At 38.9% G+C, this 72,089-nt stretch overlaps 3 protein-coding genes across 3 annotated transcripts; 2 read left to right on the plus strand and 1 right to left on the minus strand.

The window, feature by feature from the left end:
• Positions 1-16,405: 16,405 nt before the first annotated feature.
• On the plus strand, positions 16,406-18,487 carry LOC120291930 (TMV resistance protein N-like). The gene is made up of 3 exons (XM_039309741.1): positions 16,406-16,464; positions 16,646-17,161; positions 17,497-18,487. The coding sequence occupies exons 1-3, from the start codon at positions 16,406-16,408 to the stop codon at positions 18,485-18,487; spliced, it is 1,566 nt and encodes a 521-aa protein (XP_039165675.1).
• Positions 18,488-38,424: 19,937 nt separating this feature from the next.
• On the minus strand, positions 38,425-46,133 carry LOC120291931 (lysine-rich arabinogalactan protein 19-like). Its single transcript, XM_039309742.1, has 2 exons — positions 46,077-46,133; positions 38,425-38,946 (listed from the first exon to the last, which is right to left on the minus strand). The coding sequence occupies exons 1-2, from the start codon at positions 46,131-46,133 to the stop codon at positions 38,425-38,427; spliced, it is 579 nt and encodes a 192-aa protein (XP_039165676.1).
• Positions 46,134-50,602: 4,469 nt separating this feature from the next.
• LOC120291932 lies at positions 50,603-51,577 on the plus strand. Its single transcript, XM_039309743.1, has one exon. The coding sequence runs from the start codon at positions 50,603-50,605 to the stop codon at positions 51,575-51,577; it is 975 nt and encodes a 324-aa protein (XP_039165677.1).
• Positions 51,578-72,089: the final 20,512 nt, after the last annotated feature.

The raw sequence follows: 72,089 nt of genomic DNA on the forward strand, positions 1-72,089 counted from the left end.
TACCACCCTTCGAAATAAGATTTTCTTTCCAGCCTTCCAGTTTGTTATTCACCTTACCCAAAAGTTAGGCGAACGTGTCTCTTTTGGAACATCCCCAATTTGAAGGAATGCCTAGGTATTTACCCATTCTGTCAAGCACAGGGATTCTAATTTTCATAGCCAGGTTTTCTAGTAGACTACTAGGACAGTCCTTACTGAAGAAAATACCTGACTTATTCCGGTTAACAGCTTGTCCCGTAGCTAAGTAGTATAGGTTCAGTATGTTGGGCAGATTTTGACATTCTTTGATTGTGCCATCTAAGAAAAATATTGCATCATTGGCGAAAAAAAAAAATGAGCAAGATTAGGACAACACCTGTTTAGCTGGATACCCTTAAGATTCCCCATGTCAATGGCTTGATGGATGAGAGTTGATAAGATATTCGCCAATAGGATGAATAGATAAAGGAAAGAGGGTCTCCCTGTCGAAGGCCTCGCGTCGAGTGGAAATACTCCAATTGCTCTCGTTGAATTTTATGCTAATAGAGACTGTTGTAATACACTGCAACACCCACTGTACCCAAGTAGGATGGAAACCTAACTTGAGGAGATAATCCTTCAAGAAATCTCATTCCACTCTGTCATATGCCTTTTGCACGTCCACTTTTAAGACAACTAGAAAATAACATCTCCAGTTTCCTAATCTTTATCTAATGAAGCACCTCCTATACTATTAGGATGTTGTCTTGGATTTGCCGCCCACTCACAAAGGCAGTTTGTTCCTTAGAGATCAGGTCAGGTAGCAAGGGCTTTAGACGATTGGCGAGTACCTTGGAGATAATTTTGTAGGCGTAATTGCATAGACCAATGGGGCGGTATTGATCCAAACTTTCGAGATGAGGTATTTTCGGTATCAGGGAAATAATAGTCCTATTAAGAGCTATGGGCTTCACTCCTGTTTGAAAGAAATTCTATACCGAAAGGAAGATCTCATCCTGTAATATATCCCAGTGGGTTTGGTAAAAAAGACCATTCAAGCCATCTGGGCTCGGGGCTTTAGTCGTTCCCAGCTGGAATGTTGCTATGTGGACCTCCTCTCAAGTGATCATAACTGTTAAGATAGTATTCATTTATGTTGTAACAATACTCGGGCATTGAGCAAGAATGGGACCATAGTTGCAATGACCCACTGATCTATAAAGGTTCGAAAAGAAATCCAACGTCATCTCCTTTAAAGTTGTATCATCTCGCACCCATCTCTAGTTGTTATCCAGCAGCATTCTTATTTTATTCCTTTGTCTTCTCTGAATGGTAGTTGCATGGTAGAATTTGGTATTTTTATAGCCCCACCTCAGCCAGTTAATCCTAGATCACATTGCCCAATACTGTTCCTCTTGCTGCCAAAGTTTTTGGAGCTCTACCTTGAGTTTGGTTGTTGTCGTTTTATCATGGTGTCCATGGGTTTGATTGGTGATATGTTGTAGTTGTTGTTGCAAAGTTCAAATTTGATTTTTTACCTTGGAAAACTTTACACGACTCCAATGTGCAAGGGCTAAACTTACGATCTTCAATTTATATGGATGGTCATAAACAAAGATCATTGCTGAATTCCAGGCGTTAGCGATGACCTCCCTACATTCCGGATCTTGTAACCAAAACGCTTCGAACAAAAAGGGCCTATGTCTTCTACCGGGTTTTGCTTCAGTGTTTAATAGTAAAGGGCTATGATCAAAACCCACCGTAGGTAAAGCAAAAACCTCAGCATTTGGGAAGGTAAGTCACCAATCCAAATTACATAGCACCATATCCAACCTCTCTTTCACAATATCATCTCCCTCTCGGTTATTCATCTAGGTAAATGCACAGCCCTTGGAGAGGGCCGGATGTCGCGGCAAGACTGGCAAAACGCGGTGGCAAACGCAAGCAAAGCAACAAGGTGGCGAGTCGCGGAGGTGATTGGTGTCGAGGTGGCGCGATGGTGGTCGGCGTGGCTCAGGCTGGCACGGCCGAAGAGCCCTCATGAAGAAGATGATGATGCAGCCCTTTTCCTCACCTTTTCTTTTTTTTTTTTTTTTTCTCTTTTTTTCTGCTGACCGGTCACCTCTTTCACAGACCCCTTCCCTGCTCACACGTCCACTCTCTCTTTTTCCTTCACTTTTTGACTTTTGCTTCTTCTTTTTTCAAACGAAGAGAAGGCCCCCTTTTAAGAATTGTACCACCCCTTATATAGGCAAGTGACAGGATCGAGCAAACGAAATACTTCAATATTTTTTGTATATTATGTTCCTTAGATAAGATTATTCATATATTCATTCGACCCATATCCCTTATTCAACGAGTTGTCTTCATCTTGATATTCCACCCTAAATCTTTCGGTCTCGCGAAATATATCATATATATTGCATGAAGATATGAAAAATATGATCATTTTATGAAAATATCAAATCATGATTCCTTTTTAGCGAATTTTTAGTGATCAGAGAATACCAGGCTTGGGCCAGTTTCCTCTCGCCGCGAGCTTAGTAAACCCATTTGTCACTGGCCCAATGCAAATTAAAAGTAAATGCACCTAAAACTATATGCTATTCAATTAGCTATTTTTTCAGGGATAAAATTAACCCCTAATTTTTAATGCGATAAATGACTAAATGGATCACCAAAATTTAAGTGTCAACAGCTACCCCTCTTTGAAGGTGAGCTCATAGAGGTTGCCTTCAAAGATAAATTGAGACCTAAATTTTGATCATGCATATGTAGTAAATGATTTTTTTTTGTTGGAAAATGAATTCCATTTTGAATGCAATTTATATGATGCATGGAAATGCAAATGATAAATGAACCTACTTGGAATAACCTACCTTCAGAGAGGATAGAGTAATTCGAGATAGTTAGTGTTACATGTTCAGGACCCGTACCTTTCTACGATCGCCTTGACAAGGAAATTGATTTTCCAAGACCCATACCATTCTATAGTCGCATGAATGAGGAAATAGATATTGTCTAGGACCCGTACCATTCTACGGTTGCCTGAATAGGGAAATAAATGCTGTCTAGGACTTGTACCATTCTACGGTCACCTTGACAAAAAAAAGTGATTTTCCAGGACTCGTACCATTCTACAGTCGCCTTGACAAAAAAAGTGATTTTCTAAAACTCGTACCATTCTACGGTCGCCTGACTTTGGTCGCCCGGCGTTGCAACATAGATCATCTGACCAGGACCCAAACCTTTCTTCGGTCGCCTTAATCAGATTGAATTTGAAGAAAAATCTTTAGGGGAGAGGTCAATCAAGTGTTGGTATATTCAAAATGGAATACATGTGCAATAACAAGCATTTAAGGTATGGATAGAGATATACTTACCTAGTAACGTCTCTGTTCCTAGGGGATATGTCTCATGTAAAGCCAAATTAGTGAGGTAACTCTAGGCTACAGAAGCACACCATGTCGATGAAGAGGAACTCACGCCATATCGATGAAAAAGACTCTGGGCTACGAAAGCACGCCAAGTCAGGAACTCGGGCTATGGAAGTAGGCCGGGTCTATCAAAAGGGACTCTAGGCTACAAAAGCACGCCGGGTCAATATAAATGGACACCAGGCTACGAAAGCACGCTGGGTCAATATAAATGGTTTCGGGCTACAAAAGCACGCCAAATCGATGAAAATGACACCGGGTTACAAAAGCACGTCGGGTTAGTGAAAAGGGCTTTGGGAGCAACTTGAACGTCAAGTATTAATTGGTCTTCAAGGAAATATTACCTGTCAAACATTATTAGAGCAAGAACTAATATTGCATTCATTAAAGACATATAGAAAATTTGAGCTACTCTAGAATGCACATTTCAAAATTCATTGAGGTTTTCATCAATTCAATCAAGGTTTATGCATAATGACTTTACCATATTTGCATCACCAAAATTCCACAAGAGGGAATTGTCATTCAAGATAATGACATGGATTTCTTAAGAATGCTAAATGAGAGACTTTTAGTTAGAAATGACTTTCACTCACTCTCATTTAGAAGGGTTATTTTAGAATAATCACTCCATCTCACTATCATCATACCAATAAGGGTCTGAGTATTCTCACAAGTGGTACGATTTTACCAATCTGAGAGGTCTTTATTAGGGACTGTAATATGGGCTCGGTCAACGACTTAACAAATGGAACTCTTTGAGTCAAGTCTATTGGAAGAACAACTCCACAATTATATTCGAGTTTACAAGTCAAGAACCCTACAAAATGAGAAAGAAATAATATTGCTCACACTTCTTCGAGCGATGCTTAAGACATGTGAACCCCTACGTTAATTCAAGTGCCATAATCAGAAGAGACTTTGCAAGGGATGTAATATAAGCTAGGTTCAATGGATTGAGAAATGAAAGATTGTTAGGCTCAAAGATTTGTATAGGGTGAGAGTTGATGATCATCTTGCGATGCTTAAGACATGTGAACCCCTACGTTAATTCAAGTGCCATAATCAGAAGAGACTTTGCAAGGGATGTAATATAAGCTAGGTTCAATGGATTGAGAAATGAAAGATTGTTAGGCTCAAAGATTTGTATAGGGTGAGAGTTGATGATCATCTTGGCATTGCCACCAGTTTTCATCATTGAGGATTGTCTTCATAAGGCGCCCCATTGATTGTAAAAACTCACCATTTGAGTTCTTTAAGTATTATTCCATTGGAGATACAATCTTTTTGCAACCGATAGTCCTTATCTTGACTCTCTTTTTTTTTCATCTATGGCCATCAGCTTTGCTTTTACCAAGCACACTGCTTTTTCATACCACTAGTTCTCATTCACTTTTTCTTCACTTTATTTTTATGAGCATTGGCATTGCTTTTACCAGGTACACTGTTTTTTTTATACCCCTTAGTGCTATTTTAATTTTTATGCATGTGTCAAGCAATTACACTTTGAATGACACTCGAACTTTCAAGGGTTTTCATCTGCTTTTTGCCTTGCCCTAGTGTGAGAGATGATCACCAACTGGGTTTAAAGAAATGAAATTGCATGCTCAAGTGGATTATGCAAAGGATATAAGTGTATAGGATAGAGAAAGAAATGCTCTTCATCATCCTAAGGTACTTAAATTATCATAAGAAATCAATGTAATAGCACGACTTAAAGATTAATGCAAGTGAGAGTAAGAAAATTTCTTTTCATTTTTCTCATCTCATGATGCCATTTTACCTCCCATTTGCCCTAGTGTGGGGTGGTTCTTGACATGAGTAATTTGAAAAGAATCTCCATAAGTGTACAAGGCTCAAAGAAGTTAAGCAATGGATCACCTGTAGTGTTTGGGATAGAGAAATGAATTACCCCTCATCACTTTGTTTATTGTACCTTTCACGAGAGAACTTTTTATCTTGTAGATATGGAACTTTCTACACTCATCTCACAAATGTATAAGTAGGATAATAGTGCTAGTATGAACACCTATAGGGGTGAATAGGTGTGAAGAAAAGTTTTCACAAAAAAAAAGTAGAAATATTTTTCTTTTGAAGCGAGTCCCATTTGACGAACAACAGACTTTTGAAACTGTGTCTGAAAAATAACAGACTTTGAGCGAATCCAGACTTTAGCAGTTATGAACAAAATAAAGGAGCTTAGGGAAGAGAATAAGAACACATAATTTATAGTGATTCGGCTTAATCCAAGCCTACGTCCACTCTCCCACGCTAACAGCCTTCTAGCTGGATTCCACTATGTAATCAACAAGAGATTACAACTTTGAGTGCAAACACTTAATAGTAAATCACACCATCTCACTAAATCATTCTTTTGGTATTTCTCTCACGATCACAAACGTTTAAGCTCACAAGAGAGAAATGTATGATCGAAGGTCGCTCAGATTTTGGAATTATAAATTCTACGCCCCGTCTTTTACTTGTTCATCGGTCCTTCATCTCCTTAAATACTCCTCCACTTCCAAACTAGCCGCTGGACAATATCTTAGAGAATTGTCTTCCAATCTACCCGCTGGACAGATCTGTATCTAGAGGATTTGGTAGCTGTTGAATGACAAAAGTAGAATCCCAAATTGATTTTGATCGCCCATACAAACAGAATCTTGGTTTCCAAAAGTAAAGCTTCTTCGTATAGAAAGTTCTTATCTTCAAGATCCAATTGTCAATCAATTAAATTGAGTCAATCAAATCAATCTTGATGTAGAATCCAAACCAAATCACTAGTCGTTATATATTTTGGGCTTGTGTTACGTTCTGTCGAATTTGGATGTAAAGTCTGAGAGCAATAGACTTTACAATCTGAGTCTGAGTGCAATAGACTTTACAATCTGATTCTGAGCATATTTTGCTTCTGAACAGTTTTAACTTTAAGGTCTGAACACAGTCTGAACAAGTTCAGCTTCAACATAGACTCTGTCTTCTGGTTCTTCATTCACGTTTAGTCTGGAATTTGTCAAAGTTGGCAGACTTCTGATGTAGAACAGACTTTGACACCAAAGTCTGGCAATCTTCAAACTTTGACACAAAAGTCTGGAAATCTTCAGAATAAACTTTGGACATGTGTTACGTTCAGTCTTCTGGTTCTTCCAAGTATAGACTTTGACAATATCATTTTCATGTTCTATCATCTGCATAGTCTATTACTCAATCAATAAACACATTAGTAACCTTTGATTTATTTTGTCATCTTCAAAACATTATAAGGGATTTCCCTAACAATCTCTCCATTTTTTATGATGACAAAATAATATCTGAATATGCAGATTTGTAAACACGCTTTTAAAAATATTAATTTAAATCAAAGGATATCAAAAAATAGCAAATAGATTGAGCATGACATTATATAGAAAAATAATCGCAACTCAATATTATACAATAAATAATATCAACCAATCAACACATATGCATATTCATATCTTCTCCCCCTTTTTGTTAGAATCAAAAAGCGATAATGATATTACGTAGAAAATATAAAACGATAACAAATATTTTGCATGAAACACAATTTCTAAAAAATCAGCTTTTACAAAGTAAGTCGAATATTAAAGATATGCAATATAGCTCACTTCGATCATATATATCAGCAAATATTCAATAAAAAATCATGGATGCATTATAAAATTTACTTGACCCATTTTGTCATAATAAAATGATAATATCAATAAGAGATTTGATGATGACAAAAGGTAATAAAAAATGCACTTACCGGATTTTGTAGAACTTAAATTCTGACACATTTACCTTTTCCTTCATTCCATAACAAAATCACGATTAATCCAAAAAGATTTTTCCATAAATGATCAAAGCTCCCCCTCAATTTATTGCCTTTTTGAAATGATCACGATTCTTTCCTTTCTTTTGAATTCGCTTTCTCCTCCTTTCGTCATGACAATATTTGCGAATAGAAACAATTGTTGCCTGTGCACGTTGAACAATATTTTTCCATTATTCCCTTTGTAACAACAACATTGACAATGATCACTTGCATTTTGAAATTTGAGGCAAAAATTTATTTTCTTCAATCAAGCTCTTCTCGAATTCAACCTGCATAATCTTAACAAACTTTTTGCACAAATAATATCCACATAATATATAATGCCCTTTCTTCAAATAAATAATTTGAATAGCATATATAAAATTAAAATTCAAAACTGCTCAACCTTTTTGTACGACATATTAGGGATTTCCTTAACAATTTGCAAAAACTTTGCACAAGGAATAGAATTTTTTAGCCTCCAGAAAATAGTATAGAATCTCCATGATTTTCGAATCAAGCTTTCCAAAATCCATATGGAAGATTCTTTTTCAACCTGCAAATTCTTGTATAATAGATAACAATCATTGCAGAAAAATATCACGTAATATCTTCCTTTGATTTGCGGATCAAACTTGCTAGATATAAGACATCTTTTGAGAATATAGCAAGAATATCCATGAATATGCAATAATATATTTTGAGATCAAAGAGATTTCCTTAAGCATAAATCTCAAAACTATATTATTAATGCATTTCACAAAAAGAAAGTTGAGATTGCTATCACGTGCCAAAAAATGCAATGCCTTATATTTATGACAAAAAATATTTGTAATATAATAAACAATCATCCAAAATTATGATAAATGCACGTAGAAATTTGTAAGGCGAGATGATAAAAAATATTCTCTTACCCATGGTATATGTTTGAAATATACCATTAAAAATCATTACCAATCTTCGTAGGAGATATTTTTTTGACTGCACCAAAATTTGTGTAGATTCACAATCATTCTTGCCTTATTGAATTTCCTGCAATTAACTCATTTCCTTTTCGGTATCCATCAATTTGGATCCTTTCTTGACGTTAGAGTAGAATAGAAAATCTCCTTAAATAAACAAAAATTCTTTCTTAACTCATCATGACATATTATTTAAAGAAAGAACATTATGCACAATAAAATTAGAGAATATCAAATCCTTGAATATTTAAGAAAGAATATTTCGCATAATAAATTAATATCATGTAAAACAGATTTTCACTTTGCAAAATATGACAAAATATGATATTATCAATCCAAATAAGCTTAATTATCTCTAAGCAAGATATCAAAAATAATCACATGTATCAAATCAAATCTCGTATCACAAAAAAAAAAATCACGCGATTCTTTCTTTAATAAAACAAATCATTGAATACGGTCATAATAAAGTCTAAATCAATCAAGGCACAAAGAAAATATAAGTATAATGAGAATTTTTTAAATTATGTACTCAAACCAAAATATGATCATTATAAAATCTCAATCAACCAAGGATATATCGAATATCAATTATAATGAGAATTATTGCGCAAATCAAATTGAGAAAAAAAAAATGCATTCCTTACCAAATTCTCCTTCTTCTTCTCTTTTATTTCCTGCAAAAACAGCTCATCTTTTCTTTGGTACCTATATTTTCTTGGGTCCATGAGAGTTAGTAGAGTATGCTGTATTTATCCAATTTTTCTTAATAGGTCTCCAGACTTTAGGACATTCTTTTTCAAAGTGTTTCAAGTCTCCACAATTTGAACACTTGAGGGCATTTCGACCAACAGGTTTTACAAACACTTTTTGAAAATGATTTTTGTAAAATTCCTTTGGAGGTCTTTGTCTAAATCTCTCTTTGACTTTAGGAAAATCAATTAAAGACACTTTTCTTATTGAAGCCAAGTCCCGACTTATTATAGTAAGGAACTTGTATGGAAAGAATATACTCTAATGTTTTTGAACCATTTGAAAATCTTGTCGAAATATTTGAAAATTCTTTTTTTAAAGAATCATTTTCTTTGACAAGTAAATCTCGATCTTCTTTTGTTTGTAGAAAAAATTTTGCAAAATTTCAAGATTTTCTTTTTGAGAAAGATCCTGTTGCCTAAGCCAAGAATTCTTCTTTTAAGTTCGGAGATCCTTTTAAGAAAAGATTTGAGATTTAAGTAGAGCTCATTTATATACATTGAAACTTTGATAGGAATTTTGAATGACTTACCTCGATTTCCTCATCGGATTATGAGTCGTGTCTAAGTCAGACTCTAGTTCTCAGTCTATGTCTGAGTCAGACTTAGATTCTGAATGTGCCATCAAGCATAAATTTCCTTGCTCATCATCTTCTTTTATTTATCTTTTCTAGCCATTCTGCTTATATCGTCTTCTTCCACCGAATTTCCTTCTTTTTGTAATCAACTTTTTGAATTTCTTGATCATAAAAGCAAGTTCTTCGCCGTCCATGTCATTTTCTAAGTCTGTATCATCAAATCAGCATTAGCTTTTAAAGCAATGGACTTTTTACCTTTGGGATCTTCGTTGTTGATTTGTTCCACTTCGTAGGATTGAAGAGTGCCAATCAATTCATCAACGGAGAGTGGCATAATCCTCTGAGTCTCCTGGATTGAGGTCTTGATATGGTTCCAATCTGTTGAGAGACCTCGCAAGAGTTTGTTGACCTTCATTGGGGAACAAATTGGCTGACCTTGATATACTAAACCATTTACAATTTTTGTAAACAGCTAAACATATCTCCAATCGACTCTCCTTGCTTCATTTTAAAGGATTCATATTTGCCGAACAAGAAGTTTACTTTTGTCTCTTTTACACGATCAGTCCCTTCATATGTAACATGAAGTCTATTCCAAACTTCTTTTGCTATTTCACATGAAGAGATTCTGTTATATTCAGCAGGAGACAAAGCACAATATAAAGAATAAATTGATTTCGCATCAAGAGCTTCTCTTTTGGATATCTTCATCCGAGACGTAGGAGGAGGGGGTTTGGTTTCTTTGTCTTTGCCATTCTTATTTGATGTAGATGCAGCAGTGGGATTGATTCATTTTTCCACAACATCCCATTACAAGGGATCTCTGGATCTTAGGAATGCTTTCATTTTGTTCTTTCACACGTTGTATTCCTTTCCATCAAAATATGGTGGCCTGGTGTTGCTTTGCCCTTCCATAAGTCTTGGTGCCAAGATACTGGCCATAGAAGATCTTTAGCTCAAAAGTAAAAATACTTTTATAAATTGAGCACTTGGCTCTGATACCAATTAAGAGTGCTAGTATAAACACGTAGATGGGGGTGGATAGGTGTGAAGAAAATTTTTCGCAAAAAAATAGTAGAAATATTTTTCTTTTGAAATTAAGTCTGACGAACAACAGAGAAACTGTGTCAGGAGAATAACATACTTTGAGCAAATTCAAACTTTAGTAGTTACGAACAAAATAAAGGAGTTTAGGGAAGAGAATAAGAACACATAATTTATAGTGGTTCAGCTTAATCCAAGTATACGTCCACTCTCCCACGCTAACAGCCTTCTAACTGGATTCCACTATGCAATCAACAAGATATTACAACTTTGAGTGCAAACACTTAGTAGTAGATCACACTATCTCATTAAGTCACTCTTTTGGTATTTCTCTCACGATCACAAACGTTTAAGCTCACAAGAGACAAGTGTATGATCGAAGGTCGCTCAGACTTTAGAATTATAAATTCTACACTCCGTCTCTTACTTGCTCATCGGTCCTTCATCTCCTTAAATACTCCTCCGCTTCCAGACTAGCCGCTGGACAATATCTTAGAGAATCGTCTTCCAATCTACCCGTTAGACAGATCTGTATCTAGAAGATTTGGTAGCCATTGAGTGACAAAAGTAAAATCCCAAATTGATTCCGATCGCCCATATAAACAGAATCTTGGTTTCCATAAGTAAAGTTTCTTCGTATAGAAAGTTTTTGTCTTCAAGATCCAATTGTCAATCAATTAGATTAAATCAATCAAATCAATCTTGATGTAGCATCCAAACCAGATCACTAGCCGTTATATGTTTTGGGCTTGTGTTATGTTCTGTCGAATCTTGATGTAAAATTTGAGAGTAATAGATTTTACAATCTGAATCTGAGTGCAATAGACTTTACAATCTGAGTCTAAGCATATTCTGCTTCTAAACAATTTTAACTTTAAGGTCTGAACATAGTCTGAACAAGTTCAGCTTCAGCATAGACTTTGTCTTCTGGTTCTTCATTCACGTTCAGTCTAGAATTTGTCAGAGTTGGTAGACTTCGATGTAGAACAAACTTTGACACTAAAGTCTGGCAATCTTCAAACTTTGACACAAAAGTCTGGAAATTTTCAGAATAAACTTTGGACATGTGTTACGTTCAATCTTCTGGTACTTCTAAGTATAGACTTTGACAATATCATTTTCATGTTCTATCATCTGCATAGTCTATTATTCAATCAATAAACACATTAGTAGCCTTTGATTTATTTTGTCATCTTCAAAACATCATAAGAGATTTCGCTAACATAAGGGACTGTTTATAGGATAAGGTTTGCCTTTTATCATCCTGACACGTCTCATTCAACATGCTCAATCCATTGAATTGTCTATCTTGACAAATCTCCACATGAAATTGGTGAGTTAAATAGATAAAATCACTATGGAAATTCTCTTTTCAAAAGAGTCCAGCAATGAAAAGCTTTTGTGAAAATAGACAATTTACCACACTCAAAGCATAATTTTAAGCATTCACTCAGGGAATTGCCCCACAAAGGGATTGCCTCAGCAATAGATGTCCTTGGATTGTCCCTATCAATCAAGACTGAAAATCCGATTTTGCCCTTGCACAAGAGAAATGTGCATGAATAGAATACTATGCAACATCAAAGTAAATTCAAATTACACATCCATTTTGGCTCGGATCGAGATTTTGTATCAGTCATATCACTACTAGAATCTGTAGTGCCCCAATTCATCATTTGCAATGAAAAGAATAGAGTGTCAATTCCAAAATTAATTATATTCATGAACGCAATGTATCCATTTCATCCAAGACGGATGATGCTCTTTTGACTTGTTCCATCATTTTCTCATGGAAATGAGAAACTTCATTTGATTTTCAAGAATGACATCTCACACAAATTGTAATGAGATGTGCCACACATCACATTTTATAATCTAGATGATATTCTTTTGACTTGCCCTCGGTTTCTTATCTCTCGGGACAAGCAAGAGGATAAGTAGTGTTTAATGTCTTCTTCAATCTTGGAGATGTCATTAAGATCAGCTAGGAAATGATCCTTTGCCCCCACGTCTATTTTTCCTTCAGATGTATGTTCCCAAATCAATGGGCCCACTATCATTGGAAATTGACATGTTATTTTCAAACGCCTCTCTGTTAAATGAGTTAGAAAAACAAACAAGGGAAACCTAATGCATGCTTTTGGAAATGGCTTCAAAAATGATTTTTTTTTTTTTTTAAGGAATATTTTGGATGAGGAAGCATGAAGAAGCCGAGTCCTCAGAATTTCTCCATGGATGATATTTTCTTTTCATTGTTGGATATCATCACCGGACTGGTTTGGTATACCCCATCATGTCCTCAAAACAAAACTTGTAATTTTATTGATATTCATCAATCGAATTACATTTATTGGAATGTGATGTTCAACCACAGAAGAAATTGAAATCAATCCCTAAAAAGAGATAAAAATTCCCACGCAAGGGAAGGTGCATGCCCCTAATTAAATGAGGAAATCAAATTACTTAGGATCATGAATCATGTATACTTGAATTCTTCACCCTCCTTGATCTTGTGATACAAACTCTTCAAGTCAGATATTCTTCCCTCTAGATATGTCACTAGTCTCTTCATGGTGGCATCAAATTCGGCTACCTCAGGAAAATGAGACCGTTCAAAAAGTTTTCTTGGTTCTCTTCTTGGAGTCGCAATATCTCATTGAAGATAGAGCACTTATTTCATTGCAGCACTTTTGCTTGACGAGATAAGCTCTTTTTGATCCGTCATTTTAGCTCTTGATCGTGAACGAATGGGTGAGGGGATTGCTCCATAATCACCTAATTCAAATTAACGGAAAAATGTAAGCATGAGGTGTAAATCGAAAGTCAATCCATGACAATGATCTAATTGATTTTTCCGATTTTTTTTTCATTTATTCATGAAAAGTTCATACAAGAAGGGCATTTCCTAAAAATGGACTAGGAAAATAATGATAGACACCCTAGCAAGACCAAATTTCCTAGACATGAATTGAAAACCAATTCTCCAAAGTTTTTTTTTTTTTTAGCAAATGATTCATTGCATGGCAATTTCCTCATTTCATTTATAATTGACAAATGAATTAGATCAAATGACTAACATAGATTGTCATGGACGGACCAAAAGTATGACAAGGTAAATTACATAGTATAGGGGTAGAAGACTTACTTCACCAAGGAAAATCAATGATAATCACATAGACATGCGCATGGTAAATAACTCGATTTCTAATCTATAAGGCTTATCAAAGTGGAGCCACAATGATGATCGGATTAGCCACGGGCGTGTGGACTAAGTCGGGTCCTCATGACTCCGGCTTGGTCAAAGAGTCGACTTGGGTTGCGTGCATTCGAACCAAAGTGGGTACTCTTGACATTAAAAAAGAAACTTCGGGATTGAGATGGGCGACTCGTACCGCGGGAAGGCAGTCGGAGTGACATTCATTTCAATACCATCCTAGATGATCCTATGCGGCCTAGGTCCGACGGTAGGTTGTGTGTGCAAAAGTGTATTGTAAATGCAAAGCATGTACGACAGTTTATATCAAGTAACACTTCGTCTGTGAAAATAAACCATATATTCCTACACATCCTTACAAAACAAAGGTTAGCAAACACTTCCCCTCATACCTCCCATTCTACAAAAACATTTAACACCTTAAATGTTATGGACGTACCTAGAATCTTCGACTGCCAAACAAAAACTTTTTCAAAAGAAAAGAAAAATTGGCCTGAGTCCACTAAGAGTTTTAACTTAAGTCCCCAATGGAGTCGCCAAGCTGTCGCGACCAAATTTTTGGATGAAACCACCTAGGGTTTGGCTAATGGATTGCTAAGCCTAGACTTAGCTCGGGCTCTCCCAAGCCCATACCAATTCGTGACTTAGATTCAACTTCTTAACATGCAATTGATTTTTCAATTAGGAGTCACCACTAATCTATTTTTGGTGGGTCGATTAGAAACCCAAGTAAAATAACGGGAGATTTATTTTACTCCTCCGAACCAGAGATTTATGAGTTCGGGGACTTGGTTATGCTAGACTTTTCTAATACCATTTTAGTACCTTTCTCTTTTATTTTGAAAAAAAAAATTGTTTGGCAAGCAACTTGAATTGATTTTAATTTATCTCCCTAACATATGGGATTATCACGCGAGTGCGCAAACCACCAATTTAACACCCAGATAAAGCAGTGAATAAATTGCAGAACTTACCTTATAGCAACGAAAGCATCTGCGTTGTTAGATCAAAATTCACATCAACAATCCTAGATATGATTTCTAATTAACACGCAATTTCTTTTTTTGTTTTCATTTTATTTAATGAGAATCTAGTCTATATGCAATGCAATGTTACTAATCTAATGATATGGCATGGCAATATGACTTAAACTATATGACATAAGTAAGAAAATGCAATAATTAAATGTACAATCTAAATTAATCTAAATGACCTAACTCTAATGACAAGCAATTTCTTAATTAAATGGACCTAACAACAATCACTAAAACATGCATGATTTTTCTATTCTCCTAAAAAAAACATGCAATCTATCCAGGAGAAATTATCTAAATCTATAATTAATAAACATGCAATCCTAACATGCAATGACGTGCGATTCAATTTTTTTAAAAAAAAAAAAAAACTAACATCCTAAATGAATGCATTTTTTTTTTTTAATTTTTTTAAAAATTGAAATAAAATCCCTATTCAAGATAACCCTAAAACAAGAAATATTCTAAAACAAACCTAATCCTAATTCGAATTTTTTTGATTTTTTCCTTTTACGAAAACAAAATTGATTCAACCAACATGATGGCAAATCAAATAAGAAAAGATCGATATCCACAAATTGGCGAATCATATCTTGCGCATGAGATCAGGTTGGCCAATTTTTAAACAAATCGTGAATCGAATCTCGGGCGTAAAATCGGACTGACGATTTTACATGCGATTTTACAAGGATTATAGGCTCGTCTTTTAGGCAATACCCCTAAACCTGTTCCCTCCCCCCGATGAATAGGTTGCGACACAACGTCTATGGCCTGGCTAAGAGCCCTTATTTAAATACTAATCATAGCTAATCGCATCATGTAATTAAAAAAACAAAATGAAGGCTTATCTAGACGTTTGTTTTTCAATTCTCGGATCCACACTAGTCAAAATTCCTTCGGGCCGGTTGAGACCCCCTTTACCGTCACTTTGTGAAAGGAAAAGGTAGCTTCGGCTTTCGGCTCTGGGGGCTCTGGGGGGAGGATAGATCGAAGCATATAAACAAATGGGAATGAAACCAAATCAGGTTAGGCACAGCCCTAGCTCTTGTATTTCATTTTTGGCCAAGTCACTGTAAAAAGCATAAATAGGTCGGAAGAAGAAAAAACTGAACCTTTCACTATTTACTTACGGGTAGAAAAAAAAGACGTACTCTTAAATTCGAGACAAATCTAGCCAATGTCCCTCTAACCCCGTTAAAAAATGCAATATTCTATTAAACCACTCTCGAAATTTCAATTTTGCCTCTTCCCGTTTTCTTTTTTATTGGTTGCGGAATTTTCCCTTTTTTAATCTTCAACCATCCGTTGTTTAATTCTACTAATGGCGGACAACTTGCGTCGCACGTGACCTGGTGATATTGGGCTTTAAATTTTCCCTTTGCCCTGGATTGTTGACTCCCCTCCGTCTTTGTGCAACTCCAAGTTCTGATTTTTGGGACTTCCTTCGTTTCCCAGAAACTCGCATTCAACCTCCCTGCATTGATTTTGCCCTTCTTGTCTTCACCTTGAGAGGTTATAATTAACCGTCCTCCACTGAACGCTCCCAATTAGCTCTTTTTACAGAACGCTTCTCTTCATTGGGTGAACGCAGCTGAGAGGATCGGCGCCCCAGATGGATTTCAACGGAAGTCAGGCTCTAATGATCATTCTTGCTTTGACTGTAGGAGGACTGTAAGTGCTCTAATTCGACTTCTGTTCGAGCTATTGTTGACAGATAACGCACAAACCGAAATAAAAAAAAAAAAAAAAAACTTTGCTCCTGGACATGTTTGATGCAATTCTGCCTGCTTGTTCGATTTACATTCCCATTTTTTAAGTCTGATCAGGTTAAAAAGCTTGTAATTTTTGGCAGGGTTTCGAGACAACTCATGAAATGGAAGAGAAGGACGGACTCAGAATCAACTGATGATCTTGTGCTTGGAGAAGAATATGATGTGTTCTTGAGTTTCAGGGGAAGGGACACACGCCTAAACTTCACCGATCACCTTCACCGCAGCATGGTACGTGCAGGAATCCGCGTTTTCCTTGATAGTGAAGAACTCGAAGATGGTAAAGAAATCAATGAAATTTTGGAGGTTGTGAACAAGTCTCGAATCTATATCCCCATCTTCTCTAAGGACTTTGCTTCCAGCATATGGTGTCTCCGTGAGGTAGAGCGCATGGTAGAATGCTGTTCAAAATCAAATGGGAAGAAAGAGATCATCCCTATTTTTTATGACGTGATGAGTGATGATGTGAAACTCAGAACCAATTTGTATAAGAAGGCCATACTCAAGCACAAGAAGTTTGCCCCCAACAAAGTGCAGCAATGGATGAGTGACCTCAAAACGGTTGGAAAGATAAAGGGACGAGAACTTCTAGGCAAACGGTAAATTTCTCCTCAACTTTTTACGGGTTACGAGCACAATATTTACATTGCATTGGATGAAAGTTTGTCCTGCGAAATTTCCGAACAAGAAGCATTGGAGCATTTTCAAACTTATGGCAACGTGTCATTACATTAGAAAGCGGACTTTCTTCAAACCCGCAAAAAACTATGTCAAACCTAACCTGTACCCAAGAATTTCCAGTTCAACTGATTATAATGCTTAATTTTCATTTGTTTAAGTAATTGAAATAGCTGAGTTTGTATCCACATATTTCCTGGAGTCCTGTAGTCTGTCATGTCTTTGACTGAAACGATATTGTCATGCTTTGCTGCAGCGAAGCAGGAGAAATTGATTCAATTGTTGAACAGGTTTCGCGTAAGCTTAAAACAAGACGCATGAGTGTGTCTGAACATTTGGTTGAAGATAACGCTCAAGTGGAAGCCATAATGAAGTTGTTAGATGTTGGCTCTAATGGTGTGCGTTTTGTAGGTATCCATGGCATGGGTGGTATTGGAAAAACAACTCTTGCCACAATTTTGTACAATAGATTATCTTTTCACTTTGAAGGCTGTAGTTTCCAACGAGAAGTCCGAGAACGTTGGCAACATCTTGATGGTCCTTTAAAGTTGCAGAAACAGCTCTTATCAGATTTTGTCAATTCTAGCATTACTAAGCCAATTAAAGATGTTGACAAGGGAATCGAGATGATCAAAAGAGTACTTAGTAATAAAAAAGTACTCATCATACTTGATGATCTAGACAAGACAGAGCAACTCAAAAAGCTAGCTGGACAATTTGACTGGTTTGGTTCAGGTAGCAGGATCATCATCACAACTAGGAACAAAAGTATTGCGAAGACTCAAGGTGAATCATCCAGTAAAGGGGTCAATGTGGATTATGAAGTTCGTGAAATGAAATCCGATCAAGCACTTCAGTTATTTTATAAGCATGCTTTTAGAAGTAACTCTCCTACAGAGGATTACAATGCTCTTTCAAGAGATATTGTACGCAAAGTGGCTGGGCTTCCTTTGGCTGTCGAGGTGATAGGTTCTTATCTTTATACTTTGGGCTTTGTCCTGGAGCCACATGATATTAAAATAAAGCTATTGAAAGAGATGTTGCAGAAGTTAAATGATGGTCCTTTCAAGGGTGTCCAAACTGTATTAAGGATAAGTTATGATGGACTAGAGGATAAGGAGAAAAAGTATTTCTGGATATTGCTTGCTTTTTCATCAATGAGGACCAAACATATCCGGTTATCATGTGGGAAGACTGTAATTACCATCCTTATAGTGCAATTTGTGTCCTCTGCCTACGGTCCTTGATTAAAATTAGAGATAATAAGTTTTGGATGCATGATCAAGTTCGAGATTTGGGAAGGTACATCATCCATGAAGAATATCCTTTTAGTAGGGTGTGGACTCATGAGGATGCTGTAGATATTCTGGAGAAGAGAAATGAGGTAAAATGGAAAATTATGTCACATAATTTTCATTTGGAAGGAGTAACTTGTTGAATTTTCTCTTTCATATTATAGGGAGCTTTGTTTAACGTACCGTTTGTCCTGTTAGTGTGATAGCTGTCTCTCAAACATTTGCATCCAAAATGTCTTGTATATTGGTGGAGCGACAGCAAATAGACTGCCTAATGGTTAGCTTGGCTTTCTAGGTTTTATAGAATAAAAAATAGTTTCGGGGAAATTCTGAAACAACAAAGCGTCCTTTCACGTGCTATCCAGTTGGAATTTTTAAATTAATTTTGAACACATTTACGGTGAAAAAGAAAACAGTGAACATTGGAATTGATATGATAATTACATTTCTTGAAAGATAGAAAACAGGAAATTGAGATATAATTTAGAAGATATCTTTAAATGGAAGCTGAAAATTTTCGTTAATGTTGTGAACGAAAACATAGATAACTACTTGCTGGGAAACGCTAGTGCCATGTGCTTTTTTTCTTTGTAGAAATTGTTTGCCACTATTCATGTACTTTATTTCTTTGTAGCTCTGTAAGAGTGTTACATGTTGCGCACTCAATTAATCCCGAGTCTTTATTGGCAGAGAAATGAACATGTAGAAGCACTAAGCTTGACTTCCGGTGGCTGCAGCTACAACTTAGCAGATACCACATTAGTTGCTCTACCAAAATTAAGGTTCCTTCGAGCGAAGGGCTCACATTTTTCCGGCAACTTCGAGAATCTTCTTCCAGAGCTAAGATGGCTTTCTTGGCAAACATTGCAAATGAATGTCCAAGCAAAAAACTTTCACTTTAGTATATTGGTTGTGCTCAACCTTTCGGGTAGCAATATTGAAGATGGCTGGGATGGCTGGAGTCAAATGAAGGTATGCTATACCCTGCCCTATATTCTTTTTTCTGTCATTACCTCATTCGTGATGATGGAAGTGAGATATATATTTCACTTCTTTGTATCATTACCTCATACAATTGACATGATGGTTGCATGCACTCCCCATCTCATGAGTGTAGAATATATTTTGCATGTATAACATTCAATATCTTTCTATATATCAAAGTAAAATGCAATTATGTTCCACGTAAAAGTTGCTTAGGCTTTGGAATTGGTGTTTTCCAATAAAAGTAAGTGCCATTTTGCTTCAACATGCATCAGACATGATTTGAATGACTGTAAGGTTTGAGTCAAGTTTAGTAATATAAAAGTCAATTAGAATCAAGTTAGAAATTGGTAACACTCCACTCGAATGGCGTAAAGTATCACAAGTTTATTTGAAATAGTTAAGTTAATGATTTGAATCAAGGCAAGCTTGAACTTCATAATACTTGATTCAAGAGGCTCGTTAACCTAATTTAATAAGTAAGTATTTCTTTATAATTGCATTAATGAACCATAAAATAAATGAAAATGACATTACTTTTACTGTTTTATGCAACTGGCGTTAATGAGCGAAGAGTCGAGATTTACATTGAATCTAGTTTTTAACTAAAGTACCGAATCAAATCTCGTGGAAATCTATAGTTCAGTTCAGGGTAGAGAACAAATGTAATGGAGTTCCTTGCTTATTTCTAAAATTTGATTTTAAGTCAATTGTTGGGCTACAAAACTTTGTGCGAAATCAACTCAGCTCAAATTAAACATATGATCCTTCTTTTTGTCTTCCCCTGTCAAAGGTCCTACTCACAAACGGTTGCCATGAGTTCAACTCCTGCAAACCCTTCCCTCCATCTCAGATTCTTTCTGGAATTTTTCAACTTAAAATGGATTGTCGTACTCATTCAATACCAAATTTAATTTTTAAATCCATCACTTTTAATCCTGACTAAGGTTACACAGTACGCTTGGCATAGAGAGTAGAGAGAGTTGAGCTGGAGACACGGAGAGATTGAATGCGGTGATTTTGAAGACTAGGGTCGGAGACTCGGAGGTGGTGTGCTGGTGGCAAGCGGGAGTGGGTAGAGATAAAATAGGGTATTGGTATGGAGTTTTGTCCTAAGATGCAAACCGGGGGTTTTGGAAATAAAGGATGTGAAGTGACATAAAAGGTGGGATGGTTCTTTCTAGGAAGAAGCCCTAAAAAGCCACGTGAAAAATAAAAAATCATTTAAAATGCCAAGTCAGCACTAAGTCAGCATTTTCAGTTAGTAAATTTGACAATGTGAAATTTATGACTCAATTGAACCAATTTGACACGTTTTAGGATTTGATTGCACTTTTTACAAATTTGAGGATTCAATTGCACCTTCCTAAGAAGTTTTAAGACTTCTATTGCATTTATCCATTCTTTGTATTTTCCCAGGGTATAAATTTGATTCTAGTAGGGGCCTAACTCCATTAAAAAAAATCAGTTTGGGGATTATTTGCAACATCCCCAAAAAACTTGCCATGTTCAGATTACCCCAGATTATCTTAAATTATTGACTTATGGATAATTTGTGTATTAACAATACCACCATATATGCCGATGTTTCTCATTCATGTTTTTACTTCAACTTTTTTCTGCAGATGAATAAATTAAAAGTTCTAGATTTGACGAGTTGCATTAGCTTAAAAAGGACACCTGACTTCTCCAACTTCACGTCTTTGGAGATATTGATTCTTGCTCAATGTGTCAAGTTAACCACAATTGATGGCTCCATTGGTACGCTAACTAACCTAAGAACTTTCAATATCAATGGATGCAAGGTTCTTCAAGAGTTGCCTGCACAATTCGGTTCTCTAAAATCTTTGACGGAGATTATCATGCCCCAAAATTATCAAAACTTCAAGCTTCCAAAATCATTTGGAAATTTGCAATCTTTGTCGAGTTTTATATTAGATGAGCACCCTAAAATCAGAGAACTTCCAAACTCTATTGGAAAGTTGGAGAAAATTACACGTTTGTCTTTATGCGGGTGTGTGGAGATAAAGAAACTTCCAGATTCTATTGGAGGAATGAAAGAGTTGGCTGAGTTGGATTTATCAAAGTCAGGAATAGTTGAATTACCTAATTCCATTAGATCTCTAGATAATCTAAAAGTGATCAGGGTAAGTTATACATTGATAGAAAAGTTTCCTCATACTATCGGACAAGTGAAGATGCTTGAAGAATTACATGCCAAGAAATGTTGGAAGTTGATAGATGAAAACATTAAGGAAATTGGGAAGCTAACTCGGTTGAGGATATTGGACATATCATATACTGGTGTATCTAGATTCCCCACAGTGCTAGGTCGTCTCACTAGTTTACAGACACTCGAAATGAGTTCGAGTCACCTACAAGAAGTCCCAATCTTCCCTCAAGTTTGAAATGCCTTCACATGCAAGCACCTCATTTCCCATCTATTCCCGACCTCTCAAGCCTTATCAATTTAGATTATCTAGAATTATCTATATTATCTCGTTCAATAGAGGAACCTGACATAGCTAGGACGAATGAGTCGCCAGCAAAGCAACGATCCATTTGCTTCCATCTAGTTTGTCAACCTTGAAATTTAGGGCATTAATCTACTACCCCCTTATTCCAACTTAAGTAATTTGTCGGAATTGTCTATAATTGAATATTCAATGTCTCGTTTCTCGATCTCTCAAGACCTCAAACATTTGAGGGAATTGAAACTAAGTAAATGCAATTTGCTGGAGGAGATATGTGGTCTATCACTCTTGACGAATCTAAAGTGCTTGGATCTAACCAGATTGGAAAGTCTAGTTGAGATTCGTGGTTTGATGGAACTAAAATCATTGGAGCATCTCCGTATTGCCCATTGCAGTAAGATGGAAAGACTACCCAACTTATCAAAGTTAGTAAAGCTACGGCACATTGAGCTAGAAGCTTGTCCAAATATAAGAGAGATCGAGATCGAGGGAATCAAGGGCACAAAAATCTTGAAGTTGGATGATCGAGGTTGCACTATCCTAAAAAGATTGTCAGATGACCAACAATCAACCTGGCTTTCTCGCAGAATACCTATGTATGATGTGTTCTTGAGTTTTAGGGGATTGGACACTCGTAATAGCATTGTTGAGATAGTTTACAAGAACCTTGTTCGTAACAAAATTCTGGTTTTAGGGACAATGAAGAATTGAGCTCTGGTAGAGGAATTGGCAAAGAGCTTCTATTAGCACTCAACGACTCCCATATGTACATACCCTTTTATCTAAGAACTATGCTTTTAGTAGTTGGTGTCTCCGTGAACTAGCCCACATGGTAAAATGCAAGAAGTCAGATGGAAAAAGAATCCTGCCCATTTTCTATGATGTGGAGGTTGATGATGTTAAGCTTGAAAGCACATTGTACCAAAGTGCCCTAGATTGGCACAGGAGGCAGAGGTCGTTTCCTGGCAACAAAGTGGAGGAATGGAAAGTGGAGGAATGGGAAGAAGCTCTTAGATATGTGGGAAATATAAGGGTACAACCTGAAAACTACAAGGTAATGCTGCTTTTTAATTAATTGCTCTTTACTTTCTAAATGATGAGCTAATAAAGTCCTATAACTCAACTTTACCGCCAACGAATTTCAAAGTCACTGCAACGTAAACTTTTGCACAAAAATACTCAAGTACACTCGAGTAGGTTCTTACCACTATGCTTGGGAGAGCTTTCTAGGTGGGTGAAGAAAAGATGTTCTTTGTTGATCGGAAGTGTCAAGATTCAGAGGTGAAGGCGGTGTAGGGATTTGAAAAACGATGAGAGAAAAATGAATGATGGCATATTTACATTATAAGCGTGATCGTACCTCACTACACAATTACTGTATTATCCTTCACAATTTTGTCGCTTTCTGTTTCTTTTGAGGATATATTTGGAAAGTGCGACTTTCTACCTTGCTTTCTTCACACCTCCACGAGGAACAAAATTAGTGGGTCCAGCATAAGCTGCATTTGATTCAACTTTGGAAATTGGCCTCAGGGAAATGTAAATATCTTTGGCCTAAAGAGTTTTGGGAAAATGCAAATTTCATTTGGTAAAAAAAAAATTTGCAAGCTATTTTGGCATAAAGTGTATTTGACAAATCTTTGTTTTTTAAAAGGCTTTTGAATTTTATTTTTCTTTTTTATTGAAAAATATTAAGCTTTTTGCCAACTCTAGTGAAGATAAGGGTAGTTTTGAAATAATGAGAGGTAAAACCAAAAAACTAAAAAAATTATGAAAATAGTTTTTTTAAAGTAGTTTTAGCATTTTGATTAAATGCTGAAAGCTCAAAACTGATTCTTATTAACATTAGACTTTTAGCTTTTCCAAGGCTAGCATTTGATTAAAAGCTCCTTGGATAAGCTTGCCAAACACTTCAACATTTCTCCAAAAGGCTTTGGAGGTTGAAAGTCTCTTAGAAAAGTTAAACCAAACACATCTAAAATTCCTTTCACTTCCAAAGCGATTATCTTCATTTTCTCTAGTCCTTCCAAAGGATGGTTTTCATTCACCACCCCATCATTCTTTCCCCCTATAATTCTTTCCCTTAAACAAATGCACCCTTAATTGATTTAGGCTACGTTTAATCATCCGAACTTACAATCAAAATAAGATTAGATATGATATGATATGAAATCTAGTTATTTTACTATATACTATCTGCCATTTGGTGATTGCACTAATAAAGTCGGATATATTGACATCGTATCATGTATATTATTTGGTACAAACGGTATATTAATATAAAACGAACCAAAAAATTTATAAAAGAAAGTGGTAAAAATCTCTAGTGACACTTTTCCTTGCTTTATTTTTATTTTATTTTTTATTTTATTTTCCTCTCTTTTTTAATTAATTTCTTTTTATTTCTTTTTCCCCTACCATCATTCTCTAATAAAATTCTATTAAATTATAGACTATACTAAGATACCTAAAATAGTAAAATACCCAAAATATGTAATAAATATAAATGTGTATTTATATTACATATTGAATTTATTTTATAAAATATAATTAAATTCTAATATATAAATAAAAGTAAGATTAAATTAAAACAACTAATTGCTACATTTTGTTATTTTGAATTTCTTATATTATAATTCAAATATTATTTATATTAAATATAATTTTAATTTTGTTAATTTAAGAATATTTTCGTTTGAGGATAAATGTTCTATTATGGATATTAAAAATCATATCCATATTTATATTTCCCTCCCTCATGAGATAATTTTATCTGGTCTATATCCTTCTTATATCTGAATTTGTCTTATCTTGAGTAAATACTAAACACGGGATATGATCAATTTTATCATATATTGAATTTTATCCCGACTGTCAAATGTAATCTTAGGGTTTAATGTCCACCACCATCAAAATTAGGATGGTGAAAGGTATATTTTTGGAGAATTTAAAACTGTCAAAACAAGGGGAGTCACTATGTACAAAAATCAAATCTTTTAAGATCTCTAAGTTAAATAAAAAGGAATTATAAATTCCATGTCTCATGGGTGTTCTGCCAGGTAGAATGTGAAGATGAAGAAAATGCACAACAAAATAGGAGCACCTATTTTCATTATATTCAATATAGATAAAGATGGTAATAGAATATTACCAGTTAATTTGTTTTGGTAGAATTTACCAAAACTAGTTAGTATTCATGTGCCCTGATTTCGCAAGGTTTTGCTTAGAGCCCGGACCTTATTTGCTTATCTCAAAATTCAGGTTCTATTGAGACCGACATATCATTTCCGAGAGTTAAAACTGAGTTCACCGATTCCATCAACAACAGCAACATCTCTTTGGCTTGCGAATTTCTAGGGCATCTTAAATTTCTTCATGTTGAGCAGCGTCCGACCAGATTCTAGTGTAGCTGTAGACCAATTAGGTTGCCTTTTTGATATCCTTTTATTGCCTACCTGATGAAAACAGACCTTTTCTTTGGTTGTGCATTGCTGCAGCCTCGGAGAAGTAATTAAATTGGTTACTGAAGACGTTTCGAGAGAGCTGTTGCCATATGCCGATGCAAGGCCTCGAACAGTTGAAGATTAGTGGGCGTTGATAGGACGCTGCACGGAAATAAGTGTCAAACGAAAAAGAAAGAAAGAAATGGAATTTCATTCCGAGTGATGGCACATATCAAGCGATGGGAAGAATTTCCGCCTCTCTGAAGTGAAGGCATGGGAAGAGTCTCTAATACAGGTTGCACATATCAAGGGAGTCGACCTCGAAACTTACAGGTAATTGCTTCTATTTTGATTAATTATGGCAAGATAGGTCATTCTATTAATATAAACACACCACGTGGAATTTTAAAGTTACTACATTGCAGCCTTTTGCATCCACGTAGCCGTACACTCAAGCAAATTTTATTCTTTAGAACATTTTCATGATCTAGATTTCTAAAAATCACGACGGGAGTTCTATTAGTTTGAAGGCCAAATCCCAAAACACTGCATGAACTTATATCCACGAGACAAAAATATCTCCAGTTTCCAAAAAGCCTAAAAGGATATATCAATTTCTGCTTGAGGGATGAAAAAATCAACCTTTAAAATTTTCATTTATTCAGGCTCATGAATTCACTCGAAATAGTCTCTTTGAAACACTAATTTTTGGTTATTAACAACCTTGACATTTTCAATTTAGGGCCTCTCTCCGTTGAAACAGACAGTCATTGATTCAGAAGTCTAAAAAACGAGATTGTTATTGATTGGCAAGAAACAACGTTGTTTTGTCTCGCTGACGTATGCCTTGCTGACATTTCTATTGCACTCATCCACAGCATTGGCCACGTCAAATGCCACATTAGCTTGCATGGACAAAAAAATTGAGGGTAGACATTTTTGTCCATTAAGTGATGGGTCGAGCACTTTTTGGGTCTTTTGAAAAGTGGAGATATTTCTGTCCTCCAGATGTAAGTTCGCGGTCTTTCTTATAAAAAAAAAATTGCCCCACTTTAAATGTAAAGATGAAGAAAATGCTCAAAGAAAGAGGAGCACCTCTTTTCATCATATGTTAATTTAATACTATCAATTTTTTTTTAGAATAGCTCAAAAATAGCTTGAAAGAATATGCCCCAAATTCTCAAGATCTTGCTTAGAACCTGCATTAAATATTCCAAATTATTTTGTGTAGCGATCAACATGTTATTTTCATATAGATCACTGGATTTTACATGTTAACTAGATTATCTCCTCAAGTTTGGTAGGTGGATCCAATTTCATTCATTATATCAAGAATAGCTACTTTGCATTGGTTCCTGAATTCTAGAGCATCTAAATTTCTTTCGTACGAGCAATATGCAATGAAAGATTGGTGTAGCTGTAGATTAATGAGTGCTAATACTTAATCACTAGAGCCATAAACTATTAAGTTTTTGTTTACAGATTATGTTCTCAAAAGTAGATCCCTATAGTTTGATATATACGGAGGAATTTTGTGGTCGAACAAAATTGCATAGCAGTGTCTTTACCACCTACTTCTTCATTGATTCGTTTCTTTTGTGCAGCGAGTTAAAGATCTTCAAGTCATCATTTTTTGAGATATCAAATCAATAATTACACTGTCATTTTGATATCCTATTACTTTCTGTCCGTTTGACCAAAATGAACTTCCTTCACCTATGCATTGTTGGTAGGTATGGAGAACGAGTCAAGGAGGTTGTTGAAGAGGTTTTGAGAGCAAGGGGATTATTAGACGTCGACTCTTGAAGCCTTCTTTTGGTTTTTTGTCAAAGATAAAAAAGAATGGATTTGCTTTATAGCTAATAATATTCCATACAGCTGCATTCTCTTTCGATTGCTTGGAGGATCTAGATATTACATCTTGTCATGAAATTGATTTACGATTCTAAAGCTTTGGTGCGCTATTTACAAAAGGCTAGCATATTGCTATGAAGGAGTGAGAGATACAGGAGTTTGAACTCTCATGCTTTATTGGAGGGTTAATGTCTAGTGAAGCTCTCACGGGAACTTCCATTTATGGAGACATGGCAGCTTTCTAGCACTTGTCCATCTCAAACACTTTGCAGGGTTGCCCTAGCAAGTGGCAGCCCTTGGCCCAAATGGGCGAGGGCCAATGATCCTCGCCGGATGAATCTAGGGGAGAGGTCACCACCCTTGCCTTAGATCTGGCTGAGGGCTCGCAAGCCCTGCCACCGGTCGGCCAAGGTTGCTGGCCCCTAGCCAAGGCTTGGCAACCCCAACCAACCCTCCCCTAATGTTGTTGGTCCTTCCTGGCGATGGCAAGGGGGTGGCGGCAAAGGTTAAGCCCTTAGCCACCTGCAATCTTCAGCCACCTGCTCTCTTCATCTTCTTCTCTCTTTCTTTTTTTTGTTTTTCTTTTTTTGAAAAAAATTAAATTTATTTATTTTTAAATTAAATTTAATTAATATTTATAATAATTATCTAACCATGTCAACAAAATGACGTCATTTTTCACCTGTCTAGCCACGTCAACATACAAAACGACGTCATTTTGCACTTGCTTTGTCGAAAAAACACCACCTATGCATTTTAGTTGGATTTTCTCGCCATGGATACTTAATTGATCTATTTTGCTTCGATTTTGACACTTAAATGTCACTTTTCTAACTTTTAGCACTTAAGTATCTCATGTGCCAAGTTTTGATACTATAGATGTCTAGGACTCTATTAAATTTATGTCTAGAGGAAAGATCCGACATTAGCTTAGGTTTTTTTATTTATCCTTAAGGGCTCGAGTAGCTGAGTAAAATCTTCTAATCACATTTAATATTTTCACAAAAAAAAAAAGTCTCACACTGTGATCAAGACAATTTCAACAATCAGCTAGGTTTATTCAAGGGATTAAGTTACTCCCTAGAAGGTACATTAATTAGCAACCCTTATGGAATGAATTTCAAGAACAGTCAAGGAGCACGGATCAACCTGTATTATATGATCCCTTGACTATTTCATTGCGTTATGATGAAGATATTTTATGAATTTTTATCCGATAAGAGTATTTCAGAAATTCTAATCCCATGAGAATAATCTTCAACGCATAAAGACCGTAATTCCAGCAGCCATGATAAGATAGCACAACTGAGACACATTGAAGTGACTATTAATTCCCTGCACAACACGCCCAGTTTGTACATTTGAGGGCTACCTTGGCCGTTTATAGAGAAAAGACATGGGTTTAGGAGAGTATTACCTAAAAGACGAATCTATAACTCATGTTTGGGAAGCAAGCTCCCCTAAGCTCATACCTCGCACAACGTTGGGATATTCACATTGATGCTTTCAAAATTTTTTGATATGCTAGGAATTTCCGTTTAGCAGATTTCTGTTTTTTTTTGTTCCTAAGAACAAATTTGTTCTTGATAATAGATTTAGAGTAAAATCAACAAGTAAAAAAAAGTCAAGTTCTTTATTTTCAAGAACAATTCTAAACTCAAGCTAACTCAAATTCTTTTTTTTTTTCTCTTTACTCTTTTTATTTTCTTCTTGTTCTTCATCCTTCTCTCTTCTTCTTCCACTACCGCTACCGGCGACTGGCGGTCCTGCCATCGCCGTCCACCACCGCCAGTCGCCGGCGACCAATTGGGTGAGCTCTTGCAAGCTTGTCGGAGGTGGAGGCTTGCCAGGCCAAGGTGAAGTCCGATGAGCTCGTCGTAGGTTCGTCTAGCCACTGGCCTCACCGGTGGCTAGGCGGGCCTCCCTCGGCCATCCCATGGCCATTGGCAAGCCTAGCTTAGCTGGGCGACGTTCAGTCGAGGCCTACCTAGCCACTAGCCTAACGAGGTGAGACTGAGCCTCGCCCAATTGCCTACAAGACTCGGTCGATGAGGCGCGGCCTCGCCAAGGGTGACAATGCTCTAGCGAGGTCACTAGCCCTCATCTAGCCGATCGTCGATTATCCTAAAGGCTAGCGATTGACCAAAGCTTAAAGAATAAGAGAATAAGAGAAAGAAAAGAAAAGAAAAGTAATATAATTATTTAAAAAATTAAAAGAAAATAGTTTAGATTAGAAATTTTGATAACGGTACCAAATGCAATATTATACTAGAAATATAAATTTTAGACAATTGTCAAATGCCTTAAAATGCTTAGAATTTATTCTTGAAAACAAAATAAATAAAAAAAATCATTTCTGATGAGAAATTGTTTTCGGAAATAGAATGGTTACCAAACGCGACCTGAAACAACTTCCAACTTTCGACCAAGAAAAAAAAAAACCAACTTCCAGCACGTCCCAAATAAGCCCAGCTACGAAATTAGCCCACTCACTTGACCTATCCACAAACTCCCTCCTAGACATGAAAATAACCTTAAACCCAATAAACTAACCTAAGCCCAACAACAAAATTCAGCCCGTACCAAACACAAGGCCCCCCCACGCCTTGAGTCCACGATGGACTCATCTCATCCCCTGAACAGCAGCTTTTCTCCCACGCCCGAGCCTCCACCAAGCCCCACCGCCTAGACCAGCCAAGAAGCATTAACGGCGCTCGGACCTCCACGACCGACCACACCTGGTGCTCGGCGAGTCACGGCCAACAACCGCGGCCGCCGCCGGAACCCTTGCCCTCGTTGGCCCCCTCACGGTGGGGCCAACCTTGCCCCGAACGGCCAAACCGAGACCCACTCTAAGGTTTCGACGCATCCCTACCGTCCGAAAGCCACGCCTCAGCGACCCTTGCCCCCGTCGGCTCGATCAAAGAAAGGGGCAGCGACGGCCACAGACGAAACAACACGACGAGAGCGAGTATTTCCCACACAAACTTTCAAATCTAGTTCAGGCATTATATCAAACAATTGGGGTGCGCTACTATAACGAGGGATTTTTGGCTCAACTGAAGCTCGACCCGTTCCGGGACTCTCGACACGCGACGAAAAAGATATCGGAAACAAAACGCGGGGCAACGCCGGCCGGACCTCGCGGGAGCCGGACAGCCGGGAGCTCCGGCCCGGCAGGCCCAAAAAAGGGCAAGAGCAGAGCCGAGCTTACCTGTTCGGCATAAGGGCGTCGCCGGGAAGGTCGTCGGACGGGTCCTCGAGCGGCCGAGGCGTTGGCCGAGGATCCCTCTCTCTCTCTGTCTCTCAGTCGCTCGGATCTATCACTCTCCGTTTGGCCTCTCTCTCCCCATCCCGGTCTCAAGCTCTCCAAAGCCCCCCAAAAATCCCCCCATTCGACACACGCTCCCTCTATCCCTTTGAAGCATCGGATCGTGCGCGTGGCTTCTTAGTTCTTGCCTTGGCTGCGATTGCCAGCCTGGCCCCCGAACGGACGTCTCGCGCGACGCTTGTCTCCTCCGTGTCGTCCTTTCGTTCGCGTTCGTCGTTCTCTTTCCTGCAGAACGCGAGGGAAAGAGAGGCAGAGAAAGAGAAGGCTGGGCCGATCTTGGGGTAAATAAAGCAAAAGTGGGCCGGCCCAGGCGAACAGAGAGAAAACGGAAAGTAAAAAGGAAGAGGCCGGGCCGGCCTGCCCATTTTAAAAAAAAAAAAATTCGGTTACCATCAGTGAAAATGCTCCTAAAATTTAATGTAAATTATTTTTGCTACTGATTAAAAATTAATCCATTTCTATACAATTAATAAATGATTAAACGGGTTGTCAAAATTTAGATGTCGACATGTGATCTACCCTATCTTTAATCAATCGGAAAGATTATCTCAACCGCCACCTTCTTGGTACTACAAATCCAATTATTATGTGATACTAACACCTTTCCAATTATAAATATAGTTTCACTGCACAAAAGCTTCTGTACATCCCGTAATACCCTAGCAACCTTGGAAGTCCCATTTGGAATAAGATGCATATAAAAAATACAACGTTGTAAGCCATTTTCTTTAATCAATAACCAGAACAAGCACAGAAACAAGTATTCAGAAAACCATATCATGCTAGAGTCAGTAATAGAAGGGACAAGGTTTGTCACACATTTTGATGTCCTTCTATAAGTTATGGATGATTAAGCTTCAAGTTTGGTTCTTCTACGGTAAACTCTAGCCATCTTTCTCTTTCCTCTTTCTGGAAAAAAAAAAAGCATACCAACAAGAAAGGATCTATAATATATATATATACATGAAAATGAAGCAATAGTTTAAAAAGTTCATATTTACAGGCTGCACAGGTAATTTTTGGATAAATTGTTTTTTTTTCTCTGAAATGCAAACGCGATATTAAACTATGAGAAATTTTTGCATATTATAAATTCGTGTATAAAAAATTCATAAATCAAGACAAGCACACTGTAATTGTAAATAATTCAGCACAAAATACAAGGTGGAGAAGCCTCATGCACTGCACGAATGGACCAACTCACTGCAGTGACTGGGGCAGGCAAGTAAGAACAAAAGACAAATGAAGCCAAGCCCACAAGAATGGAGCCATAAAACAATTCCACCATCACGTACTTATATCATGGGAAATCGATTATATAAATTCGCTTCTTTTCCTATTCTGTGATACTCTTTTTTTCAATTCGAGCAATGCCGGACCAAATTTCAGTGTAGATGTAGACCAATTAGGTGGTCATTTTGATATTTTTTGTATTGTGTGCCTAACGGAAACAGATGTTTTCTTCTATTGTGCAAAGCTATAGCCTCGAAGAAGTACTTGAATCAGTTGCTAAAGAGAATTCTAGACATCTGAAATATGCCAATGCAATAAGTTGGACTTGGAGATGCTTAAATTGCTATAAAAAAACAAAAAGAAATGAAATTCCATTCTAAGTAATATATCTTCATCTGTTTAGTAAGTGACTTATTATACGAGTGAATGTTCAATAGAGCCCATTATAATTGTATTTAAACCGCAAAGCTTAGTCAAAAGATTATTTATGAAAAATATTAAGGTAAAAAGGAAAATCAGGTCCAAGTCAGAATGTTCAATAGAGGCTAGATGGTAGCGGCCCAAATTTTCGCTGACGTGAAGAGAAACTAAAAACACGATCAACACAAGAATGGACTAGGACATGGTGCGGGTGTAACTTGAAAAAAACAAAAGACTGGAAATTATTTAATAGAAATCACAAAATTTTGGGAGTGGGGTGAAATCTTGCAAAATGGAAAAAATTGCATAAAGTTTTATCATAAAAGAAAAGAAAAGAATCATTTGAGAGGCCGATACCCACAAATCTCTTCATTTTCTGGATAAAGCCTACATTGTCCACAAATAATTGTGTGTTTGTGGTATCCCTCTGTCAAACCTGCAGATTAAAGGACTCAATAGTTTGTAGAGAGAGCCAAATGAGATTTGACCGATGGTTGGCTTAACGATCTATGTAATTCATTTCTCATATGAATTGGTTATCTTATTTCGAAAGGGTCACGACAACACTTAAATTATTAAAAGATCACCAATGTTCCTAAACAACACCATACAAGATAACCAATGTTCCTTCGATTATTAAAAAAATGGTGAAAAATGTATTTTGACACACCAGCCAATATTGGACTAATGTAAAGGTTTCAGATCTAAGATTGAAAAACCAAGATGTGTATTGGCAAGTTCTAGAGAAAAAATAAAAAATGAAAGTCAATCTGAACAAACCAATCACCTTACTTAACGACTATTCAATATCCAATCACTTTACTTAACGTTATTGTCTTGCTGTAAAGAAAAACCCACCACCTCTTTCTGTCTTCTAGCTCCTTTACTTTTTTTTCTCCAAGTAACAGTGAAAAGCATGAATAGACTGGAAGAAAAAAAAAACTCAAATTATTTACCATTTACTTAAACTAGCCAATGTCCTTCCAAAGCCGTTAAAAACATGGCATGTTCTGTTAAATTCTTCCCGAAATTTCAATTTTGCCCAAACCGTTCCTGAAAGAAATAAAAATTCCAAAAATTTTTGGCAAATCCAAAGAAGGTTTTCCTACGCTCATCACAAAATATTAATACCAATACACTCAATGCCAGATAATGCCAAGAAGCACAAGCCAGAAAACACAATTTGTTTGTAACTCCAAATACCCGGATTTGTTATAGTCCCTCCTGTAATACTCCAGCCGCCCCATGAATTGGTTATTCCTAAACGAGTTTTTTCTCTCTTTTTTTTTAATTGTTGGTAAGATTTTTCCTTTTCTAATATTCGACTCCCTGATGTTGGGCCACGTGCGTCCCACCTGACTTGGTCTTCACAAATTTTCCTCCCAGGACGACTTTGCCCTTTGCCCTGTATCATTAACTCTCCGTCTCTGTGCGCCTCCATGTTCTGATTTTTGCCGACTCCCTTCGTTTCCCAGTAAGTCGCCTTCAACCTCCCTGCATTGACTTTACCCTCCCAGTTAGCTCTTTTCGCAGAGCGGTTCTCTTCCGTGGATGAATACAGCTGAGAGGATCGGCCCACAGATGGAATTCAACGGAAGTCATGCTCTAATGATCATCCTTGCTTTGACTGTAGGAGGACTGTATGTGCTCTGATTGCGCTTCTGTTCGAGCTATTGTTGGCAGATGATGGACAAAAAAGAAACTTTGCCTGGGGACAACTCACGAAATCGAAGAGAAGGAGGGGCTCGGAGTCAACCTCGAGAACAGATGATGCGTCCGGAGAAGAGACCGAGGCGCTAAGGAGGGACTCGGAGTCAACCTCGAGACTAGAGGATGTGTATCGAGAAGAGAACGAGGTGTTAAGGAGGGACTCGGAGTCAACCTCAAGAACGGACGATGCGTCGAGAGAAGAGAACGAGGCGTTCAACACATCGGGAACAGAGTACGACGTGTTTCACCGATTGCCTTTACCGTAGATTGAGACTCGCTGGATTCCATGTCTTTCTAGACAATGAAGAACTCCGAGTCAGCAAAGAAATCGGTGGAGAGCTTTTGAAAGCACTTAACAAGTCTCGAATCTACGTACCTATCTTCTCTCACGATTATGCTGCCAGTTTGTGGTGTCTCCGTGAGGTTGTGCATATGGAAAAATGTACCTCAAAATCAAATGGGAAGAAAGAGATACTTCCCACCTTCTATGATGTGGAACCTGATGATGTTAAACTCAAAACCGAATTGTACACAAATGCCTTAGCCAAGCACGTGGAAAAATTCGGCCCTGATGAATTGATGCGGTGGGAGGGTGCTCTTGTAAAGGTTGCACGTCTCAAGGGATGGGATCTTAAGCGGAAAGGGTAAATTTCCTCAAATTTTTTGGTTCTTATTAATAAACGCAGTAGTTTTTGTCCTCAAAATTTTAGGAATAAAGCAACGCGACATTTAATTCAATTTATGAGTGAATCCGATGACTCTTACTTGAATATGGTCCGATAGGTCTAGTGAGAACTTACCAACTAAAATCTGTCACCCTTTTTTTTTTTTTTGCCAAAAAGTAGTGCTTCTTTCGATTTTGCTTGAGTCCCCGAATTTTTTCTTTTATCTCAGAATTCAACTGTTACATCAGCTCAATCCTATAAATATATCTCAACAATACTGGTACTTTGGATCATATGTCGCTGCATGTTAGTCGATCCCAGCATTATGAAAAAAATATTGAATCTTAGTCCATCCATTCCATCAAGAATATCTCCTTCACGTCAATCGGCTCATGCATTATCTAAATCATCTCTCATAGATAAAATTGAGTGACATTCCATGATGTTCCAACATGTGTATTAACTGATTGTGCCGCTTAATTTCCATCCATAGTGCATGAAACTGTTGACTTATTTAACCATATGGTCCCTAGAGAAAGAGAGATCGTCATATCCGCGAGGATTTTTACCCTTTTCTTTCATGTCATTGACTAAAACAAAAATTTTCTATTTTGCTGCAGCCAAGGGGAACTAATAGACTTGGTTGTTGAAGAGGTATTCTGTAAGCTTAATGCCAGATATGTGGATGTGCCTAAATATTTGATTGAAGATCATTGAATCCTGATTTCTTTCATTAAGAGCATCAAACATTAACATTTTATATTACCTAATGATGCATTTTGGCTGGATTATGCACAAATTGAATATCTTCCTGCAAAATGCTGACATGGTGAACATCCGGCCAATTTTTGGATGCCATGTCACTACACATGTTCACCCATCACCACGACGTGTTCACCTTGTCAGCACACTACTGGAAAATTGATTGTTGCCGTTAAAAGTGTATCAATAATAGAAAAAAAAAAAAAAAAAAAAAAGAAAGGAAAGTACAGTGCTTTGAGTGGTGGAAGTCAAAATTCTTGACATAATTGTGAAATCTACTAAAATTCATTGACCACCGATGAAATCTACCAGAAAATGTTCAAGAAATGAGAGTGAAGTTGGCTCAGATGAGTTACTGTTAAGAAGTCGGAGTTCTCTGATCAAACCGCCAATGGAGCCTTTTGTTTCACTCGACCGAACCATCTGGGGGACTCTTCAGCTTGTTAAACCCAGTCCAATGATATGACTTTCAATCTCTAGGTTTCATCACAAAATCCCATGTCGCGTTCTGCCTCAAGGCTTGGATCTTCTCCTCCATCGCCCTTCTATTCTCCCTGTGAATTACTTCTTCAGATGAGGATGATTATCTCACGCCAATATCCTCTATTAATGCTGCATTAGCGCACTTGGGATTTGGTCGTGTAGCCCGTCCGCGTGTCCTCGTAATGAGATCATTGCATTCTGCTTTTAGACCATGTACTATGATCCTCCTCGCCCGTCCTTGTTTCTGGGATGTAGGCTTTTGTGGATTCAATCCCGAGATTGTCGGCAGAAGATATTTAACATTCGCAAAATATAGGCTCGCGATTATAATCCCGGTGAGTGATAGGTAAAAGGTCGTTCTTCTACTTGTGAAGCTTTGCATCATTTCCCTACGCAACGAGAGTTATCAGCTTGTCCCATTCGTTTGTCAATTCTTGCATCCTCCATGTATGGCAATAACTCATCCTCGGCCAACATGTACATAGCCTTGCCGGCTTTCCTTTTTATTCCACTCCGCGAGGTCATCTTTATAATTTGGTGATCCAGTGTTTTCGAGTAGAAACTGTGGCACCAACACGTGCACGAATTCTGATAAAAATCGCTATTTTATTTACATTTTCAACAACCAAGATATCGTATGCTTTTCAATTCTTTGTACAGTGAGTTAAAGATCTTTAAGTTACAGTTTGTTTGAGACATCCAATCAACAATTAGATTGTCATTCTAATATTCTTTTCTTTTCTGTCTGTCCGACTAAAATAAACCATCCTTCACCTATGCATTGTCTCAGCCCCGAAGAAGTAGTTTTGAAGGTTACTGCCGAGGTTATTGAGAGCAAGGAAATTGTTAGACGGACTCCTGAAGCCTTCTTTCGCTTATTACCAAGGTTATTTATGCTCTAGGTTTCTATATTTTTTCCATAAATAAAAAGATTAAACAATAGTGGCAAATTTCCTTTTATGTACTTCAGCTTATTGTCTATTTGAATTTGAAATGAGGGTAGAATAGGCATTAAATAGAGAAATTTTAGGAGAAAATGTACTGAATACCTTTAAAAGTTATGTATAGGAAACATGCTAATGGAAAAAATTGATTGGATTAATGACCATAACAAAAATGACTCGTAAATTATGTGCCTCACGGGTGTTATACTAGTTTGAATGTGAAAACAGAGAAAATGTATAACAAGTATTCGCGACCTATTTTCAAGTGCACCATCTAGGTTTGGCTAGTAGACTATTAAGTTTAAACTTAACTCGGGCTCTCCTAAGTTCATACCAAATCGCGACTTAGGTTCAAGTTTTTTTTTAAATGAATTTTATCTAAGAATCGCTAGAAATCAGTTTATGAGTAGGTCGATTAGACACCTAAATAAAATAATTGGAGAATTATTTTACTCCTACGAACCAAAGACTTTGGATACGGAGATTTGATTACACTAGACTTTTCTAATGCCTTTTCGATATCATTTTTTTTATTTTCAAAAATATCTTTGCAGGCAATTTGGTTTAATTTTAAACTAAATTTCTATCATGCAATAGAGTGATGCACGGATGTTCAATCATTATTAAACACTCAATGAATCATATAAATTGCACCAACAAAAAAATAAACACACAAAACAAGCAATTATTTTTTATGGGCTTTCTCTTATCTTGAAATTAAAACTTTACTATAAAACACGCATTTAAACTACGTGACCTAATTTTATTAACAAACAATTTCTAATTTAATGAACCTATCATGCAAACTATTTCACATGGACCTAATATTTTTTGTATTTTTTAATTAAAATTCGTAATAAAAAAACTAATTAAATTGTCGAGAAAGAATAATTTTCTAATATGTTTTAGGGGTTAATTTGACTTAAACCCTATCCTATCTTAGAAAATTATTCTTTTTAAATAAAATGAGATTATTAAAATATGCAAAACATTATCTAAGACCCTACCTAACAATTTTTTTGTTATTTTATTTAGGTCCAACCCTAATCTATGTGCAATCCTATGAAGTCCTACATATCCTAATGCGCAAAAATACAATCCTAATTACGAAACCAACATATTCCAATGCAAGATTTGATTTTCTTTTTTAGTATTTTCCGAGATAAGCAAGTTCTAAATAAATATTATATCTAAACCACCAAGATATTCAAATAAATGATTAAAATAATCGAAAAAATAATCCGTTGTCTCATAGATTAAATTAATGATTATTTTAACCCTAAACATCACAACATATGAGAAAATTCAAAATAATTAAAAATTTGATTTGAAGTCTTATGAATTAAAATTAATAATTATAATGATTTAATAATCAAAACACTTTCAAAAAGCCAAAAAAAATAGTATAATTAAAAAAAAAAAATTCTTACAAATCAAATTAATAATTATAGTGATTTTTGGGGAACGATACCTATTGATCATGCCTAAAATATTCATAAAATCAATATCGACAACACCCAATGTTCTGATTTGAGCAATAATAACGAAACTTGGTTAAAGAAAAAAACTACCTTGACTGAGTTTTCCTAAACGGGACCAGTGCGCAGGATTTGCGACCAACCATTTGCGCCGGGGTCGGGGACGGCGGCGCAGGGGTCGGGCAACGGGAGGCACGGCGACTGGTGGGCGGACCAGCAGCGACGACGGGTGAGCAGGTCGTGGGTGGAGGTGCTGCTGGTATTCGCGGCTGCGGAGGTGCTGCTGGTGCTCGCGGCGTCGGGCGGGGGTGTAGGCACGAGCTGCTGGGCATCGGGGACAGGCACCGGCGACGGGTGAGCAGAGGCGGGGGCGTCGGGCGGAGGTGCAGGCGCGGAGACGGCGCTCGGAGCTCCGGCGACCGTGAAACAGCAGCTGGAGTTGCAGGCGTTGCTTGGCGGTAGGAGGCGCAGGCGAGCGACGGCAGTAGCGGGGGGCGCGGCGAAGGCAGGGGAGGCGTTCGGCGGCGAGCGAGCGGCGCTGCAACGGCGTCGGCACTTGGGCGTAAGGAAGCCGGCGACGAACGGGCGGGCGGAGGGCAGCACGGCGAGAAACGGGCGGAGCTCGGGCAGCTGTAGAGGAGGACGCCGAAGAAGAAGATCTTTTCTTCCTTTTTTTTTTCTTTTCTTTCCCCCCTCACGTCCGCTCACTTCCTTTCTCTCTGTACTATGCTGCTGACTTCTTTCTTTTCTCTGAGAGAAAAGAAAGGCTTCTTTTTTTGAGCTCTTCCCTAATAAACGAGAGAGAAGTTCCCTTTCTTTTGGTTTTTTATTTTTTTTTTTCTCTGTACTTTCTCACGCTTGCCTCCTCTTTTTCACGAAAACTGTGGCCCTCTTTTTATAGTGATTCTAAAAATCCATGACAATTTTCAAGCTTCCTTTCTCGGTTGCCTTAATTTGTGATTAGTAAATTGGAGCGTGATTTCGTGATCAGATTGATTTTTCCTTAAATGCTTCGATTTGTTCCTTTTTATCAAAATTATTGCTTTTTATTTATATGATTTCTTAGCTCTTGATCATTGACCGGAATTGCTTCCACATTTACTAAGATTTGAATGTTTTTCAAAGCAATGGTGGCTAATCAGAATTTCAGCTTCCATTCATGATCAATCAAATTGATTTTCCCTTGTTTTTCCTTTTATTTGCTCTGATGTAATTTTTATTTTATTTCCTTAGGATCGCCAAAATTAGGTGTCAACAAGTACATCTTTTCATTATGTATAAAATAGGTAAACATGATAATATAATATTACAATTAATTTGTTTTTGTTAGAATATTCTAAAAATAGCTTGTAAGAATGATATCGAGATTTCATTTCAAACCCCAACATGTAATTTCAAAAAGATTCATGAAATTAGTTATTTATTTCACTACATGGCCCCTGCCCTAGACATGTCCACAGAAGTAAATCCATATAGTCCATTTGCAAAAGGGTACCATGAAAGACCTTAGGGTTTTGTTCTATTATTATTATTGTTATAATTATTATTATTATTATTATTATTATTATTATTGGTTCTCTTCTATCGAGTATGAGTTAAAAGACATTCAGCTCATGTTTGTTTGAGACATTGAATCAACAATTAGGTTGTCATTTTGCATCACTTTGTTTCCCATCGGACTAATATGAACTTTTTTATGTCTCTAAGCATTGTTGCAGCCCTGAAGAAGTGGTTGAATTGATTATTGCAAAGGTTTTGAATCATCTGATTGATGTCAATTCCTGAATTTGACTGAAGTTTACCTGAAGATCAATAATAGCTGATACCCGTTGTATGGAAATCGTTTCTCAAGCCTTTGTTTAATTCATTGACGAAGAAAAAAGAAATGATGTTCCATCGATCCATTCCACGAAATGATGTTCTCTAGAACTGCATTTATATTCTAATTGTGGAAGAACTAGAAATTTCATTTTAAAATGAAGATGGATTAAGATACTTATGCTAGGTATGTTGTTTGGAAGATTAGAATGATATTCAAGTAACTTGTTTATGTGTCGGATCTAGAAAATTGTTGAACTGCACTCTATTGGGAGGTTAGTGAAGTTTGCACATTTGTCGTTAAGGGGGGGTGCTGGGAGATAGAGGAGCTTCTGAACTCTATTGAAGGGCTAGTTAAAGCTTACACATCTATGTTGATGTGGATGCTGTGTGATAAACTTGTTGGTTGAGTTGGGCTTAAAATGTTAAAAATGGGCGATCTACTTTATTCAACTAGAAATTGAAAGTAATTAGAGCAGACTTTTCAGTAATGAGAAAGTTACATAGCTATACATGTCTAACAGGTGAAATTTCATGATTTCTAAAAATTTTGCTTTGATTTTAAGTTCCACTGACACATTATTTCAAATAGATTCACAGATTTTGAATGTTTGTTCATCAAAGAACTATTGACGAATGATATCCTCAAATAGATCCCTGTAGTTTATCATAGCTAGAGGAACTGTGTGGGGAAAAGAGACCTTAAGTTTTTGTTTCAGTTTTTTTTTTAATTCTCTTGTTTGGTGTCTGAGTTAAAAGATCTTCGAGTTACGTTTGTTCGAGTCGCCAATGTGAACCTTTCTGTCTATGTGCAATGCAGCAGCCCTGGAGAAGTGGTTGAATTTGATTATTGCAGAGGTTTTGACTGAAGTTTAGTTGAACACTCTTACCTCACCATTAGTCATCTGATGGATGTCAACGCCAGAATTTGACTGGAATTTAGTTGAAGACGGTGATAGCTGATACACGCTGTAGATGCTGGATCTCCTCTATAGAGTTATTAGACTTTTCTAGCACAAAATATCTTCAGGAGTTTCAAAGTAAATTTTATCAACTAGTGATGGGCCAACATGTAATAGTGACATGGTATCCGAAAAATTGATTGTTGCAGTTGAAAGTGTATCAATTGTAAAAGAAAAAAGGTAAGTACAATGCCTTGAATGGTGGAAGTCAAAATTCATGACATGAATGGAAAATCTACTAAAATTCAGTGACCATCAAAGAAATCTCCTAGAAATTTTCAAGAAATGAGAGTGAAGCTTGTAATCGATACGTTGGCTTAGATGAGTTACCGTTAAGAAGTCAGAGTTTTCAGATCAAGCCACCAATGGAGCCTTGTTTCACTCAGATCAAACCATCTAGGTGACTCTTCAGCATTAAATCCATTCACATGATATGGCTTTCACATCTCTAGGTTTCTTCACATAATCCCATGTCTCGTTCTGCCACAAGGCTTGGATCTTCTAGTGCATCGCCCTTCTATTCTCCCTGGGATTTACTTCCAATCTCCCTTCCATTCCATTCACATGATTTACCTCAATGTCCTGCATTAACGCTGCATTAGCGCACTTGGGATTCGGTCGGGTCGCCCGTCCGCGTGTCCTCGCAATAAGACCATTACATTCTGCTTTTCGGACCATGTGGTGACGATCCTTCTCGCCCAACGTTGTTTCTGTGATAGGCTTTTCTGGATCCAACCACAAGATTGTCGGCAGAACATTCACAAAATGTTGGCTTGTGATCATAATTCTAGTGAGTGATGGGTAAAAGGCCGTTCTTCTGCTTCTGGAGCTTTGCATCATTTCCCCAAGCAACGGGAGTTATCAGCGCGTCCCATTCATCTTTCAGTTCTTAGCATCGTTGGCCAACATGTACATAGCTTTGCCCACTTTCCTTTTCTAGTTCCACTCCACGAGCTCATCTTTATCATTTAAATATCCAGTGAATTTTTTGTCAAAATGGCGGCATGCGCACGATTTTTTTTATGCAAATAGCTATTTTATTTATATTCTCAAAACCAAGATATCGTATGTTTTTTTCATTTTTTTGTGCTTTGAGTTAAAGATTTTCAAATTGCAGTTTGTTTGAGACATCAAATCAACAATGAGAACGTCCTTTTGATATTCTTTTTAATCCTGTTTGTCAGACTAAAATAAACCACCCTTCACTGTGCATTATCGCAGCCCCGAAGAAAAAGTTCAGAAGGTTATTGCCGAGGCTGTCGAGAGCAAGGCAATAATAAGACGGACTCTTGAAGCCTCCTTTTGGTTCGATGTGAAAGAAAAAGAGCGGATTTGCTTTTTATGTAATAAAATTCTGTACAACTGTATTCTGTTTCGACTCTTTAGAGGATCTATATGTTTCGTTTTGTAATGAAATTAGTTCACAATTCTAATTCTTTGGTGCATTATTACAAGGTCAGCATATCTGTCTGAAAGAGAATATCAGTGAAACTTTCACATTTGTCTTTGTGGTACCTGGAGTAGAGGAGCTTTCAAACTCTATTGGAGGGTTAATTGAGCTCATACGACATTGTTCATGTACGCGCTCTACAACAAAAGAAAGGAGCTTCCAAACTTAGTTGGGAAAATTAGAATCAATGATTGAGTTGAATTCGCAATGTGTAAAGATAGTTGATCTACCTGATTCATCTGGATACCTAAAGACATTGAAATTAACTAGGATGGACAGCTCATCTATAAGAAAGTTGCCTAATGCTATTGGACCGCCAGAGATGATTGAGATTTACATTTCAAACCTATGGGTCCGACAAGAAATCTCTGGTGAAATTGGAAGACGACATCATATGAGGATCTTGGGCTCACATTCATCGACGTTATTTCTGAACTGCCCATGAATCCGTTCTGTCTCCCATGTTCAACAACTTTTTTTTCCTTGAACTACTAACAAATTTGACAGTCACCCAAGCTTCTTTTATCAGTCTCTGTTTTGATGCATCTAGCATCCGGATTGTTCATGGCCTCATGAATCTGGTTAATTCAGATTTTCCGGACACGTCAGACGTTTCCCTCGAGCAATATATCCACCGGCTTCCGTGTAGTTTGTCATTTTGCGACTTTCGCTTAACAGATATTGTTAATTTTTATCCTGGAGAAGTTTTTGGTTCTGGATGTTCATGAATTTAAACCTGTGGGAGACTTAGATTACTTAGGTAGTGTTTGTTTGCGTTTCCTTTTTTGGGTTTCCGGGAACAAAAAAAGAATAGACACGCGTTTGTTTGCGTTTCCAAATCTATTTTTTTTTTTCCAAGAACACATTTGGAACAGAAACATGAATCAAGAAAAATGTGTTTTTGTTTCTGGAACAATTTTTAAGAATAAATTTTCTCTCTCCTCTCTTTTTCTTCTTTTTTTTTCTTCTTCTTTTCTTTTTCTTTTTTCTTTGGCCGGTCGCCGGCCTCGGCCATGGGTGGTGACCGGCCGTCAAGGGCCGGCAACGTTGTTGAGGGCCAGCGACCTTGCCGGAGTGTCGCCGGCCCCGGCGAGGCCAAGCGTCGCCGACCCCGGCAAGCTCGAGCTCTCCCGGCCAAGGCGAGGCCGAGCCTCACGGCGAGGCTCGCCAGCCCTCGTCAATCGGTCGCCAGCCATGGTTGAGGTCGGCGACCGGCCAAAAGGAAGGAAACAGAAAAAGAAAAAAAAAAAAAAGAAAAAAGAAAAAAAGAAAAAGAAAAAAGGAAAACTAAGAAAGAAAATAGAAAAAATAAAATAAAATTATTAAAAATTTAAAAGAAACAAAAAAATTATACAAGTTTACCAAACGTGTTTATGTTCTTTTTCTATTTGTCGAACAAATTTACCAAACGCGTTCTTCTGTTCAAAAATTGTTCCCCGGAACAAAAATACTTTTTTCTATTTCTGTTCCCTGAAACAATTTTTGAACAGAAACACAAACAAATGCACCATTAGTGTGCAATAACCATACGGGATATTGCAGTTTCATACTTTTAGAATGTTTGCTTCCAGTGATGAACGTTCGTCAGTGACAGTGTGAGGAGATTGGAAGCTCATTGCCCAACAGATTTTCGAATTTTCACTTTGGCAAGCGCAAGGCCACTGGCCTTGTCGCGTTGGAGTTGTAATATGACTAGAATTTCATTAACTCAAACCAAGTTTGTGAACGTCAAAATATAAAATATCCAACATAGGTTTCAAAGGATGATAAAGCCAATTAGAGGGGAGCTCTCTTTTTCACTGGCTTTTGCCACCCAATCTGCTAACATGTTTTTTTTTTTTTTTTTTTGGTAAAACAATCTTCTAACGTGTTTGCCTCTCTTGGACAATAGGATAGCCAGATAAAACTAAGACGGGTCAGCTTCATTTTGCACTTGTTGGCCCAGGCCCTTATGTCCCACGGGCCTTGGTCTTTACTTAACAAGGAGTTGACTAAGCAACTTTAAATTTTTGTCACACACTTCAACTATGAGCATATAAATTTTTGGTAACGGCTTTTATCATGTGTTAGATTGGACGAACGAGTTAACTTAATGAAGCTCTGAACGACGTTTGACCGAATGGAATCCCCCGACCAAGGGGAAAGAGGATACTCGATTTCTTGAGGAAAATAAATTGAGCACACTTGCACTTTGGAGAAACAATGCAAGGTCGAGGTAAAGGAAAATGAGTTAAATCGTTGCAAGTTTGACTGGTTGACTGAAGATTAGATGGAAGTTATTTGGTTAAAGAAGCGAGCAAAATGGAAGTTCGTGGGACAAGTGTGCAAGTAGTGATTTTTCCCATCAAAGTGTTCACGGGTGATTGGATATCGCTCAACTGAACCGGAGATTTATCTTTTCATTGCATCTTTCGAATCCTTGCATTTACTTTTCATGAAATTTTTCCAACCATATATTTCATTTCCTAATAATTTCAAGTCCAATGCAATTAGCTTTAATCGCATTTATATTGGCAGTTTCGTCATCAAAGCCTCTTTTGCACACTTTATCCCTAAGTTTGGAACCGCAAAGCGATCTTGATGGTTCTCCAATCATTTGGAGTCTGAATCACCTTAGCGCACGTTGATTTTCGTCAATATCTCTTTTAGCAAGCCCATAAATTGATTTTCCCAACTGTGTTCAAAACCGAAACATTTTTTTTTCTCAATTTAGCAATCTTTTTAAACATCCAATCGACCGATCAAACAGGCCATCCAAAATTGGAAGAATAAAACTAGTCCTTTGCTAAGAAGGAAAAAATTTTGCTCAACCCCAACGTAGCTGAGAGGATTATAAACCATTCTCAGACATTCACACGTTTTTTTTTTTTTTTTTTTCCATTCTCTGTTTAACTTTCTAATTTTTGGGGGAAAACAGACATGATCGATGATATTCATAAAAATAAAAAATAAAAAAATTCCCATATTTCAATCTCAAACACTGCTAAAGAAGAAAAGGGCCAGGTGTGAGTAGCCCTTGCAGCTTTGGTCTAGATGCGACCCAAGAGCAAAAACCTTGAAAAGGCCTAAAACATAAACTTCCTAATTCAAACTGATTATATTGGAACATTGGTACAGGCAAATGGCCCATGCATTTGATTTGAGAGGCTCAATTTTAGGCCGCTTAAGTATGGAATACACTAGGATGGTTTAATGTTCTCAGCTTAAAGGCTTCTGCAGTCCGCTCGCTCGAGCTCCCTCTCCTCCTCTGCCATGGAGTTTCCCCTCTACCGCTTGTGTAGTCCCCCTCTACCAGCTGGGTAGTTTCCTGTTGCATCCCCATCCTCTTTGTGCAGCGAAGCTCCGCCTCTCAACCTTTGGGTGTTCTTCTAGTGTCGAGGCTTGAATACCCCTCTTCGAACGATCGCAAACCCTAACTTGAGCCCCTCTCCTCCGCATCAAGGCACCTCCCCATTTCCACTCATCTGACCTTCTTTCAACTCATAAACCCACGATCTAGTGATTCAAGGTTCCTCTCCAGCTTCACTCACCAGAGCTCCCTTCAACCCATACACCCACGATTCAACCAAAACCCCTACAAAAACCATGGCAGATCAAAACAAAGAAGACAGGCGACTTGCGGCTCTCTGTAAAAGCATGGGCAAGCTATGGAATGCAGTCGACGTTGTCGATATCCCAGGTGATATTTCTCCTGAAAAATTACTAGAGTGTCGCAAAACCCTATTTGGCCGATTCTACACCAACCCCGCATTAAACTACAATGCTTTTCTAACCCTCATGCGGAAAGCTTGGAAGACTGAGAACTTTACCTGTGCGACGCTGGAACCGGGTTTTTTCTCATTCTCCTTCCAATCAGAAACAGAGGCACATAGAGTACTCCACACGAGACCTTGGTCCTTCTCCAGTCATCTCCTCATACTTAGGCAGTGTGAACCTGACACACCTGAGTTCTGTTATGATTTCAGCTATTGTGATTTCTGGGTTAAGTTTATTGGATTACCATATGGGAGAGTTACCTATGAAGTCATTGAGGAACTAGCCTCCAAACTTGGCGCAGTTGTCGAAGTGAAACTCGAAGCAAAGGGAAATAGCACCTATAAAGTGGGTAAAGCCAGAGTTAGACTACCCTTAGCAAACCCTCTGAAGACTGGTGTGCTTGTGAATCTAGAGAACAGGAAGATTTGGGTTGAATTTAAATACGAACGACTGCCCTATTACTGCTACTCCTATGGAAGAATTGGCCATTACGTAACGGAGTGCGCCGAAATTCCGTATAGAGAATCAGGGTTGGAACAGAACTTACCAGCTAGATGCGGTGATTGGCTGCGCGCTGAGGTGAAGGAATTAAGCCCCTATGGCAAAATATTTTATGGCAAGAAGGAACTCCTTCCTCAAGAGGTGGATGCAGTACTCGAAACCCCACTATCTCCTGTAATTGAAACAGAGCATAATAGTTCTCCTGTAACCCAGCAAACACAAGTCTGTAACACTTGGCAAAGGGGGAAGGAGATTTACCAACATTCCACATCTCGGGATATAATTCTGATTGAAGAGAAAAGCCCCCAGAAAAGAGGCAATAGCTGTATCGATGAAGAATCAATATTGATACTCCACGAGGAATAGATGAAGGAAGCTGATGCAGGACTGGAGACGATCTCCCCTGCAAGGTCGAAAGGAAAATATGTGAAGTCGACAGGTTCAAAAAAAGTTAAAAGATTATGTCCATATGGAGCATAAACAACACATCAACACTCAGAGGACAGTAATCAGCTAGTGGAAACACCTATAAGGGTGGCAGGAAAATCAGATCAATGGGCTCTGATGGCTAGCCCTAATAAGCCACCAAATTACCCATGAAACTACTAAGCTGGAATTGTCAGGGGTTGGGCAATCCCCTGACAATCCAGGCCTTGCGAGTCACTGTGACTCAAGAACAGCCCAATCTTGTTTTCATTATGGAAACAAAAAACCTTGAACATAAAGTGCTCAAAATCAAAAGGAGACTCAAGTTTAAGAATAGTTACCTAGTTAATCCAGAAGGTACAGCAGGGGGCTTAGCTCTATTCTGGGATGATCAACTGCAAGTGTCCATCAACTCCTCCTTAGCCTCAGCAATCTTTACCCAATGTCACCTGACAAACAATAATCAGAGAATGAATATCATTTTTCTCCATGCTCCATATGTGTTCAGAGAAAGAATACAGTTATGGGAACAAATTCATTCAGCAAGTGCGCACTATCGACTACCATGGCTTTGCTTGGGCGATTTCAACGAAATACTCAATCACTAGGAGAAAGTGGGAAAGTACAGAGCTGAAACTTACAGGTTAACAGCTTTTAGAGATTTTGTAAGTCAGTGTTCCTTGATGGACCTCGAATGCAAGGGGTGCTCCTTCACCTGGTCAAACAAACGTGAGGGAGAGAATCTAGTGAAAAAGAGACTTGACAGAGTTCTTTGCTCGCTTCAGTGGAGAATCACTTACCCCGAGGCTGAATGTTTTGCACTCCCGGCGATAGGCTCGGATCACACTCCTCTTGGCTCAATCAAAGAGAAGAAAATGAAAGCAGTTTAAGTATGAAGCATACTGGAACGATGAAGTAGAAAGCAAAGCCATAGTCACTAATACCTGGAATGGCCACGATCTCACCCCGGTGGAGAAACTGCAGCAAGTACAGCAGAAGCTGATTCATTGGAGTCAAAGCAAATTTGGCCACGCAAAGAAGAGGATTACTTGGCTGCAAGGAGAACTCCAAAACCTAATGAACAACACGCAACGCAACGGAGAATCAGCTCAAGAAAAAAAGATCACTAAAGAAATTGACCAACTATGGCGACATGAGGAGATGTATTGGGGAATGCGGTCAAGGATAAGCTGGATAAAGTGGGGTGATAAAAATACCCGGTTCTTTCATGCGACGACAATTCAGAGGAGATGTCGCAACCAGATAACAATGCTGAAAAATGAGAACGGAGATTGGGTTAGAGGGGAAAACCAACTACAGAGGATGACAGATCAATTTTATAAAAATTTATATTCCACAGTTTTCCATAGTGGGTCTCCGCAACTACCAACCCATATTAGAACTTATACCTACCTTAGTGGATGACCAAATCAATCAAACCTTGATGGCTCCAGTCACAGAGGAGGAGGTTACTCAAGCTATGCAGCAGCTAGGGGCCTTCAAGGCACCCGATCCTGATGGATTTCATGGCATATTCTACAAGGAGCACTGGCCAGTAATCTCCAAAGATATCTACCAAGCTGTACAGCTCCTTTTCACCTCTGGTCATCTAGATCCTGCAATAAATAGAACACTTATCACATTGATACCCAAGATCCCACATCCTGAAAAACTGGAGCAATACCGCCCTATTAGCCTCTGCAATTTTATATATAAAATCATTTCCAAAGTACTCACAAACAGACTCAAACCAATTCTACCACATATCATTGCAGAGGAACATAGTGCTTTTGTGGGAGGTAGGCAGATTCAGGACAACATATTGATAGTTCAGGAGGTGCTACATAGACTACGCAACAGCAGCAGGAAAAAGAAGTTCCAAGCAGTTTTAAAACTTGACATGCAAAAGGCATACGATCGTATAGAGTGGGACTTTCTTAAAGCCTGTTTAGCAAGATTAGGCTTCTGTGATCAATGGGTACAGATTATTATGCAATGCGTGACCACAGTTACTTACAGCATAAACTTCAATGGCGAACCCTTACCTTCCTTTAAACCAACCCGAGGCTTGCGCCAAGGAGACCCACTCTCACCTTATCTCTTTATCATTGTGGCCAACGTGCTGTCTACCCTGATGAAGAAAGCAGTTCAAGATGGTTCGCTCACAGGAATCATAATGAATAACCACTGCCCTACTCTGTCCCACCTCCTCTTTGCTGATGACTCGATTTTCTTCCTGCATGGTACAATAGCAGAATGTCAGCACTTGGCAAATATCTTAAATCAATACTGCTTTGCATCTGGTCAGGCAATCAATCTCAATAAGTCAGGAATCTACTTCAGTAAAGGTTGTCCTACAGCTCTAAAGTGAAATATGGCATCAACTCTTCGAGTACCAGAAATTACCAAGATAGGGAAGTACTTAGGTATACCTTCAGATTGGGGGCAATCCAAGAAAGACATCTTCGCATGGATCTTAGCTCGAGTCAACTCCAAACTCGACAGCTGGAAGGAAAAATTGCTATCAAAGGCAGGAAAAGAAATACTCTTGAAAGCGGTAATACAAGTTATCCCTCAATATGCCATGTCAATTTTCAAAATACCTACATCAATTTGTAAAGCAATTGAGAGAAAGGTGGCATCATTTTGGTGGAAAAGCAATGACAAAAAAGCTGGAATTCACTGGAAGAAGTGGGACTTGTTAAAAACTAGGAAAAGTGAGGGGGGTTTGGGTTTCAAAGACTTACAAATTTTCAACATAGCAATGCTAGCAAAGCAGATGTGGCGTATCCTTAAAAAACCAGACTCTCTGTTGACCAAAGTAATGAAAGGATTGTATTACTCACAGGGTGACATCTGGAATGCTCGAAGAGGCTCCCGTCCCTCGTGGAGTTGGCAAAGTATCATCAAGGCCAGGGATTTGGTTGCTCCTCAGGTAATGCAGAGGATAGGCAATGGGAAAAACACATCAATCAGAACATATAGATGGCTAAAAAGTGGCCCTATAGGAGGCCTAGCAACAAATCACGAACCAACAAGAGTTTCGGACCTCATAAATCCAGACACAGGCACATGGAATGAAACTTTACTACATTCTATGTTTGATGAAACAAGGGTCCAAGAAATATTAGCCACACCCATCAGCTTACCTGACGAAGAAGATAAACTGGTCTGGATACACACCAAATCGGGAGATTACGAAGTGAAGAGCGGTTATTTTATATTTAGGGATGTCTTACTTAAACCACAGGAAACACAAGCACATTCGTCTTATAAAGCCAGCCCAAACCTCTGGAAATACATTTGGCAGTCCACAATCCCACCCAAAATCAAATTTTTCCTCTGGAACGCATGCAATAACGCACTAGCTACAATGGAGAATTTGCATCACCGAAAGATCGTACCTTCTCCTCTATGCCCCCTCTGCAAGCAGGAAGCAAAAATGCCCGAGCACACACTTCTTCTATGCCCATGGACTGCCAAGGTATGGAACTCATCTCCCCTGAATATTCGAATCTCCAGGTTTGGCCTCACCCGGTTCGAAGAATGGATCTGCAGAATCAAACAGAACCCAGTTACTTCGGGCAAATTTAATAACATTGCGGCGGTGCTTTGGAGCGTTTGGAAGGAGAGAAATCAGTTTATTTTCAGCCATCAAAACCCGAGGCCGCACTCAACAATCGCCAGAGCAGAGGCGATCACAGCAAGTTACAGAGCTATAAACGGTCAATCCAAAAGCGAGAAGGAAACAGAACACTTATTTGAAATCTGGAATCCACCTCCTCCAGGCAAGATCCGAATCAACGTAGACGCCTCCTTTGATCCCGATCTGGCAATCGACATAACTCCCACTGATGGAACAAATCCTCCTCGCAACAGAGCAGACGCCTCCTTTGATCCCGATCTGGCTAATGAAACAACACCCACGGATGGAAAATATGGAAGAAATCCTCCTCGACACAGAGCAGCCATCGCCTGTGTTTGTCGTGATCACCGCGGCATCGTGGTGGATGGCTCCGCGAAGCAAGTTCCTGCGGCTTCGGCCTCTCAAGTGGAGGCGATCGCAATGGACGAAACCCTAAAGTTCATCGAAAGCCGACACTTTCTCTCTCCCCAAGTACACTCTGACTGTTTAACTCTAGTGCACGCGTTGAAGTCTTCGACCGAACTCAACTGGGAACTGCAACCGATTGTGAGCCGGGCCCAAGCCAAACTCGCCCAACTTCCGGGCCTTTCCCTGGCTCACTGCCATCGTAGCTCAAATCGCCCCACGGATTGGATAGCCAAGGCTTGCCGGAACAACTCCTTACCCCCGAACTGGTTATCAAATCCCCCCTGCTTTATTTGATCTTTTATGCACTGATGTAATGGGTGTTTTATTCCCAAAAACGAATTAGTAATCAAAGCGATGATGTTTGCCGACCAAAAAAAAAAAAGTTTGGAATACACTAAGCTCGAACTCAGTAATACTTGATGTGAGAGGCAACTCTATACTTTATTGAACTTTTTTATGTTGCGGTTTTCAAGACGTTGGATGTCTGCGAGAAATCTAACCTAAACAGTGCATTCACATATCTGTTATAGACTTGGAACACAATTGTTTCTCTCTCTAAATATTGTTTTAATAGCTCCATTACATCATTAATCGCTCGATTACATCACGATTGGTGATTTTATTAAGGCCTGCTTAGCTCTCGGAGATTTCTCATTTGAACTTGAAAACGGGTTTATTTTGATTGACCAAATTATTAATATTCCTTAACTTAGCAAAAACCTCCCTTCATAGCTTAATGAAGAATTTTAAGATCATTGCACCGTGTTCCGAATTTCTTGCGTCAACATACTAAAAGATATATAATTCTCTTGATCCTTAAACACTTCCCCTGAGTCTCTCCATTGCAATATGATGAAAATATTCTATTAATTCTTATCCAATAAGAATAATCTTAATTGAATGGAAACCATAATTCCAATAGCCATGATAAGTTAGCATAGCTCAGATACATTTAAGTAACTGTTAATACCTTGCAGAACAGACATACTTTGTATGCATGCAAGCTTCAGTTATAAAAGCTCTGTGTAAGGCACAAAGTCAAATATCATTGTTATTCCAATCTTCGTCCATGGTCCTAACACCTTTGCAATGATAAATATAGTACCCCTGCACAGAGGTTTTAGTTCTAGGTGAGAATTCCTGCAAATTCTAACAATTTTAGAACTCCCACTTGGAATAAGATGCATACACAAAATACAACATGTGAGGAATAACGCTAACTTACATGCCATTTTATTCCGTCAATAACCAAATCTCAAGGCAAAGTACAAAACAAGCATCCAGAAAACCACATTACTCTACACTAAACAATAATAAGGACATGGTTTATCCTACATTTTTTTTTTTTTTTTGTACTTCTTGAAGTTCTAGATCATAAAGCTCCAACGTTGGTTCTACAGTTTTATTTTCAAGCCATTCTTCTTTTTCCTCTTACTACAGGAAAAAAAATGCACTCAACAAGTACATAGCCAACAGTATATATAAATATATATATATATATAAATATATATATCACATATTTATGTATGTACTTATATAAAACATGGAGAAGTCATTGAAAAGTTCACATTTACAGGCTGCACAGAAGATCTACGAATAAAATAATTAGTTTTCCAAAATGCAAACACTATATAATATAGATACGAAAGTTTTGCATAAAATCTAATCACGTAGAAACTCGCGCGCCGGCAGGCGCAAGTGGTCAATTTTATGGTGTAGCTACCAACTTCTCTGTGAAGCCAGCGCCATGCTCCAGGACAAGCGCAGACCAGGCCTTTGCATTTATATAATTTATACATAATTTCAATTCCTTGCATTCATAAGCATTTACTTTTCATGTAATTTCCAATCAATATATTTCATTTCCTCTAAGTCTAATGCAATTTGTATTTCATCGCATTTATATTACTTTCATTACTCCATCAAAGCCTCAACCGTCCCATATTTCATATGTCACTATGGGTCTAGTACTTTCATGAAATAACGAAAGGGGATCTTATTACATGAGTACCTATTTGACAAAATAAAACTTCCATTAAAGAGAAGCAAATGAAACACTTTCATAAATTCAACGAATGAAGTGGGTTCATTTACAATGGAGGAGCTTATTTCGCTTTAGTGCCAGGTGCAGATCACTATTACCAGATACATAAGAAACAAAGATCTAACCAAGCAAATAATTGAAGGTTACAAAACAACTTGAAGCTAAAACAAGGTGCTACAAAGGGGCCTACGGACTTGCCAATGGGATAAGTCTAACTTATGTATAAAGCAACAAGCATTGAAATGTTGCCCCCAAGTTTAAACCGTAGAGCGTTCTCCATCGTTCTCCAATCATCTGAAGTTTGGATCACCTTAATGCACGTTGATTTTTGTCGATATCTCTTCTGGCACGCCGGCAGATCGATTTTGCCCAACATGTTCATATTAAATGATCTTGGGAACTTCTTAACAAGACCCTAACCATAATTGTCTATTTTGCATCTTTTTTTCTCACAACCAAAACATTTTTCATCTCAACTTAAAGATCTTTAAACATACCATCGACCAATTGGATAGGCCATGCAAAATTAGAAGAGTAAAACTAGTCCTTTGCTAAGAAGGAAAACATTTTACTCAGCATCAACATAGCTGAGAGGATTTCAAATCACTCTTAGACATCTACAAGTGTTTTTTCTATTCTGTTCTCTATTTTGTTTGTTAATTTTTGGGGGAAACCAAACACGATCGATGATGTCATAAAAGTAAAGCACCCACAGTTCAATATTAGAAACTGCTTAGAAAGAGGAGGGCAGGTGTGAGTAGCACTTATAGCTTTGGGTTGAATGCGGTCCGAGAACAAAAGCAACAGGCACTAAGACATTGAACCTTTATTTCAAATAGGTTAGAATTGAATATTAACACAAACCAATGGCCCATACATTTGATATGAGAGCTCCAGTTTAGGCCACCTAATTATGAAATGGACTAAGCTCAAACTTAACAATACTTTATTTGAGAGGCTTCTCTAAGCTTTATTAAACTTTTTTATACTACAATTGTCAAGACATGCCATGTTGATCAACAATGTGAAAAGTCACCCCTAACTTGTGCATTTAATCCCCTCACGCATGCTTATTACAGACTTGAAACAAAATTGTTTATAGCTTGATTACATCACTAATCACTCGATTGCATGCACAATTTGTGACATCCCAGATTTTCAGTTATGTAATCTATTGAATAAATCGAGCATTTCATTAACGCGTCTATAGGGCTGTTCTCAGAACTGATCATTCTAGAGATAACTAGAATATCTGGGGAAGTTATTAAGGAATTTTAATGCAATAAACTTGAGAATTCGACTAGGAATCGGCTTCTTGACCATGTCCATCTTTAGAGGTCATTACGGCACAGATATAAATCAATTCGAGATCAGAGATAGGTTGGTTCGACTGAGATGTGTGGCTAATCGTGAGTGACACCATTAAATTGGAAAATTATCGTCAACCAACACTAGACTGATTTTCTTATTATTTTGGTACCCTGTGTCCGTATTTGGATCATCGGGATTTTCATGATAATTGAGAGTTGCCAATAAGTCGAGTGGGTTCATAGCGGCTCGAAGAAAATCGACCACGGGTCATTTGCGCTAAAAATTTCTAAAAGTTATCCGGTAGTTTAGGTCACGCTAAAAACGCATTAAATGGAAACCGTGAATTCGAACCCGATTTCAGAAATTGAAAGTTATATGGTGTCAAGAAGATTTTTCGGAGATTTAGGGATTTTTACGGAAAACCATTTCGGATGTCGCGGAAAATCAGTGGAAATTCAAATGGGCTAAATCAATGGAAATTGAGACTTCTAAATCAAGCTTTCGAGTGTCGAGGATTTATAGAAAATTGTTTGGGATTTTTCTGGGTCAAAATCGGATCTCAATTTGGGAGATTGAGTAAGGAAATCGAAATTAAATTGTGAAATTCAGATTTAGAGTTATACAACAATTTTGACATCACAATTGGATAATTTTGGCGGAAAAATTATGTGGAAAGAAATAGGAGTTAAGGGAGTTAATGCAATGGCTAAGGATTGCAAGTATTGGGTCCCTCCTTGGCTTCATTTGCAAGATTTCTTCCATCTTCTTCCTTGCGTGAGACACTTCTTCATCCGAAGCTAGCTGAGTTGCCTTTCTTTCGTCTCCTTCGAAGCCCCCAACCCCACCGCGAATTCCTCCAAGCTGCGTGTCTCCCTGGTCAACAGCAAGCTCACAGGAGCTCCTTCGTTGACCTCTTGAAGTCGTGGCCACCGAAGTAGCTGCCAAGCCCAGCAGCAGTTGAGTTGCTTCCTCCACGCGTCCAAGCAGCAGCCGAAGCTGCTTCACGTCTCCACCATCGAAGACCCCACCTGCCATGTCTCCTCCTCGTCGTTCCTTGGCTGCCAACAAGTCCTCACGGTCAACAACCCAGCTTGGGTTTCATTTTGTTGACCCAGCAAAGCCCACTCGAGCTTCAACCCATCCACGTACGTGGCTCCAAGCGGCCACCGAAGGCCAGCAAAACTGCTGCAGCTCCACGCGTCCACAGCAGCACCCTCCGAGTCAACCTACAGCTGCCTGTTGACCCATCACCAGCTGCCTTCGTCCACGACAACCCCAGTTCGACGCCAGCGAATTTCTCCATCAGCTTTGCGTCTCCCAGTTCCGTTTCTGCTTCGGTCTAGCCGCGCCAGTTGAAGCCAGCGAAGCCTGCAGCGGTTCAGCCCAACCGTTTCTCCTCTTGCGCGTGTCTTCGGCCCATGTTCCACGAAGCTGCTCCATCTCCGCACGTCCGCGCCACTTGTCCAAGCACCGCAGTTCTTCGGTCAACAGCAAGCAACCGAAGTTCCTCACGTTGACTGCCAGGCGTCCCCACACCGCTCGAGCAAACCAGCGTCTCCGTGGACTGAAGCCCAGCTTCTTCGTGCCAGCAACCCAAGAAGCCGGCCCATCTTCAGCAAATCAGCCAGCCCACCTCAGCCCAGCGAAAATCTTTAGTGCAGTCCAGCTTTGAAGCCCGTGAAAATAGGTCCACTTGAAGTTCAGCCCAAGAATTCCAGCAGGCCCAAGCCCAGAAATTTCTGTGGGCTTGTAAAGTTTATTGGCCCGGTCCAAGTTTGTCGCGGGCCCAAGTTCGGCTGCCGTCGCGGTGTTCCGTTCTTCGCAAATCAAGTGAGTAATCTCACTAATCCTTACTTAGTAGACTAATGATGCTTAAAGATTGATTAGATTTAATTAAGTGCAATTATGTGGTTAGATTAGAGTATATTAGTGATTATTAGATCATTGTAATGCATGTTAGGCAATTGAATTGTGCAATTAGCAAGTAGAGACGTACTACTATTTATTAAATGCATTTCGGGATTTTTCCCGACCCTTATCGGGCTTCAATTAGGCATTACGGGCCTAAATTGGATTTTTAGTATTTATTTATTAATTTTCAAAATTAATTATTTAATTATTTATTTTTCGGAAATTAGGCAAGGATAGCCAATGACCGAAATTTCGTGCTGATCGTCGTGGTGCAGTCCGTTTATTTATTTGAGCTCTACGTTGTGCTGAATGGAATTAATTGTGCAATTTGATGAATTATTTCTTAATTGAGTGAAATTGAATGATTGATCGGCAGATAGCCGAATTTAGCATTTATAATGCTTTAATGAGTTGTAAATCAGAAGGAATTGGGAGATTGAACTAAGAATAATTTTGGCTGAGATCGATCATGTACAAGGTATAGACATACGTGGTTCGGTGACAAGGAAATCACTGGTGAAAACGACGTCTTAAAAAACGCATGAGTGCTGTCTATTACCTGCATCAGTATAGACATACGTGGTTCGGTGATAAGGAAATCACTGGTGAAAACGGCGCCTTAAAGAACGCCCGACTGCTATCTACTGCATGCCTCATTACGATGGTTCGGTGATTAAGAATATCACTAGTGAAAACGGCGCCTTAAAGAACGCACGAGTGCTGTCCAGTACATATGTCACCTTGGCGAAAACGACACCCGAGAGCAATACTGTAGTTCTATGACTAAGAATGCAAATGTGAGGTTTTATATTGACATCGATTTGACCTCATTCTCGGGACGACATACCGAGTCTCCAAGCCACGTGCATTCTCTCGGGCGACCTCTTCGCCAAGGTGACATATTCAACCACCGAACTCACGTGCATTCTCCAGGTGACATTCCAATTCACCGGGCACACGTGTCCTCTTTCAAGTGGTTACCAATCTTCTTTCAATACCGACAACCAATGCTCAACGATTTCTCAATCAAATAATTAAATCAACTCCACAAAGCATTATGAATACTGAATAACATACTTGGCCATTCACCAATCGATACTCAATCAAATAATTAAATTAACTCAACAAAGCATTATAAATGCTGAATGAACATACTTGGCCATTCACCAATCGATAATTCAATCTCAATCGATTCCAATCAATTTAGGGTAAATCCCTAAAATATCACAATTTATTCAATTCCATACAACGTGGAGCTCAAATAAATAAACGGACTGTGCCACGACGATCGGCACGAGATTTCGGTCGTCGGCCATCAAAATCTTAATTTCCGAAAAATAAATAAATTATTTATTAATTTCGAAAATTAAATAATTAATATTAAAAATTCAATTTAGCTCAAAATAAAGCCCGATTACATAAACGGACTTCACCACAGTCATCAGCACAATATTCGGCCCGGCCATCTCGGCTGAATTTTCAGAAAATAAATAATTATTTAATGAAATTCGAAAATTAATAATTAAATACTAAAAATCCACTTAGGCCCGAAAAGCCTAATTGGAGCCCACTAAGGGTCGGGAAAAATCCGAAGCACTTCCAACAATTAGTAGACCACGTCTACTTGCTAATTGCGCAATCAATTTATTTAAATCGCATCACAATTGACTAATAATTGCTAATTTATTCTAATCTAACAACCTAAACATAATTAATTAAATCTAAACCAACCTTAAGCATAATTAGCCAACTAATCCAAGATTAGTGAGATTACTCACCAAATCGCCCGCAAATCGGATCAATCCGACGGCGGCGACGCGAGGAACGATTCTTCCCAGCACCGCGGGTTCGGGCCGGGAAACGGCCCAAAACGGGCCCGAACCAGCCGGAAACCCATTTCGTGGGTTTCTTGGATCCGCTGCAAAACGAGAGAAAAGAGAGGGTTGGGGGCGCCAAGAGGTCGGGAGAGCGGGCGAAGCTCGGTGAGGCCGGACGGCGGCCGGCGGCTCGCTCGGCCCGCTCACGGTGGCCTGAACAGCAAACCGAACAGGGAGCCGGGTCGCACGGCAAGGACGGAAAGCGTAGGCGGTGCGAGGGCGGCGAACGGCGGACGTGCGGCGTGCACGGGCGCACGGGCGGTTCGGCTCCAGTGCGGCGGCGATGGGCGGCGGGCGCCCGATCTTCTTGCCTTCCCTGGGTTCGCTTCCGTGAAGAAGAAAGAAGAAGAAGAAGCTGTTCTATCAAAAGGGAAGGAAGAAGAGAGAGGAGAGAGAAGAGAGAGATAAGCTTGGACTAGTCAAAGGGAAGAGAGAGAAAAGGTGGGCGGTGGGGGCAATTCGCACGAGGGGGAGGGGAGAGGAGAGAGAAAGAGAGAAAAGAAGAGAGGGAGAGAAAAGAAATAAAATAACCTAATACCATTAGTCTTATTTTATTCTTTTTCTTTTCTCTTTCCCTTTCTATTTTCTTCGGGTCTTCGATTTTTCCTCCGATAATTTCTTTCTTGAAATTTCGGACTCGGCAATAAATTGATAGACGATGAGACGGTCCTAAAAATGAATTGTGACACGCTCGAATATTCGATTCCCGAAACCAATTTAAATTTCATGGTTAGAATCAATCAAACGCGATTTTAGTCCAATCCAACCAATTGAGTAGCTTTTAGGGATTTTACCGCGGATACATCCCTTAACGGCTTCACCCAATAGGTTAGTTAACTCGTGAGTGATCAGTTTTCCGTAGAAAAAGGACCATAGGCACGTTGACGACATGCCCATTTCACTTTATCGAAACGGGGTCGAATTTCAGGATGTCACAACTCTTCCCCTCTTATAAAAATTTCGTCCTCGAAATTTAAACCCTTACACTTTGCTCAAAAAGGCGGGGGTACAATTGTCTCATCGACTCTTTAGTCTCCCAAGTCGTTCCTTCAAAGACCGTGGTGTTGCTGCACCACTTTGACCAACGGAATGGTCTTTGTACGCGTAACTTGCTCTTTGCGATCGACAATCCGAGCCGGGCTTTCCACGTATGACATACGGTCATCCACGCCCAATTCCTCGAAATTGAGCACGTGGGTCGGGTCGCTCGCACTTCCTTAACCTCGACACGTGAAAGACGTCATGCACTTGCGCCAATCTTGGCTGCAACGCAAGATGATACGTTAGGTTTCCGATTCTTTCGAGAATCTCAAACGGACCTACGTACCTCGGACTCGGCTTGCCTTTCTTACCAAAGCGCGGTTCCCCTCATTGGTGTCACTTTAGAAAAACGTGATCACCAACTTGGAATTCCAAAGACCTTCGACGCTTATCCGCATAACTTTTCTCGCCCTTTCTGCGCTATCTTTAATCATCTCACGATCACGCCATGGCATCTACCGATTGCCGAATCAACTCGGGGCCCGATATCTTCCTTTCTCCGACTTCATCCCAACACACCGGAGTTCCCGCATGCTCGCCATACAACGCTTCAAATGGAGCCATCTTGATGCTCACGATAACGTTGTTGCGGCGAATTCCATAGGATGAAACTAATCCTCCAAACTTCCTTTGAAGTCTATTACACATGCTCTCGGCATATCTTCAAGAGTCCGAATTGCCCTTTGACCGGCCATCCGTCCGAGGATGATACGTTGTCTTATCTTGAAGCTTTGTACCTAAAGCACTCGCAAGCTCTTCCAAAAGCAGCAATAAACCTCGGGCCTCTATCAACGTTATCGTAATCGACACTCCATGCATACGAACCACCCGACACACATACGGGTCTACATGTCTATCCGACTCAGTCCTTTCGAACCGCAATGAAGTGAGCCGACTTTGTCACTGTCGACTACTACCCATATCGAATCATTCCCCCTCTGACTCCTTAGTAGTCCAGTCACGAAGTCCATCGTGATATGTTCCCATTTCCACTCTGGGATTGCGAGAGATTGTAGGAATCCTCCCGGCTTGCAATGCTGAGCTTTTACTTGCTGACAAGTCAAACACTTGGCTACATGCTTGGCGATGTCCGCCTTCATACCCGACCACTAGTAGTGTTGACGCAAATTCCGATACATTTTAGTGCTTCCGGGATGAACGCTATAACCGCTACGATGTGCTTCAGATAAAATTTCTTCTCTAAGCTCTACATCGTCAGATACAACCAAACGTCCACGAAGCCTCAGTACCCCCATCATCAGAAACTTGAAATTCAGCCTTTCTTTTATCGATATCCTCTTGAAGAATTCTCTGTACATCTGGATCTGTCGGTTGAAGTTGCTTGATTCTGACTTGGACATCCGGCTCAATTCTAAGGGTGGCCATAAAACTTGAAAGGCGGCCTACCTCAAATTTGAATACCGAATCTCGAGCTCTCTCGATTAAGTTCCACTCCTTAATCGTATATGAGTCACTTCAAGACTTTCGACTTAAAGCATCGGCGACCTTATTCGCCTTTCTTGGGTGATATAAAATATCACAATCGTAGTCTTTCGACAACTCCATTCATCGGCGCTGTCTCATATTCAACTCTTTCTAAGAGAACAAATACTTGAAACTCGATGGTCCGTGAAGATCGAAACTTCTCTCCACACAAGTAATGCCTCCAAATCTTCAACGCAAATATGATGGCTGTGAGTTCTAAGTCATACCGGATAATTTAATTCATGAGATTTCAACTGCGAGAAGCGTATGCAACATTCCGCCACGTTGCATCGCACGCAACCCATTCCTTGAATAACGCATCACTATAGATCTCGAATCCTCTAGGACCAGATGGAATCGTCGCGCATAGGTACGGTATTCAGCTTTTTCCTTTAGCTCTTGGAAACTACGCCGCACTTGTCCGACCATACAAATTTTTCTTCTTTCTTCGTGGGAAGCTTTGTCGAGGCGCGCTATCGATGAGAACCCTTCCACAAACTGTCTGTAATAACTTGCTAACCCCAGAAAACTTCTGATCTCTGGCACTGATGTCGGTCTCTGCCAATTGATCACAGCTTCCATCTTGCTCGGGTCGACGGAGATTCCTTCTCCGGAAATCACCGACCTAAGAACGCAACACGAGTCAACCAAAACCGCATTTGCTAAACTTAGCATACGGCCGATGAGCTCTTAAGGTCGAAGCACTAATCTCGATGATTCTCATGCTCTTTATCACTTCTCGAATAGGCTAAGATGTCATCAATGAACACGGTCACAAATTGATGATTCACATATTCCTTGAACGTTCTATTTGTCAAATCCATGACAGCGATTGGAGTGTTCACCAAGCCAAACGATCTTACAATACTCTCGTAAAGACCATATCAAGTACGAGCAATTTGTCTTTCGTACAACCTCCTTCCTTCAAGTTCAGAATCGACGACTTCATAATCTCAAGTCGACCTTTAAAACATCGATACTCTTTATAACTAGCCACACCATTCATTGACCTTTGGCAAAGGACACTTATCATTGATCTTCACCTAATTGAGTTGACGATAGTTGATGCACACTCGCAACAAACATCTTTCTTCTTCTCACCAACAAAACTGATGTTTCCCAAAAGTGATGCACCGATATACACGAATTCCTCATTCATCAATCTTCACATCTGCATCTTCAATTCTACCACTTCGTACAACAACAGTGGTAAGAAGCCTTCGAGAGTGGCTCTATCCTGGTGCTATCTCAATTGCAATTCCAATCTTTCTTTCTGGCGGTAACCCAAGCACTTCCTTTGGAACCATCTTATAAATTTTCTATATCACGGCCGCCTTCTTCTCATTCTATTTCTCAACTGACACATCCACTACAGTTGTCAAATCAATCTTAGCAACCTCCGTCTAACAAACGGATTGTCTTTAGCCAACGAGATTAATGAAATCGAAGATTCTTTTCGACTCCCAATAACCTCGACACTTTAACATGCTAATGGATTAAACTGGATTATTCCATGACCAAGATTCATTATCACTAGATGCTCCATGAGCCCACATTATTCATGTGGCATCAAACTCACACCTCAGCAACTAGTTAAGCACAACTATTGCTAGTGATTCTCCTCTATCACTTTTACTTCAACAATTTAAGTTCTACCAACTCAGCACAAAACTCTGCTACGATGTTCTGATAAGATCACCTCCAACACATTCTTTCTCTAATCGGTGCAAGATCAATTCTACTCCCATTTCTTTCGCCATCCTAGTGGCGTTCTACCCATGATAGCGATGCCTATGCTACCTTGACTTCCACGACAATCCTTCACACGATGGCCATGCTAGTCATCATCACAACATGTTCTAGTCATACTCGGACCTTTGGATTTATCCATACTTCCTTCTACAATTCGACATCTATCCGGTGCATCTTCTATCTTCTACTAGGCGAAAGCATGCACTCTTTCTGGTTGCCCCATCATTCTGCTAGGACCACTCCTGACCAGATATCCCTGTTGGCTATACTCCAAACAAATTCGCGTCCTAAGAAGGACATAATACCGATCTCCATCACCACGTCCTGAAACAACTTGATCTATCTGACTCGGTGCTGACTTGACTATCCCACCATTCCTTGTGAGTGGAATAGAATGCTTTTCTCTCGACCTCGGTCCTTTCGCTGACCGATTTCCATTTCTGCCTGAACTGGATCTATACCTCGACTCGAATGCAATGACTCGCTCCCGGATCACATCTCCACCACTGGATCTCGGCATGTGAGGCGACAACTGCGGTTGCAACACTGACAGCGGTTCGATCTTGAGCCTCCTGGCTCATCCAGTTCCCAAGGAACACTAGCATCAGAACGATCCTATCGAACTTAGGATCATTCGACGCTGCTACACTAGTACCAACCTCGCGGTGGTACTCTTACACTCGAGCTGGCCGAGTCAACACTCGCCACAACCACCTCGGGTGCGACCTTTGTCGTGCATCATCCCGAGTCACGGGAGGACATTGCCCTCTTACTAGGAGTTCTCGGCTCCCCGCTCGCTCATGGTTCGCCTTACATCGAAACCCGTCTTCCAAATCCACACCGGACAAGATGAGCGATCCACACACAACAAACAATTCTAGCATTCGGCTAGCACAGACATGCATTGGCATGAATTTAAAGGCCTTTCCTACTAACTATCCCATGGTCAACGCTCCTTATCACTCCATCTTCAACCTCGCTCCGATACCACTTAAAGCGCGTATGTCACGCCCGATCCTCGGGCACGCACACATCCTTCTCCTTTGGTCGATTTTATAATGCGATATCCCGGTGACTAGTATCGCCGGCCTTTCATTTATTAAGCACATGCGGAAGCGATTAAAATCCCAGACAATAAAACGATGGGATAGAAAAAGCGGGCCATATTTTTCATATTGAAATTTATAACCAAACTTTTATACAAAACACAAATCACTTCATAACTATTCACATCAAAATGAATTCTCAAAAGAAGATAGACTCTCGGCCCATCCAGGCCATACTCAAGGCCCCTCTCGGGATTATCTTCTTCTTCCAAAATCCTTCTACTCAAGGTTTCACCTCCGAGTTCTCCTTCTCGATTCCTCCTCGCTCCTCAACGGGGTCCCGAAATGGTTTTCCCTAAACCGGGATGAGACTACGTCTCGGCGAGTTCTACCCCACTAAGCCCGATTAGTAAACTATTATACTATAGGCTGCCTAAACACGCACGGGCGGATGACTTACCTTGGCCTCTCGATCCCACCCGCAAGTCGTACAATTCATAATAGGCACCCAAGCAATCATATCACCGATCGAAGCATCGATCAAATCGACCTAGTCGATTATATTCCAACAAGACCACTCACGGTCATTCCCATTCGGCCAATCAATTCACATCAATTCAAAGCATCGACCTAGTCGATTACATGTCAAACAAATCACTCTCCACAGAGGAGTATCTAAAAGCGAGGTTACGTGCATTCTCTAGGACGACATTCCAAGTCTCCGAGTTCACGTGCCTCGAACCTTGGGCCCACGTGCATTCTCTCAGGCAACCTTTTCGCCAAAGTGATGCATCAAGTCACCGAGACCACGTGCCCTTTTAGATGCCCGAGCCCACGTGCATTCTCTCGGGTGCATTTCACCAAAGCGATGCATCGGGTCGCGAGACCACGTGCCCTTTTAGATGCCCGGGCCACGTGCATTCTCTCGGGTGCATTTCACCAAAGCGATGCATCGGTCGCCGAGACCACGTGCCCTTTTAGATGCAGCCTCGTCACCGAGCCACGTGCATTCTCCAGACGACATACCGAGTCTCCAAGCCACGTGCATTCTCTCAGGCGACCTCTTCGCCAAGGTGACATATTCAACCACTGAACTCACGTGCATTCTCCAGGTGACATTCCAATTCACCGGGCACACGTGTCCTCTTTCAAGTGGTTACCAATCTTCTTTCAATACCGACAACCAATGCTCAACGATTTCTCAATCAAATAATTAAATCAACTCCACAAAGCATTATGAATCTTTGAATAACATACTTGGCCATTCACCAATCGATACTCAATCAAATAATTAAATTAACTCAACAAAGCATTATAAATGCTGAATGAACATACTTGGCCATTCACCAATCGATAATTCAATCTCAATCGATTCCAATCAATTTAGGGTAAATCCTAAAATATCACAATTTATTCAATTCCATACAACGTGGAGCTCAAATAAATAAACGGACTGTGCCTGACGATCGGCACGAGATTTCGGTCGTCGGCCATCAAAATCTTAATTTCCGAAAAATAAATAAATTATTTATTAATTTCGAAAATTAAATAATTAATATTAAAATTCAATTTAGCTCAAAATAAAGCCCGATTACATAAACGGACTTCACCACAGTCATCAGCACAATATTCCGGCCAAGAGCCATCTCAGTTGAATTTTCAGAAAATAAATAATTATTTAATGAAATTCCGAAAATTAATAATTAAATACTAAAAATCCACTTAGCCCGAAAAAGCCTAATTGGAGCCCACTAAGGGTCGGGAAAAATCCCGAAGCACTTCCAATAATTAGTAGACCACGTCTACTTGCTAATTGCGCAATCAATTTATTTAAATCGCATCACAATTGACTAATAATTGCTAATTTATTCTAATCTAACAACCTAAACATAATTAATTAAATCTAAACCAACCTTAAGCATAATTAGCCAACTAATCCAAGATTAGTGAGATTACTCACCAAATCGCCCGCAAATCGGATCAATCCGACGGCGGCGACGCGAGGAACGATTCTTCCCAAAGCACCGCTCGGGTTCGGGGCCGGGAAACGGCCCAAAACGGGCCCGAACCAGCTGGAAACCCATTTCGTGGGTTTGCTGGATCCGCTGCAAAACAGAGAGAAAGAGAGAGGGTTGGGGGCGCCAAGAGGTCGGGAGAGCGGGCGAAGCTCCGGTGAGGCCGGACGGCGGCTCCGGCGGCCTGCTCAGCCGCTCACGGTGGCTGAACAGAAACCGAACGGGAGCTGGGTCGCACGGCAAGGACGGAAAGCGTAGGCGGTGCGAGGGCGGCGAACGGCGGACGTGCGGCGTGCACGGGCGCACGGGCGGTTCGGCTCCGGTGCGGCGGCGATGGGCGGCTGGCCGCTGCTTCCGATCTTCTTCAGCTTCTGGTTCGCTGCTTCCGTGAAGAAGAAAGAAGAAGAAGAAGCTGGTTCTATCGTGTGCGGGAAGGAAGAAGAGAGAGGAGAGAGAAGAGAGAGATAAGCTTGGACTAGTCAAAGGGAAGAGAGAGAAAAGGTGGGCGGTGGGGGCAATTCGCACGAGGGGAGGGAGAGGAGAGAGAAAAAGAGAAAAAGAAGAGAGGGAGAGAAAAGAAATAAAATAACCTAATACCATTAGTCTTATTTTATTCTTTTCTTTTCTTTCCTTTCTATTTTCTTGGTCTTCGATTTTTCCTCCGATAATTTCTTTGAAATTTCGGACTTTAAGCCCGATAAATTGATAGACGATGAGACGGTCTAAAATGGTGTGACACGCTCGAATATTCGATTAAAAACCAATTTAAATTTCATGGTTAGAATCAATCAAACGCGATTTTAGTCCAATCCAACCATTGAGTAGCTTTTAGGGATTTTACCGCGGATACATCCCTTAACGGCTTCACCCAATAGGTTAGTTAACTCGTGAGTGATGCCTGAGAGAAAAGGACCATAGGCACGTTGACGACATGCCCATTTCACTTTATCGAACGGGGTCGAATTTCGGGGATGTCGCGCCAGTGAATTGGTGATTGAGTGGAAGTGACTTTGAATAGTCCGATTGACATGTAATCGACTAGGTTGATTGATCGAGATATCGATCTGTGATGTGATTGCTAGGGTGCCTATTGAATTGTGCTAATATGCAGGTGAAATATGAGTCCAAGGTAAGTCCTCTGACCAGTGCGTGTATAGGCAGCCCGGTTAGTGTATTGGTTTCCTAATCGAGTTTTAGTGGGGTAGAACTTGCTGAGACGTAATCTCATCCTGGTTGTGGGACAATATTTCAGGCCTGTAGATGAGCCGAGGAGGAAAAACCGCAAGAGGATAATGAGCCAGTAAAAGATGAAGAGTTTGAGGGAAACAAGCTTAGTGAAGAAGAGTCAGAAGAGAATCAGGATGATCCTGAGTACGACCCGGATGAGAACTGAGATCCCATCCTCTTTTGTGAATCCTGTCTAAATGTGAATAATGTGAGATCAGAATGTTATGAATAGTCTTGTGAATAGACTTTGAGTTATGCCATTTATAAATGTTCGGTTGTGGATTTCAATATGAAAAATATGGCCTTACTTTTCTATCACATTGTTTTATTGTCTGGGGATTTATAACTGCTTCCATGTGCATATTAAAATGAAAAGTGTCGGCAATACTTAGTCCTGGGATATCACATTATAAAATCGACCAAGTAGAAGGATGTGTGCGTGCCCAATGATCGGGGCGTGACACAATTGGTGATTTATTAAGGATTGCTTACGAAGAACTCTCACCCGAACTTGAAAATGGTAATAATTTAAGCACTAATAATTTAGGGAAAACTCTAGTAATTATGATTTGTTTGACATTAAACTCGTTAAGATAGTCGAGGGTGAAAGTCTATTTACCAAGATCGAAAGTTGATAAGATCGAGGAATGATATTTGCTTTTGATGGCCATGGTACATCGCAGATTTAACTGAGTAACTATATTCGAAAGTGCATGCAGTGGGAAATACTATGCGTCATCCATGATGTCAATTTCAAGGTAGATTAGCTCATCCATTTTAAAAGACAACAATGTGAAAAGTCCAACCTAACTTGTGCATTTAATCCCCTCACGCATGCTTGTTACAGACTTGAAACAAAATTGTTTATAGCTTGATTACATGACTAATCACTCGATTGCATGCACAATTGGTGATTTATTAAGGATTGCTTACGAAGAACTCTCACCCGAACTTGAAAACAGTAATAATTTAAGCACTAATAATTTAGGGAAAACTCTAGTAATTATGATTTGTTTGACAATAAACTCGTTAAGATAGTCGAGGGTGAAAGTCTATTTACCAAGATCGAAAGTTGATAAGATCGAGGAATGATTTTTGCTTTTGATGGCCATGGTACATCGCAAATTTAATTGAGTAATTATATTTGAAAGTACATGCAGTGGGAAATACTATGCGTCATCCATGATGTCAATTTCAAGGTAGATTAACTCATCCATTTTAAAAGACAACAATGTGAAAAGTCCAACCTAACTTGGGCATTTAATCCCCTCACGCATGCTTGTTACAGACTTGAAACAAAATTGTTTATAGCTTGATTACATGACTAATCACTCGATTGCATGCACAATTGGTGATTTATTAAGGATTGCTTACGAAGAACTCTCACTCGAACTTGAAAACGGTAATAATTTAAGCACTAATAATTTAGGGAAAACTCTAGTAATTATGATTTGTTTGACAATAAACTCGTTAAGATAGTCGAGGGTGAAAGTCCATTTACCAAGATCGAAAGTTGATAAGATCGAGGAATGATTTTTGCTTTTGATGGCCATGGTACATCGCAAATTTAATTGAGTAATTATATTTGAAAGTGCATGCAGTGGGAAATACTATGCGTCATCCATGATGTCAATTTCAAGGTAGATTAGCTCATCCATTTTAAATGACAACAATGTGAAAAGTCCAACCTAACTTGTGCATTTAATCCCCTCACGCATGCTTGTTACAGACTTGAAACAAAATTGTTTACAGCTTGATCACATCACTAATCACTCGATTGCATGCACAGTTGGTCATTTATTAAGGATTGCTTACGAAGAACTCTCACCCGAACTTAAAAACAGTAATAATTTAAGCACTAATAATTTAGGGAAAACTCTAGTAATTATGATTTGTTTGACAATAAACTCATTAAGATAGTCGAGGGTGAAAGTCTATTTACCAAGATCAAAAGTTGATAAGATCGAGGAATGATATTTGCTTTTGATGGCCATGGTACATCGCAGATTTAATTGAGTAATTATATTCGAAAGTGCATGCAGTGGGAAATACTATGCGTCATCCATGATGTCAATTTCAAGGTAGATTAGCTCATCCATTTTAAAAGACTCAGGTATCACGAAATTAATGCACTATAAACGCTCATGGGTCATGTTCAAAAAAATAAAAAACACTCATGGGTCCCAACAGAAAATTATTGCCTATCAACTTGTCAACCAAACCCATTTTTGTTTGTTCCTCTTATTTTACTAAAAGCTTGAAAAATCTCCAACAAACACAATAAATAACTCGTATTAATTACCAGAATTCCGAACCCAATTTTGTATTTTCCTCTTATTTTACTCAAACAGCCAATGTTTCTAGATAGCTATATTTGTCCACCTTCTAGATATGATTTTGGAGAGTCCAGATTGTTTCTTTCTCCGCCATCCAGCTTTGACTTGAACCCGCTTGTGTTTACATTCTGGTCTACAATGGCACAATTAATGATGTTCATATTCGAGTAAATAATCAATCAAAAACAATAAATATTTTCCTCGGTAAGACAGTGTTACTCGTCGTCTTTTGCCCATCTCCTGCAAGCTTCTTGCCTCCTGCATGTTCCTCCAATTTCAGATCGAGTTTTCTTTGTTAGAGACCATTCGACACACATGTTCATAAAAATGTCGACACTTGAGCTGTCCAAATTTGCATCGACAAATCTTATCATATTACACTAGTTGTTCTAATTAAAACGCCTGATACCATTATTTCTTAAATTCACTGTCCTGCGTATTTTCTTGATTAGTCTCGCAATGTATGTGGCATGCCTTACAAGCTACGACTCAAAGCAATATACTGATTTAAGTATCTTTCACTTGCATCTTTTTTTTTCCTGTATCCACTGTATGCCTATTTCGTTTGAAAAGATAATTATTTCTCCAGATTTCTTAAGTGGATAATTGAATGTTGTAGACAGCTTTACATGCACCTCTAATAACATGCAGCATAATCGACCTTCTGGTTCTGCTCTCACTTGTTGAATTGGAAAAGTTCCGATACTACTTATTGAGTGCAGAATTGATGGGCACAAGAGCAAGGAAGTTTCACTTTATTTCTCAAGAGAACAAATTACACACAGACCAGCTCTCTTACAGAGGCATGTAGCGTACTCATCCATACAGATACAAGACACTCAGCAGTTACTTCGAAAAACGCTTACCAGGATATACTGAAAATGCATTTTGCAGTGTAACGCGACAAACTCCTAAACATTTTTTCAATTATCCAAATGCCCAACTACTATTATTCTTTTTTTCCCCATGGTTTTCAAAAAAACAAAGAAAACAGAACCTAAACTGTGGAAACTACGACAAGCTGAAACTGAAAGAAAAAAATCCTTGGATGTTTTAGCAGCATTACAAAGTACACAAATGGGATCCAGTAGGCATCATTCGATCCGTGGTGGACAATCCCTTATGGACAATCACCCAAGACAACAAACTATGTTAGCAAATATTTGGACAAAACCAAATAATTTCGTGTCAGTGAACAAATGATTAAGCTTTAATATGCGAAGGTAAAATCGAAGTCAATTGCTTTAACTAATTAAGTAGCAATTATTTTCGGAAAACTGTAGTAATCATGATTTGTTTGACAACAAACTCCTTAAGATATCAAGTATGAAAATCTATTTATGGAGATTAAAAGGTGACCGGGTCTATGAATGATTTTCAATTTTAATGGCCACGGCACACCGTAGAATTGACCAAGCAATCACATGCAAAAGTATATGTTAGGGAAAATCACTATTCATCGTTCATGATGTCAACTTCAAGAAAGATTGTCTCGTCCATTTAAAAAACAAAAATATCAAGAAACTCATGTATCATGCAAATGAGCCCTCAGAGAAAATTATTGCCTAAAGACATTATTAACCAAACCCATTTTTTTCCTCTTATTTTTAGTAAAACCTTGGAAACTTCCAAACAACCACACTAGATTATTCATATTGACCAAACCCATTTTTGTTTTTTCCTCTTATTTTACTCGAACGTCCAATGTTTCTATATATCTGTATCTGTGCACCTCGTAGATATGATTGTGGAGAGTCCAGATTAGTTCTCTCTCTTCTCGATCCAACCTGACTTTAACCCTCTTTTGTTTACATTTCCTGGTCAAACATTGCACAACTAATGGTGTTCATATATGAGCTAATAATAATCAATCGAAAAACCAATGAGTATTTTCCTCGGTAAGTTAGTTCATTGTATAGCTTTCTCTCTTGCAAGCTTTCTCTCCTCCTGGGTAGTTTTTCTTTTAATTCTTGACCAGGTTTCTTAGTAGAGATCATGCGACATGCACGGATGATGAAAGTTCATTGTATAGCTTGAAAGTTGAAAAAGAAAAATGAAAATGGCAGTCGCAAATAATATATGCTGTAACATGTATAGCAGAGAAGTATCCAAGAGGTATAGACAAATAAATATGGTAGTGCAGCTTTGACGCACATGTTCATAAGTAAGTTGACACTTGAGTTGATCTTGTGTTGTCCAAAATGTTTGCATCAAAGAATTGTTATCATATTATACTTGCTGTTTAACTTAAAGCACCTACTTGCTTTATTTCTCAAACTCACTGTTTTGCGTATATTCTTGATTAGTCTCGCAACGTATCCAGCATCTCTTACAAGTTACAACTCTAAGCATATATACTAAATTCAGTATCTTTCACTTTAATCTTTTTTTCTCTGTATCAACTATGCCTATTTCACCTATAATTTTTTCTAGATTTAGTAAATGAACGGTGAATGTTGTAGGTGGCTTTATAAGCTGTCTAATAACACACGGACGGTCTCAACCATTTCGTTCTGATATCACTTGCTGCACCCAAAAAAGCTCTGATACTACTCATTAAGTGTAGCATTAATAGGCATGACATGAAAGAATTTTGTTTCTATGAGGACAAGTTACAGACCAGCTCTCTTATTCTTATGCATCAAACTCACGCAGTATACACATGTAATTCACTCATTCGAACAGACACAGCACACTCATGAGTTTTTCTCTCGCTCAATCAGGTCATATCAACACAAGCACCACAGTCTCTCCTTTTTGC

This window comes from Eucalyptus grandis, chromosome 3 (genome assembly GCF_016545825.1).
Source record: "Eucalyptus grandis isolate ANBG69807.140 chromosome 3, ASM1654582v1, whole genome shotgun sequence".
In the NCBI taxonomy this organism is placed as follows: domain Eukaryota; kingdom Viridiplantae; phylum Streptophyta; class Magnoliopsida; order Myrtales; family Myrtaceae; genus Eucalyptus; species Eucalyptus grandis.

Excerpts from the sequence above, each read along its gene's own strand:
- LOC120291930 (XM_039309741.1), top strand. The coding sequence starts at position 16,406 with ATGGATTTCAACGGAAGTCAGGCTCTAATGATCATTCTTGCTTTGACT. Across the intron at positions 16,465-16,645 it reads GCTTTGACTGTAGGAGGACT|GGTTTCGAGACAACTCATGA; the intron begins GTAAGTGCTCTA and ends AATTTTTGGCAG. Across the intron at positions 17,162-17,496 it reads CGAGAACTTCTAGGCAAACG|CGAAGCAGGAGAAATTGATT; the intron begins GTAAATTTCTCC and ends GCTTTGCTGCAG.
- LOC120291931 (XM_039309742.1), bottom strand. The coding sequence starts at position 46,133 with ATGGTTTTTGTAGGGGTTTTGGTTGAATCGTGGGTGTATGGGTTGAAG. Across the intron at positions 38,947-46,076 it reads ATGGGTTGAAGGGAGCTCTG|CTGCCCGAGCTCCGCCCGTT; the intron begins GTGAGTGAAGCT and ends CCTCCTCTACAG.
- LOC120291932 (XM_039309743.1), top strand. The coding sequence starts at position 50,603 with ATGGAGAATTTGCATCACCGAAAGATCGTACCTTCTCCTCTATGCCCC.